At 43.4% G+C, this 71,709-nt stretch overlaps 4 protein-coding genes across 9 annotated transcripts; 3 read left to right on the plus strand and 1 right to left on the minus strand.

The window, feature by feature from the left end:
- The first annotated feature begins 10,396 nt into the window (after positions 1 to 10,396).
- LOC111965717 (uncharacterized) lies at positions 10,397 to 20,705 on the plus strand. Of its 3 annotated transcripts, none has more exons than XM_023989963.2 (5): positions 10,397 to 10,602; positions 13,446 to 13,546; positions 13,773 to 13,878; positions 15,005 to 15,025; positions 19,647 to 20,705. In XM_023989963.2, the coding sequence occupies exons 1-5, from the start codon at positions 10,527 to 10,529 to the stop codon at positions 20,075 to 20,077; spliced, it is 735 nt and encodes a 244-aa protein (XP_023845731.1). In that variant the 5' UTR covers positions 10,397 to 10,526; the 3' UTR covers positions 20,078 to 20,705. The 3 variants fall into 3 exon arrangements, with proteins under 3 accessions (XP_023845731.1, XP_023845732.1, XP_070300300.1); XM_023989964.2 differs by lacking the exon at positions 19,647 to 20,705 and adding an exon at positions 18,790 to 19,048; XM_070444199.1 differs by lacking the exon at positions 15,005 to 15,025.
- A 5,053-nt stretch (positions 20,706 to 25,758) lies between these two features.
- LOC111965496 (testis-specific gene A8 protein-like) lies at positions 25,759 to 29,211 on the plus strand. The gene is made up of 4 exons (XM_070444142.1): positions 25,759 to 25,938; positions 25,985 to 26,332; positions 27,095 to 27,143; positions 27,399 to 29,211. Exons 1-4 carry the CDS (start codon positions 25,759 to 25,761, stop codon positions 27,434 to 27,436), a joined length of 615 nt encoding a protein of 204 aa, XP_070300243.1. The 3' UTR covers positions 27,437 to 29,211.
- A 407-nt stretch (positions 29,212 to 29,618) lies between these two features.
- On the plus strand, positions 29,619 to 34,605 carry LOC111965718 (ETS-related transcription factor Elf-2). Of its 2 annotated transcripts, none has more exons than XM_023989965.2 (9): positions 29,619 to 29,902; positions 30,574 to 30,657; positions 30,960 to 31,182; positions 32,074 to 32,187; positions 32,387 to 32,503; positions 32,638 to 32,727; positions 32,897 to 33,089; positions 33,378 to 33,608; positions 33,818 to 34,605. In XM_023989965.2, exons 2-9 carry the CDS (start codon positions 30,583 to 30,585, stop codon positions 34,512 to 34,514), a joined length of 1,740 nt encoding a protein of 579 aa, XP_023845733.1. In that variant the 5' UTR covers positions 29,619 to 29,902; positions 30,574 to 30,582; the 3' UTR covers positions 34,515 to 34,605. The 2 variants fall into 2 exon arrangements, with proteins under 2 accessions (XP_023845733.1, XP_023845734.1); XM_023989966.2 differs by having other exon boundaries at positions 32,077 to 32,187.
- A 10,520-nt stretch (positions 34,606 to 45,125) lies between these two features.
- nocta (nocturnin a) lies at positions 45,126 to 59,516 on the minus strand. Of its 3 annotated transcripts, none has more exons than XM_023989971.2 (3): positions 58,856 to 59,516; positions 47,102 to 47,413; positions 45,126 to 46,383 (listed from the first exon to the last, which is right to left on the minus strand). In XM_023989971.2, the coding sequence occupies exons 1-3, from the start codon at positions 59,067 to 59,069 to the stop codon at positions 45,488 to 45,490; spliced, it is 1,422 nt and encodes a 473-aa protein (XP_023845739.1). In that variant the 5' UTR covers positions 59,070 to 59,516; the 3' UTR covers positions 45,126 to 45,487. The 3 variants fall into 3 exon arrangements, with proteins under 3 accessions (XP_023845739.1, XP_023845741.1, XP_023845740.1); XM_023989973.1 differs by lacking the exon at positions 58,856 to 59,516 and adding an exon at positions 48,810 to 49,815; XM_023989972.2 differs by lacking the exon at positions 58,856 to 59,516 and adding an exon at positions 47,949 to 48,770.
- Between the last annotated feature and the right edge of the window lie 12,193 nt (positions 59,517 to 71,709).

The following is a 71,709-nucleotide window of genomic DNA, read 5'->3' on the forward strand; positions in this document are numbered from 1 at the left end:
TCCACACACAGAGACGCATACAAAGCTCTCCCTCGCCCTCCATTTGGCAAATCTGACCATAATTATATCCTCCTGATTCCTGTTTACAAGCAAAAACTAAAGCAGGAAGTACCAGTGACTTGCTTAATATGGAAGTGGTCAGGTGACGTGGATGCTACGCTACAGGACTGTTTTGCTAGCACAGAATGGAATATGTTCCGGGATTCATCCAATGGCATTGAGGAGTATACCACCTCAGTCACCGGCTTCATCAATAAGTGCAACAACAAATTTGTCCCCACAGTGACCGTACGTACATATCCCAACCAGAAGTCATGGATTACAGGCAACATCCGCACAGAGCTAAATGCTAGAGCTTCCGCTTTCAAGGAGCGGGACACTAATCCGGACGCTTATAAGAAATCCCGCTATGCCCTCAGACAAAACAAAAACAGGCAAAACGTCAATACAGGACTAAGATTGAATCCTACTACACCGGCTCTGACGCTCGTCGGATGTGGAAGGGCTTGCAAACTATTACGGGACTACAAAGAGAAACCCAGTCACGAGCTGACCAGTGACGCAAGCCTACCAGACGGACTAAATGCCTTTTATGCTCGCTTCGAGGCAAGCAACACTGAAGCATGCAAGAGAGCACCAGCTGTTCCGGACAACTGTGTGATCACACTCTCCGTAGCCGATGTGAGCAAGACCTTTAAACATGTCAACATTCACCAGGCCGCGGGGCCAGACGGATTACCAGCACGTGTACTCAGAGCATGCGCGGACCAACTGGTAAGTGTCTTCACTGACATTTTCAACCTCTCCCTGACCGAGTCTGTAATACCTACATGTTTCAAGCAGACCACCATAGTCCCTGTGCCCAAGAAAGCGAAGGTAACCTGCCTAAATGACTAKCGCTCCGTAGCACTCACGTCCGTAGCCATGAAGTGCTTTGAAAGACTGGTCATGGCTCACATCAACTCCAACAACACGGAAACCCTAGATCCATTCCAATTTGCATACCGCCCCAACAGATCCACAGATGACGCAATCTCAATCGCARTCCACACTGCCCTTTCCCACCTGGACAAAAGGAACACCTATGTGAGAATGCTGTTCATTGACTACAGCTCAACACCATAGTGCCCACAAAGCTCATCACTAAGCTAAGGACCCTGAGACTGGGACAACACATCTGCCACACTGATACTCAACACTGGGGCCCCTCAGGGGTGCGTGCTTAGTCTCCTCCTGTACTTCCTGTTCACCCACGACTGCGTGGCCAAGCACAACTCTAACACCATCATTAAGTTTGCTGACGACAAAGGTGGTACAGCAGGCCTGATCACTGACAATGATGAGACAGCCTATAGGGAGGAGGTCAGAGACCTGGCAGTGTGGTGCCAGGACAACAACCTCTCCCTCAACGTGAGCAAGAAAAAGGAGATGATCGTGGACTACAGGAAAAGGAGGGCCGAACATACCCCCATTCACATCGACAGGGCTGTAGTGGAGCGGGTCGAGAGTTTCAAGTTCCTTGGTGTCCACATTACCAACAAACTTTCATGCTCCAAACACACCAAGAATGTCGTGAAGAGGGCACGACAATYCCTTTTCCCCCTCAGGAGGCTGAAAAGATTTGGCATGGGTCCCCAGATCCTCKAAAAGTTCTACAGGTGCACCATCGAGAGCATCCTGACCGGTAGCATCACCGCCTGGTATGGCAACTGCTCGGCATCCGACCGTAAGGCGCTACAGAGGGTAGTGTGTACGGCCCAGTACATCACTTGGGCCAAGCGTCCTGCCATCCAGGACCTATATATTGGACGGTGTCAGAGGAAAGCCCAAAAAATTGTCAAAGACCCCAGTCACCCAAGTCATAGACGGTTCTCTCTGCTACCGCACGGCAAGCGGTACCAGAGCGCCAAGTCTAGGTCCAAAAGGCTCCTTAACAGCTTCTATCSCCAAGCCATAAGACTGCTGGCCACKCGGACTATTTACATTGACACCCCCCCACCCCTTTGTTTTTACACTGCTGCTACTCGCTGTTTATTATCAATGCCTAGTCACTTTACCCCTACCTACATGTACAAATTACCTCYACTAACCTGTACCCCCGCACATTGCCTCGGTACCAGTACCCCCTGTATATAGCCTCGTTATTGTTTTTCATTGTTACTTTTTATTACACTTTTTACTTAAGTTTATTTAGTAAATATTTTCTTAACTCTATTTCTTGAACTGCATTGRTAGTTAACGGCTTGTAAGTAAGCATTTCATGGTAAGGTCTACACCTGTTGTATTCGGCGCCAGTGACAAATKCAATTTGATTTGTTTGCTGTCACTCACAATTTACCATAAGGTGTAAAAGAAATTACCTAAATAAATTTGTAACTAGTAGTTAAGTAGTTTTCTAACCGGATACTTATTTACTCTTACCTGACTCGTTTRTTAAGAGGGCTACTTTTACATTTTACAAATTACAACCTATGTAACAGTACTTTTTCTTAAGTACATATTTTTTTGTATTCTACAATTTTTTGGTGAACTACAATTCCGACACTGTATTTGAACATTTTAGAAATGTCAATCATCGCCTGCGAAACGCGTTTCCAAACATATGCTGATATTCCCCTTATCTTTCATATCAGCGAGAAAGAATCTTTCAAATAAAGATACACTTACTGTAGCAGTTTTGCGCAGATCCATACACTGTATGCCTCCAGTTGACAAACTACATTTCCTCCCCAGGTACGATTGCACACGTGTTCGGCATGCTAGACAGCTAATTAYCACAGGTGGCTGCCTATGTCTTCCGTAAACAAGCGCTGTTCAGTGACGACCCGTTTAGTGCAGGTGGGACATTCAGTGCAGGTGGGGCATTTAGCAAAAATAAATAAATACAAAATAAAAATACATTCTTTGGGCGGGGCTTGGCTGTTTTGCTTGTTATTTTGGCATTAATACATGTCAACTATCAGTTTGCAAACAATGTAAAAAAAAATTGAATTGGTCACTCTGCTGGGTTGTTGCCCTCCTACGGCCTCCTCCACGTCTCCTGATGTACTGGCCTTTCTCCTGGTAGCGCCTCCATGCTCTGGACACTACGCTGACAGACACAGCAAACCTTCTTGCCACAGCTCGCATTGATGTGCCATCCTGGATGAGCTGCACTACCTGAGCCACTTGTGTGGTGTTTGACTCCGTCTCATGCTTCCACTAGAGTGAAAGCACCGCCAGCATTCAAAAGTGACCAAAACATCAGCCAGGAAGCATAGGAACTGAGAAGTGGTCTGTGGTCACCACCTGCAGAACCACTCCTTTTTGGGGGTGTCTTGCTAATTGCCTATAATTTCTCACCTTTTGTCTATCCATTTGCACAACAGATGTGAAATTTATTGTCAATCAGTGTTGCTTCCTAAGTGGACAGTTTGATTCAGGCAGAGAGTGTGATTGACTTGGAGTTACATTGTGTTGTTTAAGTGTTCCCTTTATTTTTTTGAGCAGTGTATATATCATTGAGTTAATAAAGCCACATACAAACATGGTCTCTTTTTTGTTTTCTTGAGTGAGGGAGCTCCAAAATGCAGGTGTTTCAGCCTAACTCAGTGCTTTCTGTGGTGGTGGGGCAAGCCAGCAGAAAATACGGAGCATTAATCCGTGATTGGATCAGTGTTCTGTCACTTAGGGGGACACTACTTCACCGCCAAGTTTAAGGGTAGAGCTCGAATATTCAAGCCTCTTGATTGCTGCCATAGAGTTAGAAGTGCCCATCCAAGAAGGCTCAAGGTCATTGGCCACAGATAAAATTACATCAAATCACGTTATATCTACAGTAGCGTTGATTGGACTGATCATGTCAACATCATATTTTCCAAATCTTAGCTAGCAGTCATCATCATGAATCAAGTCGACAATCTACTGGAAAATCCTTTTTAATCCTTGTCATATGAAGATAAATTATAGATAAAATGTATCGGTGCTCATCGGCTATTGGACATAAACATTACACAACAAGTTGGAATTCGCAAATTCAGCAATGAGTGGTTTGGAAGGAATCAGTCGCTAACTGCAAGAATTGCAATGCAGTCATTAGCCTGCTATTCACTGGAGTGTCTGTGTAGTCCCAAATCTAAGATTAAGGGTCTCTTTTCCTAGTTTAAAATTATAAACATTCAACATTGGCCATGCTGTCAATGAAGCATGATTTGTGCCCCCCTCAAAACTGTTAACTCGGAACTGCAAAATCTGACTTTAGTGAGTTCAAGACAACTGGGAACTCGGGAAAAACGAACTACGACTGAGAAAATACATTTTGAACTTTCATCTAACTCGGAATTGTTAACCTGGAGCTCGGGCCTCTTTCTAGAGCTACGACCTGAAGATCACTGACGTCATCATGATTCAACCTTTTTCGAGTTCCCATTTGTCTTGAAAGCACCATAAATCCAGAGAATGCCAGACTTTGATGACCAAATTTGCCCACGAAGGACTGCTGCTCCACCTTCCTGTTCAAGTGAGTCCAAAAATGTCTTGTATGCTGTTGCATAAATTATGTAATATGCCAGGGAGATATGCATACTGTAGCTAAGAAATTAATACTAAGTGTATGTAGTGTAGTAAGCTGTTAGTAGCCCATGTGCCTTACCCTAATAATTTGGTCTATTTACCCAGCTTAATTTCACCTATTGTTCTGACTTAGTTGTGAACATGTAGCTTATAACCTGTTTTTGAGAAATGTAATAATCTAATATTGTAAGAGCTTTCATTATCTGCTTATATGCCCCCTTTATTTATCCTACGGTTCTGAATTGGTGTACAGGGAGAACACTATAAGAACAGTCCATGTTCTGAATTCTGTCGCTGTACATTTCAAAAGTGCTGAACAAATAGTTATATTGACTACGTCCGTCCTAGCTCGCTCATTAATGTCTTCAACGAAATTACGGATTGCCTGTTATCCACTTGTTGTCCCCTTATGCCATAGTTTGTACATCACAATTGTCAGTAGAAACCACATTTGTTTAAGCATGTCAGCCACATCAGCTATGTTTTTTTAAAGGCAGTAAATGAGGCTGAATGAATTGTTTCACTGCCAGACAAGGCTCATCTGATAGCCAGGTGTAGCAGTGGTAAGGTGTTGGGACAGCTTTATGTAGGCCCTAACAGTTTGTGGGCAACGTTTGTCACCGTTATAGTGCAATTAATGTATTGTTTAGTGTTGTGTTGTGTAGTGGCTTTGCTGGCATGCATCCCACATGTTTTGATTTTTGCATCACCAAGATTTACATGCTAAATTCGCCACTGGTGCTGTTACATGGCGATATGGCTGTGTGGGAACACTACACAGAACCCTATAAAGGTGTGTAGTAATTTAACGCCTAGTGTAGGGTTGAGAAGCTACTGGAAGTGTTGTTGAATCCAATGGGTTGCTTTACCAATAGCTAGCTTAGCATGCTGACAAAAACAGCAGTTTAATTAAAAACTTGCAGGTATTTCAATCTTTTCGTTTCACCTTTCATCCTTACTGGATGATTAGCAGTACAACAACATATTCCATCCCAGAATTAAGGTACATTTTCCCAGCCATATACCATGCTGTGGTCTGGATGACCACATACCGGCATAGCACCGTTCTGACTCGAGATAAATGAACGAGAGTCTAATCGTTTTGGCTACATTGCACCGCACCCAGACAGAAAGAGTTCACAGAGAAAGGCTTCTAGTGGCCAAAAGGCTGTATTAGAACAGGTAGCGCCATTGAGGCCCAACATCATTGGCTTATCCCTCCTGGTGACCCTGTTGGAGTCATGTCCAACCGTGTCATCAGGAGGGTTCAGGCAATTGTGAATAAGAAAATGAACTACTTAAAAATGGAGACCATTTCGAATCCCACCGTACCTTCTCCACTATGCAATCTGGTTTCCGAGCTAGTCATGGGTGCACCTCAGCCACACTCAAGGTCCTAAACGATATCATAACCGCCATCGATAAAAGACAGTACTGTGCAGCCGTCTTCATCGACCTGGCCAACGCTTTTGACTCTGTCAATCACCGCATTCTTATCGGCAGACTCCATAGCCTTGGTTTCTCAAATAACTTCCTCGCCTGGTTCACCAAGTACTTCTCAGATAGAGTTCAGTGTGTCAAATCGGAGGGCCTGTTGTCRGGACRTCTGGCAGTCTCTATGGGGGTGCCACAGGGTTCAATTCTCGGGCCGACTCTTTTCTCTGTATATATCAATGATGTCGCTCTTGCTGCTGGTGATTCTCAGATCCACCTCTACGCAGACGACACCATTCTGTATACTTCTGGCCCTTCTTTGGACACTGTGTTAACAAACCTCCAAACTAGATTCAATGCCATACAACTCTCCTTCCGTGGCCTCCAACTGCTTTTAAATGCTAGTAAAACGAAATGCATGCTCTTCAACCGATTGCTGCCCGCACCCGCCGCCCGCCTAGCATCACTACTCTGGACAGTTCTGACTTAGAATATGTGGACAACTACAAATACCTAGGTGTCTGGTTAGACTGTAAACTCTCCTTCCAGACTCACATTAACCTCTCTTAGGGGCAGTATTTTCACGTCCGGATGAAAAGCGTGCCCAAAGTAAACTGCCTGTTACTCAGGCCCAGAAGCTAGGATATGCATATAGTAGAAAGATAGAAAACACTCTAAAGTTTCTAAAACTGTTAAAATTATGTCTGTGAGTATAACAGAACTGATACGGCAGGCGAAACCCCGAGGACAAACCATCACAAAAAGAAAAATTAGCCTACCACTGTTTTCAATGGCTGTCACTTTTATTATAAGTTCCTAAGGCTTCCACTAGATGTCAACAGTCTTTAGAAAGAGTTAGAAAGACGCTACCGTCCCACCTGCCCGTAAGAAGTTTAAGCATCTCCAATCCAAAATTAAATCTAGAATTGACGTCCTATTTCGCAACAAAGCCTCCTTCACTCATGCTGCCYAACACCCTCGAAATCTGACTATCCTACCGATCCTTGACTTCGGGGATATCATTTACAAAATAGCCTCCAACACTCWWCTCAGCAAATTGGATGTAGTCTATCACAGTGGCATCCGTTTTGTCACCAYAGCCCCATATACTACCCACCACTGCGACCTGTATGCTCTCGTTGGCTGCCCTCCCTACATATTCGTCGACAAACCCACTGGCTCCACGTCATCTATAAGTCTTTGCTAGGTAAAGCCCCGCCTTATCTCAGCTCACTGGTAACCATAGCAGCACCCACCCGTAGCACACGCTCCAGCAGGTATATTTCACTGGTCATCCCCAAAGCCAACACCTCCTTTGGCCACCTTTCCTTCCAGTTCTCTGCTGCCAATGACTGGAACGAATTGAAAAAATCCCTGAAGCTGGAGTCTTATCTCCCTCCCTAACTTTAAGCACCAGCTGTCAGAGCAGCTTACCGATCACTGTACCTGTACACAGCCCATCTGTAAATAGCACACCCAATTACCTCATCCCCATATATATTTTTTTTGTTGCTCTCTTGCACCCCAGTATCTCGACTTGCACATCTATCACGCCAGTGTTAATGCTAAATTTGAAATATTTCACCACTATGGCCTATTTATTGCCATGTGTAACTGTTGTTTTTGTCACACTGCTTTGCTTTATCTTGGCCAGGTTTGCAGTTGTAAATGAGAACTTGTTCTCAACTGGCCTACCTCGTTAAATAAAGGTGAAATAAAAAAATAAAAAATAAATAGCATCTAATGTATTAACATGCAAAAATATGTAACACTCATTCAATACTCCCAGACACAACTAGACCTTCATAAACGTTTTTTATTTTATTGCAAAACGTTACAGTAACTGGTTTAAAGTTGTACTTTATTTGAAGAGCGCAGCCTTTTATGTCGCTAAATAAAATCATACCTTTTTGCAATCGATTATTCTGTGTTCAATACAATTCTACTAGGCGCTAATGATGGGCATTCCGGCCCTTTTCAGTGAGCCGGCTCGTTCGGCTCAGCAAAAAGAGCCGGCTCTTCTGGCTTCCAAACGGCTCTTTTAAAAAATATATGTMTTGTCTTTTTTCAAGTCAGAAAGTTTGCGTTAGTTTGACTATGATTGGTGTTAAAACAATTCTAATTAAATTAAATGAAATCCTGCTCTACCTTAACCACAATGTATTTAAAAATGCATTGGTTTGTTATGAAAAAGAATGCTATTAAACATTTGCATTTAAAGTACTTTTGAGTGTATATATATTTTGAATGTATATAAACAAAGTGAATATAAATCTAACCATTCAAAACAAATACAATATGAACAGCATAATAGAATATTGCACCATATCAAAGAAAAATAAATAACGTGCAACACGGCAGCATCCCACAAATTGAAATGTAAAAAAGGATGCTATTACACGTGCATTTAAAGTATAACTTTAATGTATATAAACAAAGTGCATATAAATCTAACAATTCAAAACAAATACAATCTGAAAAACATAATAGAATATTGTACCATAAAGAAAAATAAATAAACTACAGCACCCCACTTAAAACATTAAACTAGTCCCTCTTTTCTCTCTTCATTATTGCCATGTTATAACCAGCAGCACACAGCAATGCTGACCATATTTTGCTTTTATGAGAGATTTGCATTCAGAWATGCAAGCTGCCTCACTTTTAAGGGGCTGATGCGGTTTCTTCTCCCAGTAATTATTGGTCCCGTTTTCGAGAAGACCCTCTGAGGGAACAGATTTGGCCACAATGCYGTCTCCCTGTCATGACRTTAGTAAGCCGTGGGTAGACAGAGGCCTTGTTCTTCCACCAGCTCAGAGGATCTGCAGATCTTTGGAGGGGCTCCTCCAAATAGGATCGGACCTCCATTATGGCATCRGCTGAGGGATTCCTTCGTGCTGCATCCCCAGTTGCTCTCTCGTCAAACAGCATACGTTTGTGGCACTACTGCTGGTGCTTCTGCTCCATCTGATCCCTCTTCTTCCTGTTTCCCTGGTGCCTGAGCCAGTGGACGGCCCCTCCCTGCTGCGGTGGTTATTCTTTGAAGTGCCTCATCAATCGCTCTGGCATCACTGAAGGCGAACTTCTTAAACCTGGGGTCAAGTGCAGCAGTTTCTGATAGCACGTGATTATATTTATATTCCATTCTGTGGAACTTTCTGTCCATTGATGAACATATGGTGTCCAGCAACTCTGTCACATGTCCAGTGGTTACATTTGCTTCTCTCTGGCGGCTGGRTGTGATTCGATGCAGACCCTTACACAGGAGTATCGTTTGAGCCTGTCACATAGCTGAAAAGAGAGAACAGTAACTTATTAGTTCAGGTTMATGTTTGTCTACTGATACTACATTCTCATCTACATATATAATACTGGATTAAATGATGTACAGTAAGTAGTTATTATTACCMCTCTCCACTGACCTCCACAGTGACCTGCTCAAAGGGTTCCAGGACTCTGCACACCTCCTCCACCACCTCCCATTCCTCTTGGGTCAGAGCATCAACAGGTGCATTGACAATGGCCAGGATAGAGATGATGGCATCCTTTGACTCAAGAAACCACTTCAACATATAAAATGTTCAATTCCACCTTGTAGTGCAGTCTTGTTCAGGCCTCAGCTCAAGCATCCCCATCTGGCTTTGTGTAGACTTTAGTTTTTCAGCACCTACTGTGGTCCTGTGGAAGTACTCCACAGCTGCTTTCACTTTGTCCACAGTAGGCTTCACCTTCAGAGCATCTCTTACAATCAGGTGGATAGTGTGGGCAAGACATGGATGATGGGTCCATTTTAAAATGTTCATGGCTTTGGTTATGTTAGCTGCATTGTCTCTAACACAACATACCACTTTTACATATACTTGCCATYCTCTGGCCACTCAACAGTTCCTCTGCCAAGTTCTCTGGTGTGTCTGTCTCTGAACTCAAAGCAGTCCAGAAGACAGCTAGACATCAAAATCTTCAATGAAGTGACATGTAACAGACACGTAAGAAGTGGTTACCCTTGCTGTCCAGCAGTCAGTGGTAAGGCAAACTGCAGTAGCTTTTTGGACTCTTTCCCGCATTGAAARCTGTGTGCTCTCGTACAGTTGTGGAATAAGTGATTTTGAGATGGTTTTCCTGCTTGGAATTGTGTACATTGGATTTAGACTATTGCTATAATTTCTAAAACCTCTGTCCTCCACGATCGAAAATGGCTGGAAATCGGTGGCAATCGTTTTAGCCAATAAATTAGTTTATTCTATAAATGTAAATATTTTGATTATTCATATCTTAATTGTTTTATATTTTTATGAATAGATTCGGCTCTTCTGATATGCGACCCGGCTCCCAACGTTCACCTACAAGAGCCGGCTCTTAGAGCCGAATCGTTCGCGAACTTACCACCACTATCACACATCCAGTGCTAAGCGCAAGTGAGATAGGGCTCTGCTTCGTTCATCACAGGCTCGCACACCCTGTCATCTCCAGCCATTCATTCTGCCCTCCCTCGCTTCGGCGCACGCTGCATTCCTCCGGTAGTTTTTGGATAGCGCATAGCGATGTTTCTCTGCAGAACGGCCTGGCAAAAATGTGGGCATTTGGCAAGGAAGTCAGCCTACCAGTTATCTAGAGATGGTGAGTATGACAAAATCGGTTCAAATGATAGCGAAGTCTTACCACATTAAAGTTGTAACGTTACATGATACAAGATGGCAACTGTGTATCCCTGTTGGCTTTTCTTTCCTCTGTATGTATAGGCTAAGGGTAGCCTATGGGTAGAGGAATATGCGTACATTTCAGAATATAACATTTTGTTCTCATGTGGTTTGGCTTTACTGAAACCGTCTCATCCCAAATTTGAAAGATGGCACCTGTTTTACAGGACAAGGAACGTGAAGGTCAATTGGAATGTTGGCCAATTATGCTCTAAATCTTTTCATTGTGTTAATTTTGATATTGGAGCGTTAAGTTACATCACACATTTTAAAGAGAAACTCGTTTTCTCCATGTCCAATACCTCAAATTATCCAAACGAGATGTGCCCATGTAATTTTGTTACTATGCAGACTCCGTGGTGGACTGTGCCAACAAATCTTTACTCCAATCGTGAATGACTTTGTTTCCTTGTCGGTGCCAGCTTGTCACTTTTCTGTCGAGGACGATTGCATGGCCTAGGTGTYCATATGATACATTTTAACCGTAGTTACGAAACACGAGCTTGGAAGGCAACAATTAACTGGTTACACAACCTTGTTATTAAACATCCTTAATATTTGACCTTATCTAAATCGGAGGTGGTATAGATATGGTTCCTACTTTTGCTCACGTGGTAGAGAACGTGTCACGGGCGTCTCAATGTATGGACTGCGGACAAAYGCACGAGTCACCATACAGCGCCCTCTGCGGGACCACGCACCAATGAACTTGCATTCTTCTGAACAGACAACGGTAACTCACTGCATTTCGACGCCGCTTTAAACCTTAATATAAAATATTTTCACTAGGCATAGATTCAAGAAATCAGACAACCATATGCTGTGCTGACAACTACAGGTAACTGCCAAAATCACGTAAATAAGCTAGAACTGGGCGTTTTTATACGTGACCCTAAGCATGATGGGATGTTAATTGCTTAATTAACTCAGGAACCACACCTGTTTTCAACATACTTCGTATTAATCAAGTGTTTCTTTTTATTTTGGTAGTTATTAACAGGTAAGCTTCTGAGAGAGAAACATACTAAATGATCAACCCCCCTAGTTTCCCTGTGTACTTTACCTTACACTATTTTGCTTCACCTTTCAGTGGAATCTACACACTGTTTGTTGGCACCATGGCATTGCTCATTCTTTGCTGTAGCCCCTGCAGAAACTGGTTTAGCTACTCTTAGAAATGGCCCAAGGGCTAAGCAACGATAGGAACATGACATGCCTTGAGCTTTTGCTCCAGCATTCTCCCCACTGACCCACACACACACACAAATATGAGTTTGTCTGATGTCCTGCRGCCAAACACTTTTGGTGGCATTTTAGGAGATTACGCAACACTGGCCCCTGATTTGCGTTTGTACAGCATACAACTCTACATGCACAAAAGGGCCTCATGGTATCGCCTACTCCCCTCCCTTGACCAGTACTTAGGCACAGAGCGGGTATCATAGCTTAATCCTATGACATTGATCCACGGCCACTTGTGCTATCACAATCCCACGCCACTATAACCCTGGGACTGCAGTGGGGGTTGAACAGATTAGCTGGTCTAGAGCCTTGTTACAGAGGTAGGGCCACAGTGATTGGARTACAGGGATGAGAACTTTGAGGGTTAAAATCCCCCTGCAGTGACACACCCTGTTTTGTCATCGGGGTGTACCTTTTTGAAAGGAGAACCTACTGGTGCTCTTCCAATGGGACTCGTTATGTCTTGACTAAAATCTAGACTGAACTTAATTTGAGCCTAAATACCTGGTCCCCCACGTATGCTCACTCATTGTGAAAGGCTTGCAGGCTCTCCTGTTAGTTTGGGGTGTGCTTGTTTGCTGTACGAGTGAAACCAGGGAGTGACTTGCTGTACATTGTGTCCTCAACTGTAGCTACTTGACACATTTTATTTTCACCGTGGCAAAGCTGTAACACTGTTCTTGTGCAAGTCTGTCTGCACGGTAGCTGTATATGCATGTCTGTCTTCGTGGGCTGTGTGTGTCCGTCACAAAGACAATCGTCTAGAAGTGCGTGCTTGTGGTGTTATAAGTGTGTGTAAGATTGTCCATCTTTGTTGTCCGTGTCTATGGCGTTTGTGTGCCTGTCTGCCATGAGGGCAGGGCACTGACCTACAGCAGCATTAGGAGGAAACGCTGACTCTGGTCAAAGTCTTGGTGTAAGTAAGCAAAGCGCCTGGCTACACTGTTTTTTCTGCCGATGTAATGGCACTCCGGGAAAGCACAGTCAAAGTGAAAGAACTATGTCAAATGACAAAGCACCCCCTTGTGCTGATTATCATAAAAATTATGCTGCAGGAGAAAGATGAATATTGGTGGTGGGTCATTTGACCTGCTTTTGAATATTGCTATTGCACTGACCTTCTAGGAAAATTACGTTAGCTAGAATTCGACTAAACTTTTATTTTACACTAGCCTATTTCACTTTATTCCTTTTGCCTAGTGTTAGTCTGGTTGGAGTTCTACCAGCTGACCACTGTTTTTCAGTTGGAGTCAAATGAGCTCTGACAGGCATATTCCTGGACACCTAAACCCATTCCACCTAATCCAATAAAAATCCAGCGATCATGCTTCAACAAATCCTCTGTCCTCATGCTTCCCTCTCACTGCATTAGGTCGATCCTATTGTAATCTTTTTAAACCAATCTTGTGGGGTCAAGATCAAATGTTGAATATCCTGTGACATCTACCGTGTTTCCTGATTACCTCTGAAGGCCGGGTGACCTTTACCTAACCGGTGACCTTTATTGTTTTTTTTTTGTAGTACTGCCACGGCGACAGATGTCGTCGCTCCCCGGTGGTACTGGTGATAACATRATCTATGCCCTGCTGTGTGGTGGGGCCTTTGCTGGAGCTGTCGCCTATGTGAGTCTACACGTGTCAATTTTTACTTTGATCTGTTTGAGTTTAGATGACGTAGCTCATAGGGGGGAAAATAATACCAGACTGGCCTTTTTCCATAAACCTTTAACTTTATAATGTGCTCTTTTATTCTGTTACATGGCTAAAGTTCTTTATAATGTGTTTCATTGGTAAAGGAAAATATGTAACTATTTTGAGCATTGAAATTATCTTTTGTTTCTTCTAACAGACGTACAGCACTGTGACCACAGACCACGCCAGATTCACCGACCGTATAGCGGATATCAACGCTCGTCCCAAGGCCGAGTGGGTTCCCAAACCATGGCCCCCCAAGAGTAAGTCTCACCTCACCCATTGTCTTACCTCACAACCTCACCCATCGTCTTACCTCACAACCTCAACTAACCCCTCGTGTCATTCACCTCCCAGGTTATTGGATTAGACCCTGTTTGGTATGGGGTCTAACGACTGTTACCCCTCCCCCCCCCACCCCCTCAGTTCAGTGGCCTCAGCTCTCTCTATTCATGAGTCATGGTTGGCAGTGCAGCTCGACGGCCGTCCTGTCAAGTGAGGCAGAAAGAGATGTGAGCCAAGCTAGGGTTTGTGGGACAGCAGGCCTGGATAATCCTCTACTTACGACCAAGGAATGTCACTGAGTGACCACGCACCTAAAACTATAGCCTGGCTATTCGGTGTCCCCCCCCGCCAGGAGAGCCTTTCTGCTGCAGTAGACAGCCTGCTGAGTTCATTAGAATTCACACACACACTGATAGTCTCCGTCCTCCCCCTGTCGTTGTCATAGTGTATTAATAACTGTTGACACAGACGGGACAGCCCAGTCAACTCTGTGCTGCAATAACAAGCAGTCAGTAGTTTTGGCCAGACCACCATTGACTCTTAGCCAAGCGGGCCAGCCAGGCCCCCCCTCARGTTCTCTGGTCATTGCTGTCCAGGCAGCTGTCGGAGCCCTGCATATCACTCTCAAGTCATCCCACTATCACTCCTTCTCACTTTTGCCATAATCACTTCCTGAAAACACAAACACACTCCCGTCCAATACCATTCTATTTATATGACCAGCTATTATGTCYTCCAACAGTGGCCAGGCAGTTAGGTATTGATACTGGGAGAGGTCCCTAATTGACTACTTCTGCTGTATAAACAGTTGAGATAAGATGTATAATTACAGTACCTTTTGTTGTCCAGTGGTAATGGATGTTTACTTTGGCAGGCTACAGCATAACCATAAACTCCCAACTACACAGATATCACACAAGCGCACGGCTGTCACGCTCATACAAGTGTTTAAAGATAAAACCCACCATGTCTGTATCATAAATCCTAACTGGGTACAGATCAGACATGCCTACTAAGACAACCTCATTCATATATGTACACGATTTACACACTCCATATAATCCACATGTAAACCTGTGACAATGCGTTTCTGTCTGTTTCCAGGCAGGGATGAGGAAGAGGAGGGTGAGTTCCTATGTGTGGCTTTTAATAGCTAATGTTCTTCATTTTTTAGAACTCACAGCCTGTTAAATAACTCTTTCTGAATGACCAATGAAACTTAGTTTTTAGACTGACTAAGCGTACCTTGGCATGGATTTGATTTTTTTTCACTCTCTCTCACTGATTGCCTTGAAATGTATCTGTTTCTCTATAGTTACACTCACAAACCTAGGTTATCCTCTTGACACGTTCACAAAACGCATTCTGAGAACCAATGCTGGCGAAAAGGAGTGGTTTCAGAAATGGGTGGAGTCTTTACGTATTGCATTTCAGTGATAAAAAAAAAATGCTGTGAAATTCCACGATAATCTACTTTATGGTTATTAGTGACGTCTRCACTCATCGTAGGGTTCCTTAATCCTCATTGGTTATTCACTGCAGAGCACCAATCACATCGATTCTTACACCCACGCTAGAAGGTCTCCCTGTTCTGGTTAATAACTGCCTGAGCCATTTGCCTCATCTGATCAATCTTCAGTCAATGAATTGATCAGCAATGAGTTCCAAGTGCTTTTAACCTTTTTAGTCTTTAATGTGTTAAGCATAGTGTAAATAGGATAACTGTCTGAGATTAACTCGTTTATTTTAATTGAAACCCAGATAAGATGTCGGGTCTAGAACAGATTCTGCTCTTAGAGTTTTCTGGAGTTGGTCTTGGCTTTCTGTCATTAGCTAGGTTTCCATCCAGTTCGCAACAGTCTGCAAAAATAAAATTAGGATTTTCCCACCACATATGTTTCCATGGGTTAAATTCCCATGTACAGAAAACAAGTTAAATGGGTTTCCATCGCATTTTCAGATTTTTTTGTTGTGATATATAGCACATGTTCCCACTCTGGTATTGGCATGTGTGCTCTAGCCAACCGCTCGCAGATACAGTGCTGGTATAGCCTACATGAGATTATTATGGACAATAGAGCAAGATTATTTTAAGTTGTGAAACTGCAGCCTAGCATCAATCATCATGTCACCAGAATAAGARCCTCAATATTTATTGGAAAGGAGCATCAAGGTCATCGCCTTGCACTTTCACCACCCTGTGAAGGTCATAACTTGTTTAATCTGTAGCCTAATAAACTGCATGCTTTCCCGAGTCGTAGTGGGAGGACCTTATATTTGTAATTTTTTTAATTTAACCTTTATTTAACCAGGTAGGCTAGTTGAGAACAAGTTCTCATTTACAACTGCGACCTGYCCAAGATAAAGCAAAGCAGTGRGAKACAAACAACAACACAGAGTTACACATGGAATAAACAAACATACAGTCAATAATACAATAGAAAAAGTCTATATACAGTGTGTGCAAATGAGGTAGGCTAAGGGAGGTAAGGCAATAAATAGGCCATTGTGGCGAAATAATTACAATATAGCAATTAAACACTGGAGTGATAGATGTGCAGAAGATGAATGTGCAAGTAGAGATACTGGGGTGCAAAGGAGCAAAATAAATAAATAGCAGTATGGGGATAAGATAGTTGGATGGGCTATTTACAGATGGGCTATGTACAGCTACAGTGATCTGTGAGCTGCTCTGACAGCTGGTGCTTAAAGTTAGTGAGGGAGATATGGGTCTCCAGCTTCAGTGATTTTTGCAGTTCGTTCCAGTCATTGGCAGCAGATAACTGGAAGGAAAGGCAGCCAAAGGAGGAATTGGCTTTGGGGGTGACCAGTGAAATATACCTGCTGGAGCGCGTGCTACGGGTGGGTGCTGCTATGGTGACCAGTGAGCTGAGATAAGGCGGGGCTTTACCTAGCAAAGACTTATAGATGACCTGGAGCCGGTGGGTTTGGCGACGAATATGAAGTGAGGGCCAGCCAACGAGAGCATACAGGTTGCAGTGGTGGGTATTATATGGTGGCTTTGGTGACAAAACGGATGGCACTGTGATAGACTACATCCAATTTGCTGAGTAGAGTGTTGGAGGCTATTTTGTAAATGACATCGCCGAAATAAAAAATCGGTAGGATAGTCAGTTTTACGAGGATGTTTGGCAGCATGAGTGAAGGATGCTTTGTTGCGAAATAGGAAGCCGATTCCAGATTTAATTTTGGATTGGAGATGCTTAATGTGAGTCTGGAAGGAGAGTGTACAGTCTAACCAGACACCTAGGTATTTGTAGTTGTCCACATGTTCTAAGTCAGAACTGTCCAGAGTAGTGATGCTGGACGGGCGGGCAGCGATTGGTTGAAGAGCATGCATTTAGTTTTACTTGCATTTAAGAGCAGTTGGAGGCCACGGAAGGAGAGTTGTATGGCATTGAAGCTCGTCTGGAGGTTAGTTAACACAGTGTCCAAAGAAGGAAGTATACAGAATGGTGTCGTCTGCGTAGAGGTGGCTCAGAGAATCACCAGCAGCAAGAGCGACATCATTGATGTATACAGAGAAAAGAGTCGGCCCGAGAATTGAACCCTGTGTCACCTCCATAGAGACTGCCAGAGGTTCGGACAACAGGCCCTCCGATTTGACACACTGAACTCTGTCTGAGAAGTAGTTGGTGAACCAGGCGAGGCAGTCATTTGAGAAACCAAGGCTGTTCAGTCTGCCGATAAGAATGTGGTGATTGACAGAGTCGAAAGCCTTCGCCAGGTCGATGAATACAGCTGCACATGAATACAGCTGCACAGTATTGTCTCTTATCGATGGCGGTTATGATATCGTTTAGGACCTTGAGCGTGGCTGAGGTGCACCAATGACCAGCTCGGAAACCAGATTGCATAAGACCTTAGAAAGGCAGGGTAGGATAGATATAGGTCTGTAGCAGTTTAGGTCTAGGGTGTCTCCCCCTTTGTAGACATGCATGACTCCCAAGTTTACTTCGATATGAAGGTTATTATATCAATATTTGCGCATAAAAAAAGCACATTTATCACCATTTCTCGAATTAATTATACAGACACACCAAGATCCCACCTTGTCTAGCGTGTTTTGTCGACATTTGGAAAGTTTAGACTTGCTGTTTCAATCAGGTCTGTCAAAAGAATTCTGACATGTACTTAACGTGCATAAAAAGGTTGGCTGGAAACCTGGTTAATGCCAGAAAAGATTGTTAGGGGACCATAAGCATCTGGTTGGTGTAAAACCTACTGTTGATGGTAATATTTGGAAGGACCAGTTCAGAAATGAGTTTGCCTGCACAAAATATTTTGGTTTCTCTAGATGGTAAACTTAAGACTAATGCTGTTGATGACTTTGATATATAAATTATATTGGTGGTCCTTTGGATTCTGAAAGTATACTCATTTTTTCCCGATCTGATCCCACCCCACCCAGCTTCTCCTATCTGATCCTAACCTATCCTTTTGTCTGAAATACCTGTTAATCAGAACAGGGGGTCCCCCTCCTTGACACTACTCTTTTCCTATTGGACGATCCCTCCCAAAACATGTGTCCCCCTTCTCTTTCACTTTTAATCCTCTGTCTCCCCTTACCTCTTTAAAACCTGTACCTCTTTATTAGAAGCTCTTTATTCACTACCAAACAGAGACAACAGGTGATGTCATCTTAGTGCGCCCTTAAGGGGGTTATGCACCTAGAATGCTAACGCACTGTTAGCATTATCAGTGCATTGCACAAGCAAGAGAATCGCGTAGGGAATTGATTATCATATTCTTGGATGTTGAACTTGAATTTTCTATAATGGTGAAATTGTTATCTGATTTTAAAGTTATTTTGGTTAAAGGTTCTCTTCCTCCCTTTCCGCTAACGCTCCTATTTTTACTCTTTTCAGTGTAAAAGTAAATTGCCTACACGTCAGGGGACTTTATAGCCTACTGGACTGTTTGGATGAATCTGAAAAGGGGGAAATCTCTTCTACTTTCCTGCTACGTCCCATACATTCAACTATTGTCTGTTTCTGAAAGTTTCTCTGCTGGATGCTCCCTTCTCTTATTTCCCCATTTTTGATTTGATGAACTCTTGTATGTGGCCTCTTCCAGGATGGATTAATGTTAATGGGTACATTTTAAAATTAAATGTGCACAAACCACCTTGGTTGTCTCTGTGTTATTGTTGGAATTTCCAGGTACTGGTAGCTTTGATTGGATGGTAAGATTTGCCATCTTTATCCTCTCACCCTTTACCCTCTGACCTGACCCTGCCTACCTTCACTAAGTCACTTTKATTTTGCCTGCCTCCCTCTGTCGATTTTATTCTTCTTTCCCTCCCGTTCTGTCTTTGGGTTTGCATGTGGTTCTGTAGTGAATTCTCCTCTTCGGTGATTTGCTTTGCTGGGGTTTTCCCCTTCTAGGTGGAGTGTGGTATGAGCCAGAGGTGTGGTAAGAGGAGTGGCATGGGCATGTGTGACGTGGTGTATGATTGAGTGTGTAGTTGTGCACACGGCAGCTCAGGATACAGAACTAGATCAGAGCTATACATGATCAGATATAACTTAGAAATAGTACTTTATGTGAATATTCTGTTATTGTAGGTGTTCTGTAGGGTAATTCACATGCTCTGTAAATCCACTTATTTCTTTGAGTATTGTGTTGTAGAGCATGGCTTACTCGGGCAGTGTGGTGTTGGTGCCCTTCAAAGYTCGATGCCATCTTTACTGATTTATACATTTTTCCCTCCCTCCTGTTTCAGGTGAGGAAGCAGTAGCCGATGGAGAGGAGGAAGCAGAGGAGGCGGCGGCTGGAGAGGAGGCTGCAGCTGAAGAGGCTGTGGAAGCGGAAAACGTAGCAGAACCTGCTGAAGAGGCCGAGGCAGTCTCTGAAGAACCTGCTGTGGAGGCAGCAGTAGAGGAAGTGGCTGTAGTAGAAGCAGAGACTGTGGTGGAGGAGATCGCAGAGGCTGTCGCCGAGGCTGCTGAAGTCATCGCCGAGGTCGCTGAAGAGGTCGTTGAGGTGGCCAAGGAAGTAGAGGCGGCAGCAGAGGAAGTGGTCATAGTGGCCGAGGCCGTGGAGGATGCTGCAGAGGCCATCGCCGAGGAAGCAGTTGCTGTGGCAGAGCCAGAGAGCAATGGTACGGCCGCACAGGAGGAGGTAGCTCCCGAGGCTGCTGTTACTGCGGAGTAACGGGCGCGTACACTGTCCTTCACCACCAGCCCAACACACATACACACTGATAGACAAGCAACTAGAGGAAGGTTAGGTGTGCACTATTTACCCACACCATATAATACAGTACCACTTAAAACTGATCCCACCTTTTCCAAAAACCACTTGAGAGCTTGACTCCTCAGATGTAAAGGTTCTTCTCTGGAAAGAACACATTTTATTTATTAGAGTTTATATAGATGGCAGAGGTGTAATTTATGATATGACTGATTAAGTTAAAGTGAGAAGACTGAGTAGAATATTGTTATTTCCCCTCTTCACACTAGAAGCTTCCAGACTTTGTGGGGTTTGATTACTTTATGTAGTTCAGTCTCTCCTGGCTGTGTACAGTATAGTTGTTGTGATTCCTGGAGATGGTAAAGGCACTAAAAAGCTTTCGCTGCTGAGGCTGTTTTTTCTTGAATTCCCTATCCAATCAGAACAGCAGATCGCCACAGTGAGACCCTTTAGAAAGTGGCAGTGATGTCATCAATGCTATCTCTTGCACAGTTAAGGATGTAATGGTTTCAACCTTGTATCATTACAGTAAGGATAAAAATACACAGCTGCAAATCACTTCTCCTTCCAAACTACCGTTTCACCCTTCTCCCTTCCTCTTAAACATTGGCCACTCATCTTTCACCATTCTGTTTACGATCTCCACTGACCTAGCGTATCAACAATCTTTAACCTCTCACCTGCCTTGCCTCAGAGGCCCYCTGCCGCATGCAACCACAAACAGGAAAACACCTCAAATGAGCCATTTGATTATTTTGTTTGTAATGTGTACGCCCAGTCCACGGCTAACCAATCACTACTACTCGGGGTTTATTTGGGAGATATTACATTTACTGTACTTTTGAAGCCTCTTTTAATATGCTTCTCTGCCAGATATCACTGAGTTGGTACATGCCGACGTAATGATAAAAGCTTTTGTTTAACCCAACCCGCTGCACATCTCATGCAGCCGTGTGATAGCTTCTGCTAGTACAGACAACCCTACTGTAACACAACAAACTGTTGCCGTGTGTTTTATTCTTCACTGTAAAACTGGAACTTTGAGGGAATGACCTTGTAAGGTTAACTTGATGAACTCAACCATGTGGTCATTCAGATTTTGCTCTTTTTTAAAAACTGGATAACGCAGTGAGTAGTTGTGTAATGGGATTTCATCGAGCCAAACAATAAAAGTATTGAGAAACTGGAAAGATCCCCTCCCGTGTTTAATTTGTCTGGATTTGGTTTGCTTGCGCTAATACGCTACGCTTGTAYGGCTTTCGGCTGCAGAAAACCAGTGTCTTTCCAAAACAATGGTTTCCATCACAAGGAAAAATGACGAGACAATCTGCCTTCAGAATGTTATAAATGTGATAATTGCGTAAATATCGAACACCTTTAACCAAACGTTATAATATATTTTAATATACTATAGTTTTACCATTAAGGACCTGGGGATAAATCCACCACACTAACACGAGTTAATTCATCTCTGCACTGTTGCCCCACGAGTCGACAAATGATTTACTTTAGACCAGCACACAAATCAGAATCTCCCTAGTTGTGAAAATATGTCAAGACCAATGTGTTTCAAATCAAACCATTATCCCATTTGGTGTGTGTGTGTGTGTGTGTGCCTTTGTGATATTTGGCAGGAAGGCATTTTATTTGAGGTGGCCTCTTTTTATAAAGGGTGGTGGACAACATGCAAAAGTATGGTTTTTACATGTATATTCTGATACACTATTTTAATGTCTGTATTCACATTAGAAATGACTCATTCACACTTCTATTCTTACAAGGCATTTTGTGCTGCATACATGCACTGTATACATGCACTGTATGTGGAATATTTATGCTCAGTTAACTGCTATTCCAGAAACTTCCTTCATCACTTCCTGTACCCTCATCTGCTCAATGGAACGATGTAGTGGTACACTGCAATGCCTTTCTTTGCTATGCCTGCTATCTGCACCCATGCCACTGCTGGTTGGAGGTGCTATAGCAGGACTGGCTCAATGGAATGGAGTCAAACGTGGTTTCCATATGTTTGAAACCATCCCATTCATGCCATTCGGACCTTAAAATGAGCCTGTCCTATAGCTCCTCCCACCAGCCTCCACTGTGTAGGGGTTGAAATTCTGCAGCTGTAGGCTCCATCCTAACCCACTCAACACCATCCATTCTCCTGCGGTCACTCAGTGCTCTGGTGGATACATTCTTTCCATTGTCTGCTAGCCTGCATTGGTCAAATGCATTTCTGCTTTGCATTATTCACCAAAAATGTGCCCCCCATGCCGTCCCTAGGAGGGGTGCGTCACTTGAGTGGGTTGAGTCACTGACGTGGTCTTCCTGTCTGGCTTGGCGCCCCCCTTGGGTTGTGCCGTGGCGGAGATCTTTGTGGGCTATACTCAGCCTTGCCTCAGGATGGTAAGTTGGTGGTTGAAGTTATCCCTCTAGTGGTGTGGGGGCTGTGCTTTGGCAAAGTGGGTGGGGTTATATCCTGCCTGTTTGGCCCTGTCCGGGGGTATCATCGGATGGGGCCACAGTGTCTCCCGATCCCTCCTGTCTCAGCCTCCAGTATTTATGCTGCAGTAGTTTGTGTCGGGGGGCTAACTGCTTCTGTTTTTCTCGGTCGCCCAACGCATCACATTGGGTGAGTGTGGTACAGTGACTTATTCCACATTTTGTTATGTTACAGCCTTATTCTGAAATTGATTAAAAAATAATAATCTACACACTACCCCATGATTAAAAACAGGTTTAGAAATGTTTGCAAATGTATTAAAAAATAAACTGAAATATCACATTTACATACAGTACCAGTCAAAAGTTTGGACGCAACCTACTCATTCCAGGGTTTTTCTTTATTTTTCCTATTTCCTACATTGTAGAATAAAAGTGAAGACATCAACTATGAAATAACACATGCAATCATGTAGTAACCCAAAAAGTGTGAAACAATCAAAATAGATTTGAGATTCTTCAAAGTAGCCACCCTTTGCCTTGAAGACAGCTTTGCACACTTTTGGCATTCTCTCAACCAGCTTCATGAGGTAGTCACCTGGAATGCATTTCAATTAACAGGTGTGCCTAGTTAAAAGTAAATTTGTGGAATTTCTTAAATGCTCAAATAAGAAAAGAGAAAGGACAGTCCATCATTACTTTAAGACATGAAGTTCAGTCAATCCAGAACATTTCAAGACTTCAAGAGCAGTCACAATAACCATCAAGCACTTTGATGAAACTGGCTCTCACGAGGACCGCCACAGGAAAAGAAGATCCAGAGTTACCTCTGCTGCAGAGGATAAGTACATTAGAGTTGACTGCACCTCATATTGCAGCACAAATAAATGCTTCACACAGTTCAAGTAACAGACACATCTCAACATCAACTGTTCAGAGGAGACTGTGTGAATCAAGCCTTCATGGTCGAATTGCTGCAAAGAAACCACTACGAAGAAGAGACTTGCTTGGGCCAAGAAACACGAGCATTAGACCGGTGGAAATCTGTTCTTTGGTCTGATGAGTCCAAATTTGAGATTTTTGGTTCCAACCGCCGTGTCTTTGTGAGACGCAGAGTAAGTGAACGGATGATCTCCTCATGTGTAGTTCCCACCGTAAAGCATGGAGGAGGCGGCGTGGGGGTGCTTTACTGGTGACACTAGTAACCAGCATGGCTACCACAGCATTCWGCAGCGATAAGCCAGCCCATCTGGTTTGCACTTAGTGGGACTATCATTTGTTTTTCAACAAGACAATGACACAAAATACACCTCCAGGCTATGTAAAGGCTATTTGACCATGGAGAGTGATGGAGTGCTGCACTAGATGACCTGGCCTCCACAATCATCCGACCTCAACCCAAATGGAATGGTTTGTGATGAGTTGGATCGCAGAGTGAAGGAAAAGCAGCCAACAAGTGCTCAGCATATGTGGGAACTCCTTCAAGACTGTTGCATTCCTCATGAAGCTGGTTGAGAGAATGCCAAGAGTGTGCAAAGCTGTCATCAAGGCAAAGGTTGGCTACTTTGAAGAATCTGAAATATAAAATATATTTTGATTTAACTTTTTGGTTACTACATGATGCCATATGTTATTTCATAGTTTTGATGTCTTCACTATTATTCTACAATGTAGAAAATATAAAAAATAAAGAAAACCCCTGAAATTATTAGGTGTTTCAAAACCTTTGACTGGTACTGTAAGTAGTTAGACCCTTGACTCAGTACTTTGTTGAAGCACCTTTGGCAGCGATTATAGCCTCGTCTTGTTGGGTATGACGCTACAACTGCCGGTCATGGGGCCAACCCCCAGGACTTTGGGCCTCTTGTCTGACTTGCTCGCTCCCTCCAGCACCACGACAATGTACTCTGTATTACAGAGAATAAGACAACTGTATTTGGGGAGTTTCTCCCATTCTTCTCTGAAGATCCTCTCATGCTCTGTCAGGTTGGATGGGCTGCGTCGCTGCAAGCTATTTTCAGGTCTTTCCAGAGATGTTCAAGTCCCGACTCTGGCTGGGCCACTCAAGGACAATCAGAGACTTGTCCTGAAGCCACTCCAGCGTTGTCTTGGCTTTTTGCTTAAGGTTGTTGTCCTGTTGGAAGGTGAACCTTCGCCCCAGTCTGAGCGCTTTGGGGCAGGTTTTCATCAAGGATCTCTCTGTACTTTACACCATTCATCTTTCCCTCGATCCTGACTAGTCTCCCAGTCCATGCCACTGAAAAACATCCCACAACATGATGCTGCCACCATGCTTCACTGTAGGGATGGTATTGGCCATGTGATGAGCGGTGCCTGGTTTCCTCCAGATGTGACGCTTGGCATTTAGGCCAAAGAGTTCAATCTTGGTTTCTTCAGACCAGAGAATATTGTTTCTCATGGTCTGAGAGTCCTTTAGGTGCTTGTGGCAAACTCCTTGTGCCTTTTCTTGATTAGTGGCTTCCGTCTGGCCACTCTACCATAAAGGCCTGATTGGTGGAGTGCTGCAGAGATGGTTGTCCTTCTGGAAGGTTCTCCAATCGCCACAGAGGAACTCTGGAGTTCTATCAGAGTGACCATCGGGTTCTTGGTCARCTCCCTGACCAAGGCCCTTCTCCCCCGATTGTTTTGGTACCCTTTCCCAGATCTCTGCCTCGAAACAATCCTGTCTCGGAGTTCTACAGACAATTCCTTAGACCTCATGGCTTGGTTTTTGCTCTGACATGTACTCTCAACTGTGGGACCTATATAGACAGGTGTGTACCTTTCCAAATCATGTCCAATCAATTTATTTTACCACAGGTGGACTCCAAGTTGTAGAAACACCTCAAGGATGATCAATGAAAACAGGATGCACCTGAGCTCAATTTCGAGTCTCATAGCAAAGGGTCTGAATACTTATGTATTTGTTTTGTATTTTTAATATATTTGCTAATTTCAAAAAACCTGTCTTCGCTTTGTCATTGTGTGTGTTTTTGTGTGTGTTGATTGAGGATTTTTATTTATTTAATCAATTTTGGAATTCGGCTGTAACGTAACAATGTGGAAAAGGTTGAGTTGTCTGAATACTTTCCGAATGCACTGTATGTTGATTGAGTTGGAGATATTGAGTCTTTTTGTAACATGAGTGTGAGTGATGTATCGGCGCTTGGTTTTGTTTTTCAGTGGCACCAGTCACTATGGCAGCAGCCTCTGCTTTGGCGGTGACAACAGTCGCTGAAGTAGTTTTAGAAGTCAAGGAGGCTGCCTCCGTGGAGGCCCCAGCTGCAGAAGAAGCCGCTCCAGTCGAGGCCGCACCCATAGAAGAGGCTCCTACTGCAGTCGAAGAAGCTCCAATTGAGGCTGCCGCAGCAGAGATTGTGGAGGGAGACCCTGCAACCTTGAGCAGACGCTGCACCTGTGGAGGCAGACGCTGCACATGCGGTGGACAGACGCTGCCACCTGCGTGGGGAGGCAGACGCTGCACATGCGGTGAGGCAGACGCTGCACCTGCGTGGAGGCAGACGCTGCACCTCGGTGGAGGCAGACGCTGCACCTGCGGTGGAGGCAGACGCTGCACCTGCGGTGGAGGCAGACGCTGCACCTGCGGTGGAAGAGGCGCCAGCTGCGGTGGAAGAGGCGCAAGCTGCTAAGGAGTACATTGTCGTGGTGCTGGAGGGAGCGAGCAAGTCAGACAAGAGGCCCAAAGTCCTGGGGGTTGGCCCCATGACCGGCAGGATTATCCCAGACGAAGACGAGGCCCCTGCTGCTGAGGTAACAGGTAATTTGACAAATCAACAGGATGCAACTGATCAGGTAGCCTAGCCTAGCGGCAGGTAGCCTAGTGGTTAGAGCGTTGGACTAGGAACTGAAAGGTTGCAAGATCGAATCCCCGAGCTGACAAGGTAAAAATCTGGCAGTTAATCCACTGTTCCTAAYCCGTCATTGAAAATAAGAATTTGTTCTTAACTGACTTGCCTAGTTAAATAAAGGTGTAAAAAAAAATGTCTGATCAGTTGGATGAGTAGATTATAAAAAAAAAAAAAAAAATTGGACTGACACACTTTATATATGCACAGGCATTCAGGATTTTGTTGAAAATGATCTATTTGAGCTAAATATTACCAATGATGCGACCAGTCATACTAGTACACATAGTTGTACAGAGGTAGGATCATAACTTGACCCGTTTCTCACAGCAGGAAAATAATCCTGCAGCAACCGGAAATTTGAATTATGTGGATTATAATTCATGGACATTTTTGGTAGGGGTTGATACATTTTTAGTTGGGGCAAATTAAGTCTGAAATGTTTAAGAAGAAATTACAAACTTCAGAAGCCTTTTTTAAACCTTTTAATAGACTACACGCTTGCATTTCCTGCTTTGCAGTTTTTTGTCCTGCAACACCCGGGTGATCAAATTTAAGATCCTGTATCGGTATCTCACATTTTGCAACCTAGATTGAAAGGCTACTGCCATTTCAGTGTTAGTCAGAGTATTGTGATCTAATGTGATCTCACCACCTTGGTCTTCAGGGCAAGCGACGGCTGCTTAGGATGCAGATGCAGTTGAACCAACTGACAGGTATTGAACTTCTGTAGTCACTTCTCTAAGTAGGCATCTATTCACCAGGGGAAAACACTACACAGGTTTAGGTTAGATTACAATACACAAGGAACATTTTCCTTTTTGGGCATAGTGTAACCTAAAACGATAGTGTTTTTCCTTGGTGATTAGATGCATACTTGTTTATATTACTTTTTCTGTCTCGTCTGTCATGCACCAGTCTTGATGCCATGTGTTTTTATGTACCTTTTCTTCTCATTCTATTCATCACAGTAAGCACTTGGAGCCCCTGGATGATATATCAACCCTGAGGAAGACAAGGGATGTGCCTTCCCCCACACTTTAACCCTTCCACACACTTTGACCCCTAACCCCTGACAGTCTACCCTTGATTTTTATCTGTAGTATACAACTTTTCTCCCCGTCTTGCATCAGGGAATTGTCTGTGTATATGTTCAGATAATGCCTGCTTTATGGAAACAAACCTCTGATATGTTATTCTAATGTACTCCACCTGTTCCAAGAAGAGGTACATCTTCCTATTGTATCACATCGGAGCCGTTTAGAAATGGTCCATCTATATAGGCTTCACAACCGAACCTGTGACACTGCAGATAGTCAGTCATATAGTACAATACATTACTCTTCTCACCTTTTGAGATGCGCACAGTCACAAAACACCTGGGAGTTTACTACTGGTTCATCTGCACAACCTTTAAAAGGAGACTGTCTTTCTCTCAATGGGAGTTCTATTTTCTTAGTTTTCAGTATGGTTGCAGCTGTGAAGGCTAAAGATACTCTCACAGCATAGTATGTCATAGTTTACTTCACCCAAGAAACCTCACACTAGACTCACTCCAATGGTGTTTTCTGATTCTCACCATCCAAGGCAATACTACACATCTGATGCTCAGCCAGCAATTGCCTCATGGCCGGGTAGGAATGTGACCAGCATTATTTAACTATCCTCATGTTTTAACTCTTTGGGCTGATTCCAATGTGAACATCACAAGTATTTAACTCAAAGGGAAGGCTGCTTTTGGAAATCACTCTATTTCCGAGTCACTGACTTGTTTTTGGGAGACCAGATCAATTAGGTTACCTTACCACCTCAGTATTCCTCCAGCTTGTGATCCACAGACCTTTTATTAATGCAGTATTATAGTTGAACAAACCTTCTCAGTTGCATGCCAGACATGTGATTCATATTGGGAAATGAGCATAACAACGAATCAGTCAGGTTTTTACAGTCGGTGTGATCTCTTCAAGCTAGACTCCGTTGCGTAGTCCATGATGTTGCTCTTCAAGATTTCATAAGGCAGACATTTTCCTCTGTTTTTACTTCCTCCCTCCCCCTCTGTTGTAGAGCCTTTCTCTTCTCAGCACCATGGCTATTGAATACACAGCTGTTAGATAGTCCATTTATTTAAGTGACCCTCTATAGCTRATTGTGGTGAAAAGCTGTATCTGAAATAGGAAAAGCCATGATTTGAGTGTATAGCATGTTTTCCTAGGCTGGTATAAACAGTTGAGTGTTGTGCTTGTTACCATATGAAAGCAGAATTTTTAAAAACTCTGCAGTCAGGCTTGTGTGGTGGCATACGTTAATTCAGCGCTTGATATGGCTCAGTAAGTGTTTTTAAAGTTTTTTTCTGCTTTTCAAATTAGATGACTTTCTAGTTAGTTTAGATTCATAAARACATGTTCATAACTTTGTCAGAACCAGTTAAAATAATCAGCAGGCCATACAAGGCTTTCACTGTAGACATACTCTACATATTTGTAGTAGGACTAGTTCTCTTCTCACTTTCCTCACATATTATATTTTATTTTTGATATGTTAGGCATATTTGAAACGGTACCGAGACTGTTGATAAGAAGTGAATGTAGGATAATTCCTAATTAAGGAGTGGGATAATTCAGTGTGTTTGTCCTAATGTTTGCAGGCAGGGGTTGAATGGGCCATATAGTGGCTTGTCCTGTGAGTGGATGGCTTCACACTGTGCATCTGGCCTAGCATGGGCTACAAACTGTGACTATTTGAAACATTGCTGTTTTTCTGAAATAAAGGAATATTTAAGTTTTGTCTATTGCTTTATTTTTTGTGTGTGTGTCAACTTTGAAACCTCTCTGCTATTGAAAATACACCATGACAAATGATGTCCTATGTATGAGCATTCACTATCGTTGTCATAGTAAAAGCCAAAAAACTCATTGCTACTATATATATATATATATATATATATATATATATATAGTTAAAATGGTGAAATACTCAGGCAGTTATCCAGCAATCACAAAGGATGTATTCATGCAGCCATTTCTATTTACAGAAGTGTGTCTGAAATAATTTATTTATCGATGACTTTTTGTAACGTCAGGGCCAGTTTTGGATGGGTCCACTGCCAGGGGATAGTAGCGCGATGCTCTGACGTCATCGTGGCCAATGTGTCATTCGCTAGCGGGCTACAGAAGGTTGGCCCGACTTCTCTCAGCAAAGAGACGGCGCGCAGGAAAGTAGTGAGATCGAAACATCCTGTAAAATAGGACTAACTTAAAACAAAMGCAATATACAGCATTTCAGTATTGTTTGTCGGTGAAAATCAACCTAAGAGCACATAGCAAGCTATTTGGCTGAAATATTGTGCTTGCAAACACTTGAGAGTATTCAAATTAAGGAGCGCGTCGACGTCGGCCTGGTCAATTTGGCTAGCCAGCTAGCTTACAGAGCTAGACCTATCTTGAAGTTATCGACTGCAGGACAAGCAACATAAGAGGTAAGGAACGTTATTTTGCCAACTTTTATGTAATAACATAATTGGATCTGTGGTGTTCAACGGGCAAGGATGGCCATATGACAGCCAACCTTAGCTAGCTGGCGCTGCTAACTATGTAGCTAACAAGCGAGCTATGTTCGCCGCTAACAAACGAACAAAAATATTATTAAACATTTCCTGTGTAGTAGTTAGTTCGGCAAGTTAACTTAACGTGTCATCGCTCTGATAACACAACTTGGAACACCTATCTACCAGTCAATGTACATTAAAGCTACAATGTAGAACCTATAGTTAGCTAGTTTGTTAACGTTAATAGCTAGCTGGCTAATGTAGCTACAACCTAGATACTGCACAAATGATGTAAACATTGGGGTCACGCTTGTGAACGTGAAGTGCTTGTGAACGTGATGCGCAAAAAGRAACTATCGCGTTCTACAGAGTGTGTAGAGTTTCCTCAGGTCTATTGCTGAACATGGTCAATTTTAGCTAAATTGACGTTTGTTCTTTTTACTGTTGCAGTGTAAGCTAGCTAGTTTCGTTTCTCCGTTAGCTGTGATGAGTACGCTAGTGCATACTTCAGGAATCAGGGCCCAATACAGAACTGTTCCTAGTCTGTGATGGACTGTGGTTGGGGAAGAGGCTGGCTCTGATTACCTGTTTTATTTCCATAGGAATGAGTGATGACCTCTGTTGTGGTGGCAGACGGTGGAGGGAATATGGTGGAGTATGTCACTGTCATGGAAGAGACTGAGCAGGTAAGAGATAAACGGTCCTAACTTTCCCTATGCAACGTTTAAAAGGTGTTATACTTGCACTACCAGTGCCACACACAAGCCCATTCCAAGCTTAAAGCACCTGGGTCAGGGCTGATATAAATATCCCATTGACATGAATAATATTGTGAAGTGAACCAATGAATAACATGTTTTTCTCMGGACCATGGCGTCTCTGTTATCCGGATTTATTAGAAATGATTCAACAAATGTTCAAATACACAAAACACATGATGTACGTTTCAGCTTGCGCTTCCTTCAATGTGTCTCTGTTCTTTCTCCAGAGTGAGGAGAACCTCGGTGAGGAGGGGGAGGTGGTGCAGGAGATAGTGGAGACTGTAATAGGGGAGGATGGGGAGGAGTATCCTGCTGTGGTGGTGGAAGAGGTGCCCTGTGCCCAGTTGGAGCAGTGCTACGCTGCCCAGGTGCTGGTCTATGACGACGGGACCTACCTGATGCAAGACGTGGGAGACGAGCAGGAGGTGGTCACAGAGGTAGTGGAGACAGGTGAGAGGGAGGGTGGTGCAGGATTAGACAGTGCTATTTAGTGTTTTTGATTGAGTGATTGCTTTAGAGGAGTGTGGGTGTAAAAGGCTCTAGCCCCTGTACTGGCCTTCCCACACTCACCTGTCGTCAAACCAAACATGTCCATGCGGAGCTGTACGGAGCCCTCTGCATTGTTACAAAATTTGGGAGGTGCACAGCAATGCGGTACGGTGCTCGAGTTGGCCTCCGGAGGCTCCGCAATTGTCACACCCTACGTACAGAGCCTCTGCATCGCATTGCCTGAACAAGCATAAATTGGATTTTAGACTTTCCAATATATCAGGAGTATTATTTTCTTCTGGGACCATCTCGAGAAGGACATCTAGTGGTGTATGAACTGAGCCCATTGGAAGAGTGACAGAAGTCATTGAGGTTTGAGGGAGGGGACAGCTTTATTGGATGTTGACCAATGACCATCCTCAAGATAGATCTTCTGTAGCCAGTAGTTACTATGCACAACCAAACGTGGAATGGGGGAGGATTGTGAATGAGTGAGATAAAGAGTGGGGAAATAGAAGACGTAGGGTGATAGCTGGTACAGGCTACATCACTCCTTCTCTCCAACGCTACAAGGATAAAGGCTACACGGTTTACTATCAGTGTCCCAAAAGTACAGGTTCACTTAGCCTAACCTCTCATTATTTCATGAAAGGAAACATCCATCTTGCCCAGCTAACTGCTTTCAAGGGTGAACGTCTGTGGTATCTGCTGCTGTAGGGCCCCAGGCATAGGAACATACGGTTGAATACTGATTGAAACAAAGTAATTGAACGAACATTACATTGAATTGAAATGTCAAGTGTATTTTCGCCACTCCTTTAACCTACCTCCCCGTCTCCTGTGTTGTCGTAGTAGAGGTGTCGTCACACGGGGGCATGGTGTGCTTTGATAAGACCTTCGAGGCGGCCGAGGCCCTTCTTCACATGGACTCCCCCAGCAGTTTCCATGGAGACCGCAACAACACAGGTAACCCCTCCTCCATTGGCCTTGCCGGGGGCCAGGCATTATAAGTGGGTGGCGGGCCATGATGTCGGCTGAAAAACATGAGCGTAAAATGTGGCAAAGTTCGTTCTACCACAGTTTTTGTTACCATTTAGCAGTCTGAGTTGAATCTTCACACTGCTCTGTGGCTGTAATAATGAACTATTGTCTGTATGTGTCTCAGTGGAGGACGTGATGATGGAGACGGTGGTGGAGGTGTCTACGGAGTGTGAGCCCATAGAGGAGGACAGCTTCCCTATACCCCCCGACTATGAGCCTCCGTCTGCCAAGAAGAAGAAAGGTCTGCCTCAGACACAACCAAATGTGTTCTTACCATCTGTCTCTGTGTTGGTCACTGTGTGCAACCTAGTATTAAAAGTTAAGTTGTATATTATATCAAATGTACGAAGTTATGCTTGGTTGGTTTCCTTGCAGGGGGACGGAAGCCGAAGACACAACAGCCTCAGCCTGACACCAACGGCAACAATGACCTGGGGATCAGGCAGAGACCCAGAGAGGGCAAAGGTACCACACACACACACACAGCGAGGGCTAGGGTTTGTCAAGCCCATGAAGGGATTCTTCTCTACGTAGAGCAACTCAGGATGGGACCATATCCCTTCAGTAGTTAGCCTGTGTGTGAGCGATCCTCTGTATGAATGACGTTGGTCTTCTCTCTCCCTCCGTCCTCCAGGGAGCACCACCTACCTATGGGAGTTCCTGTTGGATCTCCTCCAGGATAAGAACACCTGTCCCAGATACATCAAGTGGATGCAGCGGGACAAGGGCATCTTCAAGCTGGTSGACTCCAAGGCCGTGTCCAAGCTGTGGGGTAAACACAAGAACAAACCTGACATGAACTATGAAACCATGGGCAGGGCACTCAGGTAACTATGGGATACCATTCTACTATATTGGATAGCCAATTCCTCACTATAGTTAGTGTGTAAGGCTTACTGTTGACCCAATATATCTGTATTATTTTTATGCTAAGGAATGAGTAATGCAATTTTTGATTTGTGTCTGTTTAAAATGCAGGCATTTAACCCTTAAGTTCCCCTTTTAAAATGCATGCAACGGTATGACACTTCTTAGGTTAGGTAAACTGAGTGTATTTCCGCAAGTATTGTCAGTGTAAGTGCAGTAGTCTGCCTGGTACGGTTGTTCCTGTCCAGGTATTACTACCAGAGGGGGATCCTAGCCAAGGTGGCGGGCCAGAGGCTAGCCTACCAGTTTAAAGACATGCCCAAGAACATCAGGGTGATCGACGATGACGGGGAGGAGGAGGAGGAGGGAGAGGAGGGGGAACCCTCTGAGCACCACCAGACACTGATTATTGACCCTGCCACCTCCACCCAGACACAGCAGAGCTACGTCACCGTCATACCGACCTCGTCCGGCAACAGGTGAGAGGCGTGATTGGAGAAGTCATGAAATAATTCATAAATTTTTGWAGCACTTTTTTCCCCCCAGGCGAAAATCTGTGGTATTTATTTGAAAAAGTGTTAAGGGCAGCAGACATAAGAGAGAACATGCAAGTGTGATTCTGTCCGTGTCCATTTTCATCCAAATGCACGGTGAAGTAGTTACATCTTTGTTTCTGTCTTATGTACAGGACCATGCGTTTGGCCATGCCCATGGTCATGACGACGACACTGGGTCAGATGACCCTCAACTCCTCCACCATCTTCACCACCCAGGCTCCCATCACCCTGGGCAACGCCCACGCTGGCGGGCCCAAGCTGGTGATCCAGACCCTGCCCGCCATGATGCCCGCCGGGGTCAAGAGCGGAGAGAAGATCACCATCATCACCATCCCGGCGGCCCAGCTAGCTCAGCTTACGCAGGGCAACCTTTCAGCCCAGCTCTCAGGCCAGCTAGCTCAGCTCATACAGGCTAAACCAGTCACCCAGCTGGTGCAGGCTAAACCAGTCACCCAGCTGGTGCAGGCTAAACCAGTCACCCAGCTGGTGCAGGCTAAACCAGTCACCCAGCTGGTGCAGGCTAAACCAGTCACCCAGCTGGTGCAGGCTAAACCAGCCCCTCCACTCATACTGGCAAAGCCTGTGACTGTGACCCAGCAGCCACCTGCCGCCTCCCCTGTAGGTAAACCACAGCTCCCTCCCTCCACCACCATCACAATCACAATCCCTGTACCTACCCCCTCTACACACCCTGAAAAAGAAGCCATCTCACCCCACACAGCCCTCCCAGTGTCCACCCCTTCAGTTAGCACGGAGCTCCCCCAGTCTAGCCCGGAAGACCCCTCTGACTCGGAGTCGGCACAGAACCCAGTGGACCCTGAATCTTGAACTCGAGGCCAAGGGGCCCGACAGCTACTTGACTCCATATTGACCCTGTGTTTTGAAGTGGAGTCTTCCCTTCCCATCCTCCAATCACTGGGCAGTGGAGCTGTAGGACCATACAGAGGAGGAGAGCTCTGAACTGAACCTCAGCTATGGAGCTCCTAGTTACCAGGGAGCTAGTCTTCAAACTGGAGCTGTAGTGTCATCCCTCCCTCCACATCAGAAAACCAGGAAAAGAGATGAGGATAAAGGGACTTTGTATACATAATACATAGCTACACTCTCCTACGTATTGATTTGGACAGTGAAGCTAAAACTTTTAATTTAGCTCTATACTCCAGCATTTTGGATTTGATTAATTATTTAATGTGAGGTGACCGTACAGAATGTCACCTTTTTTATTTGAGGGTATTTTCATGACTATCTTTTTCACCGTTTAGAAATTAAATCACTTTATGTATCTAGTCCCCCCAGTTGAAGGTGTTATACATATTTGGACAAATTCACTAGTATAAGTATTAAAGTAGTCAAAAGTTTAGTATTTGGTCCCATATTCCTAGCACGCAGTGATATCAAGCTTGTGATTCTGCATTTGCAGTTTGCTTTGGCTGTGTTTCAGAATTTTATGTCCAATAGAAATGAATAGTAAATAATGTATTGTCATTTTGGAGTCACTTTTAATTTAAATATTACAGAATGTTTCTAAACACTTCTACATTAATCTGGATGCTACCAAGACTACGGATGATCGTGAATAAGTGAGAGAGTGCGAGTTAGAGGCATAAATATCACACCCCCCAAAAAGTGGTGGGAGGTTAGCCTTTCTTGGGGGTATGATCTTTGTGCCTCTAACTTTCTAACTCGTCATTATTCACAGTTCATTCAAGATTATCATTAATTATGGTATCATCCACATTTAATGTAGAAGTGTTCAGAAACATATTCAATTTATTTTGTTTGTGACTCCAAAATGACACTATATTATTTACCATTTCTGTTGGGCACAACATACTCTGAAACACAACCAAAACAAACTGCAAATGCATCCAACAAGTTTGTCGTCGCAAGCTTGATGTAGTCATTGCATTCCAGGAATACCTTATACCTTCGAATGGACTAGTGTTTTCAGTTTTTAAAAAACAGTAAAACAGATATGTAGGAAAATACCCTCAAATAACAGGTGACATTCTGAACGGTCCCCTCATATGAAACATTTGATCTCAAATTTTAAATGCTGGAGTATAGAGACAAATTAAAAGTTTTAGCTTRACTGTCCAGATAAATATGTAGGAGAGTGTACATGCTTTAGAAGCTCTTTGGATCTCAAACGATGGGTAAGCCTTAGATTGTACATTGAACATGCTTCTTTTAATCAAAAACATAATATAAAGGAAGCCTGAAAGATTTGTGTAAACTTTTTGATACTCTGCAGCAGGTTACGTACAATGTATTCTAAGTTCAATGCAAGTGTAGTTCTTTTGTCTCGTAGTTGAAATCTTTGGGTTTTCCTCTGACTGGTTGGTTCCCATCATCTGGCTATGGAAAGTAGTCTAGTCCTCCACAGCACRGTCCCTCCACACTCAATGTTTTTTTTGTGTTATTATATATATTTTTTACTGTTCAGAAAAGGGAGCGAAAGGATGTTTGTGTTAAGAAAAGACAGATCCAGATGGTATATTCCCACATTTGAAGCATATGCTATTTTCATGTACTCTCAAAGTGTATTGATGTAGATTTTACTGAAGTATGTATTATAAAAAAACAAACATGAATTGAAACATCTTGTCTTGGTCAATACTTGTTGGCACTGAATCTGGCACTGAATCTCTTTCAGTCGGAGTTGAAAAAAACGTAAAGGACTAGACAAACCAAAATCGTGTGCGGTAGATGACCTGGGTGTCAAGTAAAATCGTCCGAAAATTATAGCCGGTGTTCTATGGTCAGTCGCGATAGACCGGCAGTGGTGGAAAAAGTACCCAATTGTCATACTTGAGTAAAAGTATAAATACCTTTTTAATAGAAAGTTACTCAAGTGAAAGTCAGCCAGTAAAATACTACTTGTCTAAAATTATTTGGTTTTAAGTATCAAAAGTAATAAAAATTGCTCAAATATACTTAAGTATCAAGTAAAAATAATTTAAAATTCCTTATTAAGCATTTTTTTTGTTTTTAAAGTGTATGGAAGCCAGGGGCACACTCCATCGCTAAGAAATTATTTACAAAAGATGCATTTGTGTTTAGTGAGTCCGCCAGGCCAGAGTCAGTAGGGATGACCACGTGTTCTTTTGATAAGTGCTTGAATTTGACAATTTTCCTGTCTTGCTAAGCATTCAAAATGTAACTTTCAGTTGTCATGGAAAATGTATGGAGTAAAACGTACATTTTCTTTAGGAATGTAGTGAAGTAAAAGTTGTCAAGAAAGTAAAGTACAGATACCCKAAAAAACTACTTAAGTAGTACTTTCAATTATTTTTACTTAAGTACTTTACACAACTGTAGAATGGCAACCCACAGCTGATGTTTGTGTGTGTCTTCAAACTCAGCTGGATACCTTTTACTGTCAATGGCCTTGTATTCTATATACAGTGCATTTGAAAAGTATTCAGATGCCTTCCCTTTTTCCACATGTTAATACATCCTTATTCTAAAATGTATTAAATAAAACATTTTCCTCAATCTACACGCAATGCCCCATAAGCAAAAACAGGTTTTTAGAAATGTTTTCAAAAAGAAATTTATACTGACAGAAGATATCCCTATTTGGTAAAAGAACAAGTCCATATTATGGAACAGCTCAAATAGAGAGAAATGACAGTCCATCATTACTTTAAGACAGGTAGGGCAGACAACCTGGAACATTTCAAGAACTTTGAACATTTCTTCAGGTGCAGTCACAAAAATCAAGGGCTATGATGAAGTTGGCTCTCATGAGGACCGCCACTGGAAAGGAAGACCCAGAGTTACCTCTGCTGTAGGGAATAAYTTCATTGGAGTTAACTGCACCTCAGATTGCAGCCCAGAGTTCAAGTAACAGACACATCTCAACATTAACTGTTTAGAGGAGACTGCGTGAATCAGGCCTTCACGGTTGAATTGCTGCAAAGAAACCACTAAAGGACACCAATTAGAAGAGACTTGCTCGGGCCAAGAAACACAAGCAATGGACATTAGACCGGTGGAAATCTGTACTTAGGTCTGATGAGTCCAAATTTGAGATTTTTTGGTTCCAACCGCCGTGTCTTTGTGAGACGCAGAGTAGGTGACCAGATGATCTCCACGTGTGGTTCCCACCGTGAAGCATGAAGGAGGTGTGATGGTGTGGGGGTGCTTTGCTGGTGACACTGTCAGTGATTTATTTAGAATTCAATGCACACTTAACCAGCATGGTTACCACGGCATTCTGTAGCGATACGCCATCCCATCTGGTTTGCCCTTAGTGGGACTATCATTTGTTTTTCAACAGGACAATGACCCACCAACCCTCCAGGCTGTGTAAGGGCTATTTGACCAAGAAGGAGAGTGATGGAGTGCTGCATTAGATGACCTGGCCTCCACAATCACCTGACCTCAACCAAATTGAGATGGTTTGGGATGAGTTGGACCGCAGAGTGAAGGAAAAGCAGCCAATAAGTGCTCAGCATATGTAACAACTCCTTCTAGACTGTTGTAAAAGCATTCCAGGTGAAGCTGGTTGAGAGAATGCCAAGAGTGTGCAAAGCTGTCATCAAGGCAAAGGCTGGCTACTTTGAAGAATCTCACACATAAAATATATTTTGATTTGTTTAACACTTTTTTGGGTACTACTTGATTCCATATGTGTTATTTCATAGTTTTGATGTCTTCACTATTATTCTGTCCAAAACCAAGCCATGAGGTCGAAGGAATTGTCCGTAGAGCTCCGAGACAGGATTGTGTTGAGGCACAGATCTTGGTAAGGTTACCCAAAATTTCTGCAGCATTGAAGGTCTCCAAGAAAACAGTGTCCACCATCATTCTTAAATGTAAGAAGTTTGGAACCACCAAGATTCTTCKCAGAGTTGGCAGCCTGGCCAAACTGAGCAATCGTGGGAGAAGGGCCTTTCTCAGGGAGGTGACCAGGAATCCGATGGTCAGTCTGACAGAGCTTCAGAGTTCCTCTGTGGAGATGGGAGAACCTTCCAGAAGGACAACCATCTCTGCAGCACTCCACCAATCAGGCCTTTATGGTAGAGTGGCCAGACGGAAGCCACTCCTCAGTAAAATGCACATGATAGCCCCCTTGGATTTTGTCAAAAGGCAACTAAAGGACTCTGACAATGAGATTCTCTGGTCTGATGAAACCAAGATTGAACGCTTTGGCCTGAATGCCAAGCGTCACATCTGGAGGAAACCTGGCACCATCCCTACGGTGAAGCCTAGTGGCATCATGCTGTATGGATGTTTTTCAGCGGCAGGGACTGGGAGACAAGTCAGGATTGAAGGAAAGATGAACAGAGCAAAGTAGAGAGATATCCTTGATGAAAACCTGCTACAGAGCGCTCAGGACCTCAGACTGGGTCGAAGGTTKACCTTCCAACAGGACAATGACCCTAAGCACACAGCAAAGACAACGTAGGAGTCGCTTCGGGACAAGTCTTTGAATGTCCTTGAGTGGCCCAGCCAGAACCCGGACTTGAACCCGTTCGAACATCTCTGGAGAGAACTGAAAATAGCTTGCAGCGACGCTCCCCATCCAACCTGACAGAGCTTGAGAGGATCTGCAAAGAAGAATGGGAGAAACTCACCAAATACAGGTGTGCCAAGCTTGTAGCGTCACACCCAAGAAGACTCTAGGCTGTTATCGCTGCCAAAGGTACTTCAACAAAGTACTGAGTAAAGGGTCTGAATGCTTATGTAAATGTAATATTTCAAATTTTATTTTATTTTCCAAAATGTCTAAAAACCTATTTTCACTTTGTCATTATGGTTCATTGTGTGTAGATTGAAGAGAAAAACAAACAATTTAATACATTTTAGAATAAGGCTGTAACGTAACAAAATGTGGAAAAAGTCAAGGGATCTGAATACTTTCCGAATGCACTGTGCATGTCCTATCCTGGCCTCAAGAACATCTGAAACTACTTGACACATGAATGGTATGTGATAAAAAGATGCACACAATATTGGTAGTAACCCATCTAGTCACATCACATTTACTGTCAAAGTGCCTATTTACGAGGATCATTTTTTATTTTACCCTTATTTTACCAGGTAAATTGACTGAGAAGATATTCTAATTTACAGCATCGACCTGGGGAATAGTTACAGGGGAGAGGGGGGACGAATGAGCCAATTGGTGCAGACATTCTGTGCAGTCGTATACCCATCATTGCAGATGGAGTAGAAATGCTAAAGACTTGGATCACTGCACACTGCACACTGTGCTATTTGGTATTAATTTACCTGCTGGGCTCCGTCACCTGTTATATCCCAGTGTTATGTCCTCTCACAGTATGGCCTGATGGGATTGGAAGGGATCAGGTGAGATCAGGGTTAGAAGCCCCATGTAACTTCCTGTCCACACATTCCCTCACACTCATCCTATTCTGACTCACCATCGTGTCCAGAGTCATGCTCAAGGGCAGCAGACTTAAGGGCTAACCAGCTGAGGGGTCATTACCACACACACGCACTTACCTATGGTCAGCCTCCAATGCAACTAAATGTTTTCTTTATTATCCATCTCTGTGTTGTCCACTGCCCCTGTGTGTCTCTAATAAACATGAAGTTGTATATTATATGAAGTGTACTAAGTTATATTTGGTTGGTTTCCTTGCAGGGGGAAGGAAGACGAAGACACAACAACCTCAGCCTGACACCAACAGCAACATTGACCTGGGGAGACTTGGAGAGGGAAAGGTACCACACACACCCGATTACTTATGCAAGGTGTGGGGGTCTTTCTCCAGTATCTGTGGTGCTGGTTGGAGGGCTGTGATGCTCTCAAGTCCCTCCGAAAGTGCAAAGTTTCACACAGTGACAAATATCCCCGTGAACAGTGTACAAAACTTTAAGAACACCTGCTATTTCCATGACATACACTGACCAGGTGAAAGCAATGATCCCTTACTGATGTCACTTGTTGAATCCAGTTCAATCAGTGTAGATGAAAGGGAGGAGACAGGCTAAATAATGCTTTTTAAGCATTGAGACAATTTAGACATGGATTGTGTAAGTGTAACCATTCGAAGGTGAATGTGCAAGACAAAAGATTGAAGTACCTTTGAACAGAGTTTGGATGTAGGTGCAAGGCGCACTGGTTTGTGTCAAGAACTGCAACGCTGCTGGGTTTTTCACGCTCAACAGTTTCCCGTTTGTATCAAGAAGGGTCCACCACCCAATGGATATCCAGCCAATTTGATACAACTGTGGGAAGCATTGGAGTCAACATGGGCCAGCATCCCGTTGGAACGCTTTTGACACCTTGCAGAGTCCATGCCCCGATGAATTGAGGCTGTTTGAGGGCAAAAGGGGGTACAACTCAATATTAGGAAGGTGTTCCTAATGTTTTGAACACACATATATATATATATATAGTACCAGTCAAAAGTTTGGACACGGTCTACTCAGAGTTCCTCTGTTCAGTGTCTGTGTTCTTTTGCCCATCTTAATCTTTTCTTTTCATTGGCCAGTCTGAGATATGGCTTTTTCTTTGCAACTCTGCCTAGGCCAGCATCTCGGAGTTGCCTCTTCACTGTTGACGTTGAGACTGGTGTTTTGCGGGTACTATTTAATGAAGCTGCCAGTTGAGGACTTGTGAGGTGTCTGTTTCTCAAACTAGACACTAATGTACTTGTCTTCTTGCTTATTTGTGCACCGGGGCCTCCCACTCCTCTTTCTATTCTGGTTAGAACCAGTTTGCGCTGTTCTGTGAAGGGAGTAGTACACAGCGTTGTACGAGATCGTCAGTTTCTTGGCAATTTCTCACAAGGAATAGCCTTAATTTCTCAGAACAAGAATAGACTGACGAGTTTCAGAAGAAAGTTCTTTGTTTCTGGCCATTTTGAGTCTGTAATCGAACCCACAAATGCTGGAATGTACCAGATACTCAACTAAGTCTAAAGAAGCCAGTTTTATTGCTTCTTTAAAATCAGAGCAACAGTTTTCAGCTGTGCTAACATAATTTGCAAAAGGGTTTCTAGTGATCAATTAGTCTTTTAAATGATAAATGTTGATTAGCTAACACAACGTGCCATGGAACACAGGAGTGATGGTTGCTGATAATGGGCCTCTGTACGCCTATGTAGATATTCTTATTTTTAAAAATCACCTGTTTCCAGCTACAATAGTCATTTACACATTAACAATGTCTACACTGTATTTCTGATCAATTTGTTATTTTAATTGACCATTTTTTTTTTGCTTTCCTTTAAAAAACAAGGACATTTCTAAAGTGATCTCAAACTTTTGAACGGTAGTGTAATATATATAACATTTTTTAGGAATTCAGTCGGGGTCTCAACCTACTGTTGAGTTAGCAGTAGAATACACAAGGTGCAATTTCAAAATGTGCATTTTCTTATGTCAGTCACTCAATTAGCATGCCAATTCATATTAGGAAGGTGTTCCTAATGTTTGGTACACAGTGTATGCTGCCAAGCTGCTAGTTCTGCTTTCTACACTACAGTATTGTTAATAGCCTGCTGTTGTTGCCTGATAGGTGCTGTAGACTAGCCTGCCCAACCAAAGGCTGCAGAAGTGAGGTGGGAGGCTAAGTCATGCATGTTTTATTCTCAATAGAGATTTGAGGGGGAGGCCCAAGACAACGGTGGCGCAGAGCAATGGAGACTGAGCTCCAACCATATATATATAATATATATATATATATATATATATATCAGTGGGAAGAACAAGTATTTGATACACTGCCGATTTTGAAGGTTTTCCTACTTACAAAGCATGTAGAGGTCTGTAATTTTTATCATAGGTACACTTCAACTGTGAGAGACGGAATCTAAAACAAAAATCCAGAAAATCACATTGTATGATTTTTAAGTAATTAAATTGCATTTTATTGCGTGACATAAGTATTTGATCACCTACCAACCAGTAAGAATTCCGCTCTCACAGACCTGTTAGTTTTTCTTTTAGAAGCCCTCCTGTTCTCCACTCATTACCTGTATTAACTGCACCTGTTTGAACTTGTTACCTGTATAAAAGACACCTGTACACACACTCAATCAAACAGACTCCAATCTCTCCACAATGGCCAAGACCAGAGAGCTGTGTAAGGACATCAGGGATAAATTGTAGACCTGCACAAGGCTGGGATGGGCTACAGGACAATAGGCAAGCAGCTTGGTGAGAAGGCAACAACTGTTGGCGCAATTATTAGAAAAGGAAGATGTTCAAAGATGACGGTCAATCACCCTCGGTCTGGGGCTCCATGCAAGATCTCACCTCGTGGGGCATCAATGATCATAAGGAAGGTGAGGATCAGCCCAGAACTACACGGCAGGACCTGGTCAATGACCTGAAGAGAGCTGGGACCACAGTCTCAAAGAAAACCATTAGTAACACACTACGCTGTCATGGATTGAAATCCTGCAGCGCACGCAAGGTCCCCCTGTTCAAGCCAGCGCATGTCCAGGCCCGTCTGAAGTTTGCCAATGACCATCTGGATGATCCAGAGGAGAATGGGAGAAGGTCATGTGGTCTGATGAGACAAAATAGAGCTTTTTGGTCTAAACTCCACTCGCCGTGTTTGGAGGAAGAAGAAGGTTTGAGTACAACCCCAAGAACACCKTCCCAACCGTGAAGCATGGAGGTGGAAACAATTCTTTGGGGATGCTTTTCTGCAAAGGSGACAGGACGACTGCACCGTATTGAGGGGAGGATGGATGGGGCCATGTATCGCGAGATCTTGGCCAAAAACCTCCTTCCCTCAGTAAGAGCATTGAAGATGGGTCGTGGCTGGATCTTCCAGCATGACAACGACCCGAAACACACAGCCAGGGCAACTAAGGAGTGGCTCCGTAAGAAGCATCTCAAGGTCCTGGAGTGGCCTAGCCAGTCTCCAGACCTGAACCCAATAGAAAATCTTTGGAGGGAGCTGAACGTCCGTATTGCCCACCGACAGCCCCCGAAACCTGAAGGATCTGGAGAAGGTATGTATGGAGGAGTGGGCCAAAATCCCTGCTGCAGTGTGTGCAAACCTGGTCAAMAACTACAGGAAACGTATGATCTTTGTAATTGCAAACAAAGGTTTCTGTACCAAATATTAAGTTCTGCTTTTCTGATGTATCAAATACTTATGTCATGCAATAAAATGCAAATTAATTACTTAAAAATCATACAATGTGATTTTCTGGATTTTTGTTTTAGATTCCGTCTCTCACAGTTGAAGTGTACCTATGATAAAAATTACAGACCTCTACATGCTTTGTAAGTAGGAAAACCTTCAAAATCGGCAGTGTATCAAATACTTGTTCTCCCCACTGTATATATAAAACCTGTTATATTGTCAATGGTCACATCATCATCAGCAGAGCTGGGTCACAGTGGAGAAGATGGCCTGAAACCATCAGAAGTGGAGTGCTTGCCTATGCACCAGCCAGAAAGACGGGGGATGAGTGAGAGAGATTTTTCTGAATGTTTGTGGTTTGTGCTTAAGCATTTAGTAAATACACTGGGCGAATTTGACATCAAGGACATTGTGTCATGAACAATATTAACAGGGCTGGGAATTTCCAGCAACCTCACGATACCATCACGATCCTTAGGTGCCGATACGACATGTATTGAGATTCTCGCGATTCTATACTGCGATTTGATGTTACAAACATATTGCTCACTATATGTCTGCTGCAGAGAGACATGACAAAACTAGTTTTAAATCAGTCATGGAAGTACGTGCTGAAAACATGTTGGCTCACAAAGAAGAAGCAAAACAAAAACAATTGCCACATACATTTGACTGTTTTAAAGGGTCAGCCAAGCAGAGCCAGATGCTTATACATTTTACATTTACATTTAAGTCATTTAGCTGACGCTCTTATCCAGAGCGACTTACAAWTTGGAAAGTTCATACATATTCATCCTGGTCCCCCCGTGGGGAATGAACCCACAACCCTGGCGTTGCAAGCGCCATGCTCTACCAACTGAGCCACACGGGACTTATGTCTCCGCCCTATCAACCGGATTTGTTGTCCACAGAGCAGAATGGTGGGCTGTCAAACTCCTGCCTATTCCTCTCTTTGGATTGGTGGATACATCTTGTTATTTTAATATTTGATGAGGGTTGTCGACGTCAACTGCCTGTAATCAATGGAGTGAGATGTTACGCTACCCTCCTGAATATGCATAGACTGTCTCAAATTACAACATGTTCATCTTAGATATAAAGTGTTGCCGGGATGTCACGTGCATCACATTTAATCAGGACAGTCGTAACAACCTAAGGATTGCAAAATTTCTATTAGATCAAATAAGAAATTCATTTTTACTTTGACTAAATTCGACACATTGCCCACACATACAATAAAATATAACTGTATCGATCCCCCCATCACTAAATATGAACATACAGAACTACCCAAAGTATTAAAACACTAAAATAAATAAGTAAACATGACATGAACAAAAATRAAAAACAAGATGTCAGAATGTCTAAGTATTTTATTTTGACATGCTCATTGGCATTCTTGCTGCCACAGCACTGAAAATAATAGCAGTTACAGTATTGATATGGTCCTATTCTCCAGTTCCTTTAAAACCAGTTATACACTTCATATGAAGAAAAACAATCATGAGGGATAACATCTCACTTGACAGAAAACAAGTACTGGTTTAAAAAATAAATAACTACTCTCAATTCTGCAGAATCAAATTTCAGCACCAGTTCAAGTAAAATAAGCATTCACTTTTCCAGTATCACACTCCCACACGTTGTTTTATCCAGTCGATTCTTCCTGCACTGTCCTGAACTAGGACCCTATTGCCCGAAGCCTCAGATAGGCAACCTACATCAGCCTATGAGGTTGATCCCTGGGCTCCCTGAAGCTGACATCACAGAGCAGTGAGAGGTGGTCGGAGGGGTAGTGGTATGAGGGCAGGCGGTCAGGTCCTATCTGTTCCTCAGTGGGTATGTCCAGCAGGGTGTCCACAGTGAAAGCACCGTGAGAGTACCAGATGTAGTCCAGGGTACTGCAGCTCTCTCCTGAGGGACGGATCTTCCAGGTAGTGTAGGCCGGTTCCGTCTGCCCGTCTGCACTCAGCAGCTTATAGGCGGAGTCCAGACCCAGGGGGGAGGAGATAAAACGCCTGTACACGTCCTCCGAGGGCTCAGCGTTAAAGTCCCCACACACTATCAGAGGTACCCCCTCGGTCCCACTCCCTCCCCCAGGTCCCCTACTGACTGGGTCTGACACAGCCGCCCGCGAGGTGATAGCCTTAAGGCTCTGCAGCAGGTCAGCCCCTTGGGCCCCCCTCAACCTCTCCCAGCCACTCCTCGCCTTCAGGTGGGTCACAGCCACGCACAGCCTCTGGCCCGTCTCCCGGCAACGCAGTGTCTGCACGATGGCCACCTGATTGGTAGGCAGCATCATGGCAGAGAGGCGCAGGTGGGAGGTGTGGAGGAGGCCGAAGCGGGCACGGCGGTAGAAGAGCGCGCAGCCGTCAGGGCCGTTGTTGCTGGCCACTTCCAGGCAGGGGGACCATGGCTTGGGCAGGAATGTGCTGTGGTAGCCCAGGCTGGCCAAGATGGGCTGGAAGGTGTCGTAGTAGTGGTCCACTTCCTGGAGACACAGGATGTCAGGGCGGTAGGTGAGGATCTCTTCCAGGATCAGGTACTTCCTCTCAGCCCAGTTCAGAGCATCCAGAGGACATTGCACAAAGCCATCCTTACCCTCCCCTAGAGCTGAGAGGAGGAGAGGACGGTTAGTAGACATTACTGTATAGCATTGTACACTTCTCCCCATTTCTGATCGAAAGCCATTGTGAGCACTGAGCAGTATCATGGTCTGAAGTCTTGAGAGCTAGAGTCTTGGATATTCATAGAGTGTACAAAACATTAAGAACACCTGCTTTTTCCATGACAGACTGACCAGGTGAATCCAGGTGAAAGCTATGATCCCTTATTGACACCACTTGTTAAATCCACTTCAAATCAGTGCAGATGAAGACAGGTTAAAGAAGGATTTTTAAGTCTTGAGACAATTGAGACATGGTTTGTGTATGTGTGCCATTCAGAGGGTGAATGGGCAAGACAAAATATTTAAGTGCCTTTGAACGGGGTATGGTAGGTGCCAGGCACACCGGTTTGTGTCAAGAACTGCAACGCTGCTGGGTTTTTCACGTTCAACAGTTTCCTGTGTGTATCAATAATGGTCAACCACCCAAAGGACATCCAGCCAAACTCAATACAACATGTCAACTGTGGCAGGCATTGGAGCCAACATGGGCCAGCATCCCTGTGGAACGCTTTTGACACCTTGTAGAGTCCATTCTAAGGGCAAAATGGGGGGGGGGGGGGGGGGTGCAACTCAATATTAGGAAGGTACCCATACAGTACATGTTCTGCTCTGGTGGTCTTCTATAATCTATAGTACTCTATCATCTATCAGAGATCTATGTACCTTGAGCTAGGATGTTCCATGTCATGACCCGTATGGATGGTGTTTGCTGTTGCTCATTGTTCCTGTATTGGTGCTGCTGTTTTGGGTCTGCAGGGTAGACCAGGTCCCTGTGTGGCCGGGCCGGCCGGTTCTGGAGGATCTTCTCGCACTCCCTGAGCAGCTGGTCTGGGTCGGCCTGCTCCAGGCCCTCCGGGTCCTGGTCTGAGTCCCGTTGCTCTGGGTCGTAGTCCTGCTGGGCCAGTGGAGCACTGTTCAGGGTCTGGGCCAGGGTACCAAACAGCCTGCTGCTGCTACTGCTGCCCATCAGACACACTGAGGACAAGGAGACAACATATTAGAGAAATACAAAACACTGCACACATACAGTGTGCGCACATAATCACGCCCACACACACACACACACTCGAGACATTGTAAAACATGAGTCCTGTCATGTTACCCTGCAGTCAGCAGAGACTGTGTCTCTCAGGCTCTCACACGAAAGACCATGTCTGAATCAGACTAAATAAATCATCTGTAACCACTTGAATATGTGGCATGCAATATGCTCTTAGGTGGTCAACAGCGATACATTATTTTGCTCCGTTTACCAAAACAATGCCCACAGATTAAAAAGGCTAGCACATTCACAGGACGACAGACAGGCAGACACTCCCTCGTCAGTTAGGCTCCGACTCATCCTCTGCGTTCCTTGGAAGCCATTTTGTGAGCGAGAGTAGCTAGAAAAAGAATAGTTAGAGTGGATCTAAAGAGAGACATACATAAATAAGCTTGATAGAACTGTGGTCAAACCGATCATCTCCATCCTTAGACTACGTACGTCACTGTGGTTTAGTGAAATCCTCACCACTGTTTTGTCTCGTTTATCTCGGTGTCGGAGAACAGCAGCACTACTCTCTAGCTCTATTCCTCTCTCCGTTTTGATGACTTCTTCACTGTCTTTCTCCTCCTTGTACTTCAGTTTCTTCTGATTTCCCCCCCCCCTCAGTCGATTTTCGGACAATCCGACTCCTTCCACTTTAGTTGTCTGCTGCTTTCAGTTTGTCGTACTCAGTCTCTCCCCCTCTCTGTCTCAGTCCCTCCCTCTGTTTCTGTGTCAGTGTGACATTCCAGCTAGTGACAGCGTGACTGTTTAGACACAGTTAGTCTGTGTGAGACTGATGGGAGGACAAGGGAAGGGAGAGAAAGGAAGGGGGAGGATATGAGGTCATTACCATGGCTAGTCATATGTCAGGTGGAGCTGACAGACCGATGTATCCGGACACTTGGAAAACACACAGGGGAGTGGAAGGTGGACAGTAACACACTTGAGTTGCCCACACACACACACAGAGGTTTGGAGTGCAGGGGGGGCAGGGGTTGGCGAGTTACTCAATACCCAGGACACAGTGTTCTAGTGCAGGATCATGTTTACACACTATAAACTTCTCCAGAGAGAGAGAAAAGCAGGGAGGAAGAGCACAGTATTTATTTGCCACCATTTGCTGACCTCTAGTGGGGCTGCAGTTTTGATTCTGGAGTTATTACTTATTCTCATCTGAAACATGTATTTTTTTTAAACCTACAGACACCTTTCAGATGTGAACACATATCTTCACATCTTCTTACAACTATTTCTTAGAGCTCTCTTAAATATGGTCCAGACAATTTTCTCAGTCGAACACTCAGTTTTTCCGATTGAGTAGATAGATGACAGACAGTTACTCACAAAGAAAACGAAGCGTCGATGGAGAAGAATCACACACGCCCTCTTTTTAAAATCTTGCTTTTTGACTCACGCTCGACCCAGTGTCCAGGCTGTCTCCATGGCGCTACATAGAGCACTCTCTCACCTCTTCTGTTTCTCTCTCCTTCTCTTTCTCCAGGGGTTCTTTCTCCTGAGAGAGATTGGACTCTTCTGAAACCGATGTATTGACGTGAAAGAATGTTCCGGAGCAAGCGGATGTGACTGGACTGCTCGGTGTGTGTGAAAGTATAAGAGACTGGACTGCTCTGTGTGTGTGTGTGAGAGAGAGAGAGTTTTCGAGAGATGGGGATTCTGCGAGCTACCGAGCATTCCTGAATAGACCAGTGTCAAACCCACTCTCCTCTCTTCATCCCCACACTGCTCATCTGGCTTGCCACAATGGCTTATTATAACTGTCCCGTGAGGGTCACACACATGGCATACAACCACTCGCATAGAGTTATGGCACACAAACACCACAAATGACCAAATTAAATGAGATTAGTGTGGCTTGTCCTTAGTTAATCTGTGTGATAGAGGAGAGACTCAACTGAGTGGAATGTGATTCAATAAGCTGACTCAGTCTGCTGCTCATAGAGCACATACACTGGAATGCTTCAGGGCCCCATTCAGCACGAGTATTGAACTGCTACATGTACACTATGTAGAATGTACATACGGTATGTGGCATCCGAGTGTAGGCGTTTCCCAAACATAAGGTTAAAAATAGCTGGAAACACCGGTGGAGTGGACATTATGTTTCTGACTCAACTGAGAAAGAACATGACTGTATCTGTGTTTTCAGTTGGCTATACTTACTTTACTTACCATCTCCCTAGAGGACAAAAGCTAAAAGAAAGGAGACGAAGGAAACCGCTTCAATAATTGGTATGTAGGCCTACTCAATTATACTGTAGACCTAAAATCTGTTGTTCTCCATAAAAATACTGCATTGACAGCACAGCAGGCCAGCTCTATCTACGGGCCTACATTTCAACTGGAGAGCAGAATCTCTCCATAGGAATGTCGGTGACATCAGCGTTGAATGAGACAATCACATGACTGCTCCAGGCAATTATCAAATGAAGGATGGGAGCATGAGACTAGGTAGCCAGGTAGACTAAAATTAAAACATTTGGGAAGCAGCGGGTCTGGCCCCCAATGCCCCTTGAACTCCTGTCCATGGACAGGAGGGAGATGTAAGGGTAACAGCAAAATAGCCTGGCCCCCTCATTTTCAGAGTGTTTCTGAGCGTGTGCGCCTGAGTCCGAGTGTGTGCTTGTTTCAATGATTGTCACTTGCACAGGACACAGCAGGTGTAAAACAGTACAGTGAAATGCTTACTTGTGAGCTCTTTACCATCAATGCAGTAATAAAACGAATAATATAGGTAAGAAAACACACAAGAAAAATCTAACTGTGTGCATTCTGGACTCCTTAATTGAAATTTAAAAAAGTGGTCAACCCACCTGTGTTTTGGTAAACAGCTGAGGGATGAACCTGGAGAAATGTAAGCACTCATATTCAAAGTGAGAGCTATGTATGCAAGAACTGACCATCTATGATATCAAAATTATAGTTTTGACCATGTTTTGGAGGCAACAGTATTTGTTTACATTTACAAACATTGGAATATAACAATCTTATATTTTGGGTTCTGATGGGGTACGACAGTTGAACTAAGCTCATGAGACATTTAAGTTATATTCTTCAAGAATCAAAGTCCACAATGGATGTAGCAAGTTAGGATTCTAGCTTTAATAAGGAAAGCTCTCGAGTCGTAACACAGTTATGCACCACTAATCTCATTAAAACAGGCAGCACTCCAAAGAAGAAACCAAATTAAGCTCTTTTGGTTTATACTTTATACCCCCATCGTCATTAGATAAGTTTAACCCACTGGTGGAGTCAAACCAATAAAATCATTTAATGGTAAATCCTCAGAGGAATAGTGGGTTCATTTAGATGAAACCCCCTCATCCACACTCTAGACATTAATATATCAGTGTACTGTTAGCTGAGAGGTACAAGGGCTTCTCTCACCATGACCTGATTTTACGGACATGACAGAACCTAAAATAACTCAACCCTTCTGATCTCCTCCTCAGTCACCACGGGTAGGAAAAGGTGTTCTGCCAGTTAATGAGATTAGTGTTGCATAACTGTAATGAGGTCACCTTTTATTTTTTGGTCTAACCTTTTGTCTTGTTGGAGCCATTTAGCGGAGTGGTTGAATAGAGATGGCACAGGAAGCATACCAGATCTCCAGCCTTTTTTATACTACAGTAAATGGTTATAGGCTAGACCAGGGATCTTGAGTGGAGGTCGGAACATCATAAATCATTTGTACACTGCAAGTTGACTGCAAGAAGCCCAAACAGATATAGTATGACAAAAACAATGATTTCAAACATGCTTACATTGGGAACAGATTTCCTAAATTAAAATCACTGATCTGATTTCCTGGTGATTTTACAGTCTTTAAAAAGGGTAGGAAGCATGAGTTTGCACTATACACAATTTCTCAACGTCATATGGAGAATCAACTCTGTGCTCCCGAGTTCATATGCTAACTCTGTAGCTAGCTCAAGCTCTTCACGGACTTTGTGGCTGTGTTATCTAGTGAGAACTCGTTAGCACGGCAGGCTCTTATGCCTTCTTGCACTAATTGTGTAGTACCTTGTCTGTTCTCTATTTTGTCTTGTCAACTTTTTGGCATGTTCTCTTTGAAGTAGGCTATGGGAGTTCTGTAACCTTTCCCACCTTGGCTTAGTGCTAGTGCGCTATTTGACTGACATCTGGAATCTATCTATTTTGGTTCTCTCTCACTATATAGCTATTGGATTTCCCTTACCGACTCTCCCTCGGCCTGGTGAAGCACCTGCCTCCCCTGGGTTTGGTAGCCAACTCAGCCTGCCCTCTTTCACTATTGGATGGGCCCCAACCAACAATCTGTAAGTCTCTGCTCTCTCTTTGCTTGTGGTCTGTGGTTATGTTTTAGTTGTGTTCTAGCTGGTCTCCAGTTGATGGGCCCTGGCTTGCCGACCATAACCGTGATGGTTGGCTAGGCTGGCTAATATCTAGTTGGCTAAAAAGCTAAAGTTAGCTGGCTGGCTAAGATAACTGCATATAGCTAACATTCTTTAGGAATTAGCTGGCTTGCCGGGTCCTCCATTTTACATCACTCCCGTGAAAAACATTTTCTGACATGACTTTGGCATTCTGATCAGTTTTATGTAATAACTCCAAAAACAGAAGAAAGTGAGGTGTAACTTTGCATTGGGACTTTTGATGTGTATACTAATGCAAATCCATTTGTTACCAGATGCTACCCTCCACAGCATAACCTTCACTCCAGATCAAAACGCCAAACCTACAACCTAATTTTGGACAGACCAGATACAACTTCAATTAGCACGGAGGCGTGAAGTGAAAGGTATCGAAGCCTTTGAGCCCAACACATGGCAGGAGTCTCACAAGATACCCCTTCCAAATCCAGAGGCCCTGAAGCACCCTCCTGCTGTTCAGAGCCATCCACTGACATTTTCTACAAGAAATCTGACCTCCAGAAATAAAGCTTCTCCCAAGTGGGTGTGACTCCTACTCCCGCTGCCTGCTGCTTGGATTCCACCTGGCGATCTGTTCACCGTCTGCCATGGCTTGTCTCCCCCTGTCTGGTACAGGTACCTCCACCACACTCCCCCCGCTCTACCAAGCTATCGCTCGCCTCCAGCACACAGGCACTGTATGGGGCGAGCGACTCTGAACTTACAATGGCTAGCCCCAAGTCGTAATTATTTTTTGTCTTGTGCATTTTCCTAGTTTGCCTCATGACTCTTGCATGCTTTGTTGACTATGAACATTCTTGTTTACCCTACCGTGGGACAGACTGTTTGTTCTCACACTCGGGACGCTGACACCATTGGTTACACAGACTTTTGGCCCCCCATCCTATTCTAACCACCTCTCGCTGGCTTTGTATTCATGTTTTTMATTTGGATCTCTTTTAGTCCCCATTTGGACTAATCTTCCAAGAGTCCTTATACATTAAAATACAATTTATAATACGAACACATTTTCACATATAACACACTATTACAAACATACATAATATACTAACATAATGACCCAATAAATACTCAATCTAAAAAATATTGATTCTTCATCTACTATAGTCCCACAACATTTCTATGTATTATATTTAAATTGTTTTAAAATAATGTTTAAATGTATATACTGAAAGGTTTCTGGTTTGCTCAGTTAATTTATTKAATTTCTTTATTGCTCTAAATCAAAATGTTATTTTGCCCATTTCTCTTTTCTGTCTGGATAACGCATAGATGGCGGACAATCTATTCCTAGTATTTACGGAATGTCTGTCTCTGAATACCGTTGTGAATAGAACTGTTTTAAATGATGTATATTATGAAATAAAATAAGCATGTTTTTTTTCAATTATCTTGTCGATTGATGACCAACCAAGAACACTGCGCATGACTGCAACAGAAGAACCATATCCCCACCTTAAAACAATCCTTGCATGTTACCTGATGAAATTGCTGTATATTATGATCCTGTTYCCATCTAATGCACATTCAAATGTCATAAATCAACACTGCAGAGCTCTCCCTGTCCTCTGCCGTGCCTTGATTGGTTTACTGTTGATGATATCTGGAAATGTGCATGTACAGCCTGGCCCATCTACTGTTGCTAGCCCCAATTCTGACTTGTGCTCTGATATCTGTTTCACTGATTTCTGCTCTCGTAAAAGCCTGGGTTTTCTGCACGTTAACACAAGAAGCTTATTACCTAAAATGGATCAGTTGAAAGTGTGGGTTCACAGCTCCAATCCAGATGTTTTGGTCATTACTGAGACGCGGTTAAGAAAGAGTGTTTTGAATACTGATGTTAACCTTTCTGATTATAACCTTTTTCGGCAAGACAGATCTTCCAAAGGTGGGGGAGTGGCAATCTTTACCAAGGATCACCGTCAGTGCCCGGTTGTCTCCAAACAATTTGATTTGCTGGTTTTAAGCATTAAACTTTCAAATAGCTCTTCGTTGACTGTTGCGGGGTGTTATCGTCCTTCATCAGCACCGGCCTGTACCCTACCTGCCCTAAACTGTCTCCTGGTCCCTTACACTAAGTCTGAATTTGTCCTGCTAGGTGACCTAAACTGGGACATGCTTAAACTACCTGACCAAGTCCTAAAGCAATGGTACTCCCTKAATCTTTCTCAGATTATTACCAATCCCACAAGGTGACTCCAAACACCCAGAAAATGCTACTCTCCTCGATGTTCTCCTCACAAATAATCATGATGGGTACTAGTCTGGTGTTTTCTGTAATGACCTTAGTGATCACTGTTTTACAGTGTTTGTAATGGCTGCTCAGTGAAACGTCCTGTTCTGATTTGTCATAGACACTTGCTAAAAAAAACTTTCATAAGCAAGCCTTCCTTCATGACCTGGCCTCTGTAAATTGGTATAGAATCAGCTTGATATCTTCAGTGATATTGTTAACAAACACGCCCCATAAAGAACATTTGAATTAAAAACAGGTTCAGCCCCTGGTTCGACCGTGATCTGGCAGAGTTACTCCACCTCAAGAATTGCATTTGACGAAAGGCTTGGCACACGCATACTCAGGCTGACTGGCTCTTGTTCAGGCAAATGAGAAATAAGTGCACTCAGGCTATCTGGAAGGACAAAGTTAGTTACTTTAAGGAGCAGTTCTCTCTCTGTGGGTCTAGCACCAAGAAGTTCTGGAAAATGGTTAAAGACGTGGAGAATAAACACTCCTCTTCACACCTGCCCATGTCCCTTAACGTTTGTGTGGTTGTTACTGACAAGGACATGGCTGAGCTCTTTAAAATCACCACTTCATTAAGTCAAGATTCCTATTTGGCTCAGCCATGCCTCCTTGCCCATCCAACATTTCCTCATCTCCCACCCTTCTAATGCGACTAGCCCTGATGCTCCTCCCTCTTTTTCCCCTGCCCTACTACAAAGTTTCTCCCTGCAGGTGGTCACTGAGTCCGAGGTGCTAAAGGAGCTCCTTAAACTTGACCCCCAAAAAACATCTGGGTCAGATGGTTTAGACCCTTTCTTCTTTAAGGTTGCTGCCCATATACTCACCAAGCCCGTCTCTCCTCTCTGGGGAGGTTCCCATTGCTTGGAAGGCAGACACCGTTAGTCCTTTATTTAAAGGGGGAGATCAAGCTGATCCTAACTGTTATAGGCATATTTCTATTTTGCCCTGTTTATCAAAAGTGTTGGAAAAACTTGTCAATAATCAACAATCAACTGACTGGCTTTCTTGATGTCTATAGTATTCTCTCTGGTATGTAATCTGGTTTCCACTCAGGTTATGGATGTTTCACTGCAACCTTAAAAAGGTCCCCAATGATGTCATAATTTCCCTTGATTCTAAGCAATGTTGTGCTGCTATTTTTATTGACTTGGCCAAAGCTCTTGATACGGTAGACCATTCCATTCTTGTGGGCCGGCTAAGGAATATTGGTGTCTGAGGGGTCTTTGGCCTGGCTTGCTAACTACCTCTCTCAAAGAGTGCAGTGTATAAAGTCCGAACATCTGCTGTCTTAGCTACTGCCTGTCACGAGGGTGTACCCCAAGGCTCTAACCTAGGCCCCATGTTCTTCTCAATTTACATCAACAACATAACTCAGGCAGTAGGAAGCTCTCTCATCCATTTGTATGCAGATGATACAMTCTTATACTCAACTGGCCCCTCTCCGGATTTTGTGTTAAAWGCTCTACAACAAAGCTTTCTTAGTGTCAAACAAGCGTTCTCTGCTCTTAACCTTGCTCTCAACACCTCCAAAACAAAGGTCATGTGGTTTGGTAAGAAGAATGCCCCTCTCCCCACAGGTGTGATTACTACCTCTGAGGGTTTAGAGCTTGAGGTAGTCACCTCATACAAGTACTTGGGAGTATGGCTAGACAGTACACTGTCCTTCTCTCAGCACATATCAAAGCTGCAGGCTAAAGTTAAATCTAGACTTGGTTTCCTCTATCGTAATCGCTCCTCTATCACCCCAGCTGATAAACTAACTCTGATTTAGATGACCATCCTACCCATGCTAGATTATGGAGAAGTAATTTATAAATGGGCAGGTAAGGGTACTCTCGAGCAGCAGGTAAGGGTGGTCTTGAGCGGCTAGATGTTATTTACCATTCGGCCATCAGATTTGCCACCAATGCTCCTTATTAGATCACATCACCGCACTCTATACTCTTCTGTAAACTGGTCATCTCTGTATACCCGTCACAAGACCCACTGGTTGTTGCTCATTTAGAAAACCCTCTTAGGCCTCACTCCCCCTATCTGAGATATCTACTGCAGCCCTCATCCTCCACATACAACACCTGTTCTGCCAGTCACATTCTGTTAAAGGTCCCCAAAGCATACACATCCCTGGGTCGCTCATCTTTTCAGTTTGCTGCTACTATCGACTGGAACGAGGTGCAACAAACAACTCTTTATCTCAATCTTTTCATTCAAAGACTCAATTATGGACACTCTTACTGACAGTTGTGGCTGCTTTGCCTGATGTATTGTTGTCTCTACCTTCTTGCCCTTTTGTGCTGCTGTCTGTGCCCAACAATGTTTGTACCCTGTTTTGTGCTGCCGCCATGTTGTGTTGCCATCATGTTGTGTTGCTACCATGCTGTCATCTTAGGTCTCTTTTTATGTAGTGTTGTCTCTCTTGTCTTGATGTGTGTTTTGTCCTATATTTTTATTTAACTTATTTTTATTCCCAGCTCCCATCCCCGCAGGAGGCCTTTTGGTAGGCCGTCATTGTAAATAAGAATTTGTTCTTAACTGGCGTGCCTAGTTAAATATATTTTTTTATAAAAACCTGGTCGTTACGATTATGTTACCTACCCTTTTAAATGTCCAACAATGAAATGTATAATATATATATATAGTACCAGTCAAAAGTTTGGACACCTACTCATTCAAGGGTTTTTCTTTATTTTTACTATTTTCTACATTGTAGAATAATAGTGAAGGGATCAAAACTATGAACACATATGGAATCATGTAGTAACCAAAAAAATTGTTAAACAAATCAAAATATATTTTATATTTGAGATTCCTCAAAGTAGCCACTCTTTGCCTTGACAGCTTTGCACATTCTTGGCATTCTCTCATATCACCATAACCCTAATTACTCAATGGTATCTTGAAACACACTAGACAGGTGGTACAAAATCAATGAGGCAGAGGCAAACCTGTATGTTAGGAGGAAATAACAAAATTTCATTTTATTTCTATGGAATACCCTCGGACTGTTTTTACTGGTCCAGTCCTTTGCGGTGAAGAAGCTGTCCAGGACAAGCAGCGTGAGGGAGAAAGGCCACAGGAAAGGAGACCCCCTTGAGATGCCGAAGAGGTCAACCCTGAGCCTCTCAGTGGCACGGTTGTTAAGTAATGCTGTTCTGGTCAATTTTGTGAACAATTATAGTGACTAAAATATTCGTCAAACACCTATTTTTCAGTGGGAATTGATTATAACTGACTAAATAGACCTAGAAAAAACTATCACTAAACAAAAATGATTCTTCATTTCAGTTGACTAAAACGAGATTAAATTATCTGACTGACTAAAATCTGACTACTAAATGGACTCGACAAGAGTTTAAAGAGATAAGCACAATTAATAGCAGCATAGATGCACAGTTCTGTTCAGCAATGGGAGGGACTTGCCACACCCAGCACACGGAAGTGGTGAGTGTGGGCAGACATAATCCGGAGTGGAGCCTACATCCCCATCACCACCAGCTTTCTAGTTAGCTACACTTTGTCTGGTTAAGAAACGCAAGCTGCTTTACGAAATTAAAAACAATAATAACATTGAGTTAATTCATTAAACAGTCTAGCTATGTTTCTCTCTCTTTGAATTTGTAGTCTTGCTCAACCCTCCCACTTTCTTCACTGCATTTCATAGCCAGGTTATGTAAGCCAATAGTCTCCCTCTTTTCCTCAGAGAAAACAGCTTGATTCCTTACCGTTCAAAAGATATGACCCAAAATACCAGCGCTACGTTTTGTCTGTCTGTTGTGAATTGGCATGCAGCATTTTACATTTATCCAGGACCATTTACAAACTAGGCTACTTGAGGATCGGACAGTTAACCATGTTTAGGCTACACCTTCTTCAGCCATGTTACCTTATTAGATAGCTATAGCTAACAACCTGGGGCGTGTTCAGCAGGATGCAATGTTTTGTAACGTTCAGATTTAAGTTATATAGAACAAACATGCCTCTCTGACATGTTGAATAAGTTATAACTTTGGCTCTACTCATGGAATTTCTATCTGCAACGTTTAAGAATGGTTTGCAACTGATCGTGGTCCTAGTAACATTACCAGTAGCCTTTATGCAAACATTTGGTGGGACAGAAAGAAAGAAAAAGGGATAGCTAAAATGTTTTTACTAAATTCCTCTTGCCACTACACTAACTTTATTTTGAGTTAATGTGGACCCAATGAGTCAGACTTGAGCACTGGGACTCAGACTTCAGCCATAGGGACTTGTGACTCAAGCACAGGAGACTCAATTCGGACCAAGGTTTAGTGACGCGACTACATCGCTGTTCATTAGCCCCCATTCTACCTTTAAAATGAATAAAAAGTGCCAGAAATTAAAGTCTTGAACTAACATTGTTATGGAAGTGACGTGGGGCAAACAAACTAAAAACAATCCAAAACCCCCCCAACAAACCAGTTCTCACACACACACACACACACACAAATAAATTGGTAATGATTCAGCCTCTACTACATATTTACCACGTTTTGAATATCTGAGGATCTAGAAGCGCATGAGACTTCACATAGGCCTAATCGGTTTGAATAATAATTCTGGCCAAACGAGAAATACACCCCTCCCAACCGTAGGCTATATTGTTCAGAATGTTATTTAAACAGAACCCAACAAAATGTATTATATAATTGTCATTTTTTTAAACAGACATGAGAAAGGTCTAATAAAATGCCTACCTGGTATAGAGCTCGCTGACGCGGGCGATGAGCCGCGTGATTTCACCTGTGGCTTGCCGCGTCTGCCGTCTTCTCCTCCGATGTGACAGTGCCGTGGAGCCGGGAGGGATAATTTCTTCGGAGGTGGCTGGTTCTTAGCTGCCGGCCCCAGGGAGGAGAGACAAAACACTGCCAAGTCTCGGTGAAGGAACGAACACCGACGAGCCGGATACATGCCTCGCGCCGGTTCTGTCACAACTAGTGTGGCCAAATGAACGAGAGAGCGGTGAGAAGCTACTGTAATAGCCTCACTTCAGTCCCAACACTCGATAGTCCTGTCAAATAATAACTATTTGCATACAAATAGAGATATCATTCTACAGACACAAAATGTTGGTCACTGCGGCATTCTTTCACGTTTGTATCAGTAACAAAGTAGCCGGCAAATGTTTCATCATATTTCTGTCAGGCTCTTTGAACTAGAGTTTCGAGGGTGGATAACGAAGAAGGAGGATTTCAAAACCCTAAATACAGAGGCTGGAAAATATCTTGTCAATACAAATATATCCTTAGTAATTATTCGTTTAAAGATACCCATAATCAAACCACATTACGCATTATATTGAGAGATTTAAAGCAACTTCCCCAAAGAATTCCCCTGATTCAAACTGCCAATGGATTGATCTGTAAAGTCGAGTTTTCATGACAAAACAGGAAGAGGGCGGGTTTAAGGGTAGGGAGAGGGTGTGGTCTCACCTCTGATCTAATCAGAGGTCAGTGCGTGTATTGGAAAAACAGCATAATGACGCAAATCTCTCCAAACAAAACGCCACCTCTCCTCCCACGCCCACATGCTTATGCAATGTCCTGTTATGTCAGCAACTGGACGTTTGAACTAGGCTAACAGCTTTCTAAAAACAGCATTACCCACAACATAACCTACGCAAGCATTGTAATACAAATAGTGAAATAAACAATATCAAATAAGGTAGGCCTAGTGAGCAAAACAACCGTTTTACAAGGCATATTTAGGGCTTTTGCATTCAGACATTTCCTATCATCCATTAAAGTTGGGCATGCCAGATAATCTATGACATTGGTTACCAGACTTGTGGTTGGTACCCCATGTGCGGTCCCCTGAAATGGAAATGTTGCCTGCTTGAGAAGATCTGTAATCTTATCAAACAAATGAATAACCGTTTTCTCTTTAAATGGGTTGACACCTTTTAGTGTCAACTAAGGACCTCTTAGACTATTACAATATGCTTTCATGTCATGATTATGTGTTGGGGCAGCCTGTGGGACCTAAAATGGAGTAAATATGCCCTAACAACTATTGGATGATGGTTAAGTGGAATTAATAACTTATTATTTAATGTTGTTGTATAACTTACCAGGCGGGTCAAGGGTCTTCAGTAGGCAAAGTTTACTCCAGTTAATCATTGATCAGGGGGATCATTTACATACACACCACCCAGACAGGGGTTTTCTAGTGCAGCAATTCTGCCTTGAAATACCTGCATTTATGTAACATTGTTATGAACAGCAGAATAGACCAAACAATAACAAATAACAGGTTTCTTGTTGCCTGCACATGTACAGTACGCTTTGCTGTAGAGAACAGGAGCTAAAGTAGAGAAACAGTTCTATACATGTTGGCACATAGGAGATGGATGAGCGTTATATATTGCATGTGTGTGTAATGCTGACAGGTTTGCGGCTGAATTAAGACACATGCCCATGTCTCTCTCTGTCCGTTCTCAACACAGGGCTGCAGGTGGTAAAACTGATTACATTTTAATCTGGTTTCATTGAGGGGGACAATGGCTCTGTAAGTACAGCTGCTTGGCAGAAAGAGACTGAGATTAAAAAGAAAGAGAGGAAAATCTCCCCAGCGATAGTATCTCTCTCACTCAGGCCTATTAAATTATGAATTATGAAATTAATGGGTTAAAGAGGAGAACTAAGACACACACACACACACACACACACACACACACACACACACACACACACACACACACACATTTCCCTCAATGGAACATGAGTGAACCTTAGCCACAACCTGCGTACCATCTGCAATGTACGGTGCATTTGGAAAGTATTCAGACCCCTTGACTTTTTCCACATTTTGTTACGTTATAGTTTCTCTCAAGCTATGTCAGGTTGGATGGGAGCATTGCTGCACAGCTACAGTGGCAAGAAAAATTATGTGAACCCTTTGGAATTACCTGGATTTCTGCATAAATTTGTCATAACATTTGATCTGATCTTCATCTTAGTCACAACAATAGACAAACACAAAGTGCTTAAACTAATGACACACAAATTATTGTATTTTTCTTTTCTATATTGAATACATAATTTAAACATTCATAGTGTAGGTTGGAAAAAGTATGTGAACCCGTAGGCTAATGACTTTTCCAAAAGCTAATTGGAGTTAGGAGTCAGCTAACCTGGAGTCCAATCAATGAGATGAGATGGAGATGTTGGTTAGAGCTGCCCTGCCCTATAAAAAACACTCACAAAATTTGAGTTTGCTATTCACAAGAAGCATTGCCTGATGTGAACCATGCCTCAAACAAAAGAGATCTCAGAAAACCTAAGATTAAGAACTGTTGACTTGCATAAACCTGGCTTTCAAATGTATCTCTAAAAGCCGTTGATGTTCATCAGTCCACGGTAAGATAAYTMGTCTACAAATAGAGAAAGTTCAGCACTGTTGCTACTCTCCCTAGGAGTGGCCGTCCTACAAAGATGACTACAAGAGCACAGTGCAGAATGCTCAATGAGGTTGAGAAGAATCCTTGAGTGTCAGCTAAAGACTTACAGAAATCTCTGGAACATGCTAACATCTCTGTTGACGGGTCTACGATAAGTAAAACACTAAACAAGAACGTGTTCATGGGAGGACACGACGGAAGAAGCCACTGCTGTCCAAAAAAAACATTGTCGCATGTCTGAAGTTCGCAAAAGAGCACCTGGATGTTCCACAGCGCTTCTGGTAAAATATTCTGTGGACAGATAAAGCTAAAGTTGTAGTTTTTTGAGAACACACAACACTATGTGTGGAAAAAAATGCACAGCAACCAACATCAAACTTCATCCCAACTGTAAAGTATGGTGGAGGGAGCATCATGGTTTGGCTGCTTGCTGCCTCAGGGCCTGGACAGCTTGCTATACGACGGAAAAATTAACTCCCAATTTTATCAAGGCATTTTGCAGGAATGTAAGGCTCCTGTCCGCCAATTAAACTCAATAGATTGTTGATACAACAGACAACGACCCAAAACACAGAAGTAAATCAACAACAGAAGGCTTCAACAGAAGAAAATACTCCTTCTGGAGTGGCGCAGTCAGAGTCCTGACCTCAACCCGATTTAAAATGCTGTAGCATGAACTCAAGAACGGTTCACACCAGACATCCTAAGAATATTGCTGAACTGAAACAGTTTTAAAGAATGAAGCTCCAAAATTCCTCCTGATCGTTGCAGGTCTGATCCGCAACTACAGAAAATGTTGGTTGAGTTTATTGCTGCCAAAGGAGGTCAATTAAATCCAAGGTTCACATACTTTTTCCACCCTACACTGTAAGTGTTTACACAGTGTGTTCAATAAAGACATGAAAACGTAGAATTGTTTGTGTGTTATTAGTTTAAGCAGACTGTGTTGTTCTATTGTTGGACTTAGATGAAGATCAGATCACATTTTGTGACCAATTTATGCAAGAACCAGGGAATTCCAAGGGTTCACATACTTTTCTTGCCGTTTGTATTTCTCAGGTCTCTCCAGAGATGTTAGATCAGGTTCAAGTCCCGCTCTGCTGGCCATTCAAGGACATCAAGACTTGTCCCGAAGCCACTTTATATTGTCTTGCTGTGTCTTAGGGCCGTTGTCCTGCTGGAAGTGAACCTTCGCCCCAGTCTGAGGTCTGAGCCACTCGGAGCAGGTTTTCATCAAGACTCTCTCTACTTTGCTCCGATCTTTCCCTCAATCCTGACTAGTCTCCCAGTCGCTGCCGCTGAAACATCCCCACAGCATGTAGCTGCCACCACGTGCTTCACCGTAGGATGGTGGCAGGTTTCTTCCAGATGTTACACTTGGAATTCAGGCCAAAGAGTTCAATCTTGGTTTCATCAGACCAGCAATGGTCTGAGAGTCCTTTAGGTGCCTTTTGGCAAATTCCAAGAGCCGTGGTCCTTTTACTGAAGAGTGCTTCGGTCTGGCTCTTCTACCATAGAGCCTGATTGTGGAGTGCTGCAGAGATCGTTGTCCTTCTGGAAGGTTCTCCATCTCCACAGAGGAACTCTGGAGCTCTGCCAGAGTGACCATCGGGTTCTTGTCACCTCCCTGCCAGGCCCTCTCCCCCAATTGCTCTGTTTGCCGGGTGGCCAGCTCTAGGAAAAGTCTTGGTGGTTCAAACTTCTTCCATTTAAGAATGATGGAGGCCACTGTGTCTTGGGATTTTCAATGCTGCAGACATTGTTTTGGTACCCTTCCCCAGATCTGTGCCTCGACACAATCCTCCTGAGCTTTACGGACATTCCTTCAACTTCATTGTTTGTTTTGCTCTGACATACATTGACAACTGTGGGACCTTATATATACACAGGTGTGCCTTTCCAATCATGCCCAATCAATTGAATTACAACAGGTGGACTCCAATCAAGTTGTAGAAACGCACAATGGAAACAGGATGCACCTAAGCTCAATTTCGAGTCTCATAGCAAAGGCTCTGAAAACCTGTTTTCGCTTTGTATTTAGGAATTGTGTGTAGATTGATGAGGAAAAATGGTATTAATACATTTTAGAATCGAGCTGTAATGTAACAAAATGTGGAAAAAGTCAAGGGGTCTGAATACTTTCCAAATGCACTGTATGTTTCCCATGGTTGACCACGCCCCTCACATGGCTGCCCCTCATCACCCCCACTGGCACAAACATCATTTTAACGTCTAGTTTGATTTACGTCTGTTGAGTTATCAACTAACGTGAATTAAAATGTGAAATCAACAAAAAAATATCACCGTCATTGGATTTAGGTTAAAGTTTGGTGAAAAAAATATGAATCCCTGACATTTGCAATCCAATCAGTATTCCACGTCGATTTAAAGTCATCACATTTAATCTGTTGTTGAAATGATTAGAAACATCATTGAATCAACCCGTTTTTGCTCAGTGGGTCACCTCTCTTTCACTTCTACCCGCTGCTTCTTCTCAATTTCTCTTCTATTCTTTCCTGCGGATTTAGGGAAGAACCAGCTAAAACGAGAACGAGCTGTAAGTGAGATTTACCTCGGTCTCACCTTCCCCCCTCATCACAGGATGAGCAGCAGAGCTCCGCTCCCCAGCATGCTAACAGTTACAGTACCTGAGCAGAGCTTTCTGAATTAGTATCTTTTGAAGCTGGGAGGGATTGCTGCTGTGCTGAGTAGGAGAACAAGAGACTTAGAGGGCAAACAGCAGATCCTACCCTAACGAGCACGCTCCAGCAGCACTGCTCCAGCAGAGAAGAACCTGCTACCCGCCAAATGTGTGTTAGGTGTTTGAGAAGAATGTGTTTCCTTTGAAAAGAGAGATTATGGTTCAGCCACTCTGCAAATATACTCGTCGGTTTGACACGAGAAACATCATCATTCTCTCTTCGTCCCAAAAGAGCTTTAGATCTTAGGAAAAATAAGACTTTTGAGGGGGGGGGGGGGGGGGGGGGGGGGCGTAGAGAGATTCAGAATTGATGAGGAAAACATTTTATTTAATACATTTTATAACAGGGCTGTAATGTAACAAAATGTGGAAAAAGTCAAGGGGTCTGAATACTTTCCGAATGCAATGTATGTTTACCCATGGTTTGACCACGCCCCTCACATGGCTGTCCCCTCATCACCTCCCCACTGGGCACAGACATCATTTTAATGTCTAGTTTTGATTTACACCTGGTTTTGATTTACATTACGGGGCGGCAGGTAGCCTAGCCTAGTGGTTAGAGCATTGGGCCAGTAACCAAAAGGTTGGTTGATTGAATCCCCGAGCTGATAAAGTAAAAATGTGTCGTTCTGCCCCTGTCAAGGCAGTTAACCCACTGTTCCTAGGCTGTCATTGTAAATAAGAATTTGTTCTTAACTAACTTGCCTAGTTAAATAAATGTTCAAATAATAATAATTCAAGGAGCTAATTTATCTTCATAAAGAGGTTGTGCATGTAGGTACAGAACCAGACACACATGCATAGGGTAGCTACCTAACACGTGATTGAACAAGAGAAAGATTCAGCTTGATAAATGACAACAGCTAACATCAAATGGTAGGCAGTGTCAGTATGGTGACACAGTATGAGTTTTTGACCTTGGATTCTAGTGAGTGGTTTATGAACAACACGTACTAGCCTGCTTAACATAAGAACATTTCCTCATGATTTTCCAAGCCATTGCCTTGGACATGCTGCTAAAGCAAAAATGGCTTATTGTGTGTGTGTGTGTGTGTGTGGTCAACGGCCATTGACTTGCCCCCTTGTCTGACACTAACCTTCTGGTTCATTAATCATAACAGGGCCCTCAGTCATTTAAGTGGAGATTTAGTGGACTCCCCATTTAGATTGATACACATTGAATGTGATCTGACAGTACTATTAGAGATATGGTTGACTTATAACAACTAACATTAGCCTAAATCTATGAAAAAGAGGAACTGAGCATCTAACCACTGAATGAGCTTACCGTCTCTATATGAGTAGATCGGGTGATGTTCAGTGGTGGTTATATTTGCATGGATAACAGCTATCACAAATCACACTTAAAACTGCTAGACTGTGTGTCAATTTTGATATTTGATATTTTATAGATGATTAAGCACTGTGTGTGTGTGCCGTAGTTTACGTGCAGTTTTAGAAATTATACAGGTTATATCTATACTCAGCACTGGGTGGCGCTCCAACCCCACATTTGACTAACGTTCTGATAACTGCTCAGAAAAACAGAAAACACTCTTGCATTATCAAGTGCCACACCAGAAAAGGGTGTTTCCTACATAACTATATGTGGTATGCTCTTTGTCAAATTACAAAGTAGGCCTAAAGTCTTGATATGTGTAGTTTGAATCGACAGGTACATGAACACCCATCTGATATGTACTTCCAGGACTGAAGCTGTGTCTGTGGCACAATGGTCATTTGTAGCGCTCCCCCCCAACCCCCTCTCTGACCTGTTGGACTTTCTATAATTCCCTGTATTACTACCTCATCGCTCTGAAGACGTCTGAGATCCAGAGAGAGATCAGACGTCTGTTCATCATACACAGTGGCATAGATATGGAATAAACTCAATCCAATATGAACATAGAAGCAGTAATAAAAGTGATGCCCTGAAGCAGCTCTCCTAACAGACACAGATAGCTAAGGCATACGTACAGACAGACACAGGATTGTACTGTGAGACTATCGATTATTTTTCTCTCCGCTGTTAGACATTGCCTGCATTGATTAATTCTCCCTGTGTAGCGGAGGTGTTGGCTGAGTGAGGATGTTGCCTGAGGGAGCGGAGAAGAAAAGATTCAAAAACAGAAAGCAGCCATGGGTGCCTACTCCTATCTCCTGTTGAGATGTGGTGTGGCCTGACGAGACTAGAGTGGGCTGCCAAGGTCGCAGGGGGACACTTCGTAACCTTTCCACACCGAGAGATGGATAGTTTCTGAATTCAAGAAAGCTTTTTGGAACACAACACAGATGCACTCTCGGCTCCCGCTATCGCCTCTCTCTGCCTCTCTCGCCTCTACATTTGAACGTGTCTCTTCTCCTGCCGTTCTTCTCTGGTGGAGGAGAAGTTCTTAACCCAGAGGCGCCTGAAAGGAAGATGATGTGTTGTGTTGTAGCTCAAGGCTGGAGGCTACAGAGGCTCCTTCCAGGACAGACTCAGCTCCTCGTACATACACTCACAACCAACAGTTTTCTGATGAGTTTGACGTCTTTCCGCTTGACATCTAAATCAAAAGGGTTGAGCGCTCTAAAAGCTCAGGCAGAATCCACAGGGGATAACTTTGATCTTTTTGTGTCTTTCCACCTCCTCTCTTTTTCTCTTGTTTCCTTTTTTCTCTCCCTCCCCTCTCTGTGATTGATTGATTTTTCACTGTAGTGTGTGCAGGTGCTAACACGACCCAACCCATCAACCCTTCATCCTGCCCTGCTCCGTCTCTCTCTCTCTCTCTCTCTCTCTCTCCCTCTTTCTCTTTCCCTCTTAACATGGTCCCTGTTCTCCTCCTCTGATGCAGAGAGCTGAGAGGACGGGAGGAACAAACAGGAAAAAAATCAATGCTGGTGTAGATTAGCTATGAACAGTGTATGTTTCAATACATGTGTTTGTTTTTGGTGTGTGCGTGCATGCGTGCAGTGGAGGTGAGTGATGAAAAGATGTGAGGGACAGCTCAATGAGTGTATTAAAAGGGGAGAATGAATATGTCATAATATATGTATGTGCGTGTATTTGTGTGAAAGGTGAATGAACAGCCTGGTCACCAGAAACACACGCCGATTTCGGCTGTTTAAACCCGGTAACCATGCGAAATGAACCCTGTAACCACGCAGAATTAATGAGTTAAAATTAGACGTTCATCCACATTACGTCAAACTTTAAGCTATGAGATCAGGTTGCAGCGAAATGAACAGAAGAGAATGAGTGCTATTTAACTTTGACCTCTGATGCTCCCTGTGCTCTGTGCTTTGGCCTTCAGATGCTGGTAAGGAAGAGGATTGTCAAAAAGGAGAATACACATTAGCAAGTCATTTATTTTCCAAAGTAGGTGATGCTCTGAGGCATTGACACTCGTACAATTTCACACACGCACACGCACACGCACACACACACCCAAACCTACATATACAGAATAGAAACATCTCTCTTATCGCAGACCAGGATCCCAGCTCATATTTCCTCCTTCTCTCCCTCATCTACCCTCTCTCCCTCATCTATCTCCTTGTAAGGTACTATGAGCCAGTGTCCTGTGGTCTCTGGCTGCCCTATGTTTTGTATTCAGGGTTGTTGTAAATTAACCAGTAGAGTATGTTTTTTATATAACAGCCTCCATTACATGGGCTAATGAGAGAGGACCGAGTACACATGTACTCACACATAATGCATGCACTAACACATATGCACACACATAACACATACATGCATGCCAGAGGAAGCTGGTGGGAGGAGGTATAGGAAGACAGGCTCATTTAAATGGCTGGAATGGAATTAATTGAACAGAGTTAAACATGTGCTTTGACACCGTTCTATTTATTCCATTCCAGCCATTACAATGAGCCCGTCCTCTTATAGCCCCCCCCCCCCCCCCCCCCCCCCAGCCTCCTCTGATGTATCCTTACACACACTTTGATTTAGCAATAACATTTTCTCTCTGTTTTACCTGCAGCCTGAGTAGGCTATGTATCAATTAACATTATAACTGAATTTTGTTCCCCAAGAATAGATAATCTTCTAGGTTTACAGGAAGAGTAGCAGATACGCCATTGCTCCAGGCTGCTTATATATTACGGTAAACTAACCACTACTCGTCTTGCAATCATCTCAAACTCACTTTTATCCTCAAGCATTTCTTTCTTTTTTCCTTCTCTTTCTCCCTCCCTCTCTCCCTTCCTCTCCTCTTCCCTGCCTCTCTGTATCCTCTCTCTCTTATCCTCCTGTACCTCTTTCTGCATCTTTTCTCTCCGTTCAGGGAAAGGAAATAGCACATAAACACATTCAGTGTTATGAATTAAATATGTAAAATAAATAATGTATTCTTCTGTTATTGGGTTTGCTTGTCATCCTTTTATGCAAACTGTGTTGTGAGGCGACTATTGAGTTGTGTTGCAGGCCCATTAAATTTGATTGTTACCGCGGTTACATGACGTTTATTAAAATGTCCCTGGCTGGCTCTGCTCTGGCATGTGTTAAGTTGGTTATTTTTAGAGGGTGTTAATGGCTTACAAATTGTAGCGGGTTGTGGAACAGACGGCAGAACTTTGCAATAAGACTTAATGGAAGATGAACCTTTCAGATTTCCTCTTGTTTCAGAAGTGCCATCAACCCTTCATCCTTCTCTCTCTCTCTCTCTCTCTCTCTCTCTCTCTCTCTCTCTCTCTCTCTCTCTCTCTCTCTCTCTCTCTCTCTCTCTCTCTCTCTGTGTTTGTCTATATGAGTGTGACTAGGTGTGCCATTCTCTTTGATCCTGCTCTCTCTCTTTTCTCCTCTTGTGTCTAGATAAGTAGCTGTTTATCAAACCAACCGGATGGAGAAAAAGATTGATACTAGCATAGAAATTACTGTTAGCGATTCGGGAAAGAGGAGAAAAGTTTTATTCCTCAGACCGCTGCTCCCATAGGGCGGCGCACAATTGGCCCAGCGTCGTCCGGGTTTGGCTGGGGTAGGCCGTCATTGTAAATAAGAATTTGTTCTTAACTGACTTGCCTAGTTAAATAAAGGTTAAATAAAACCTTTTAATTAAATAAAAATGTATGTTTGCAGCAAAACGTAAAGACGGCACGATGCTAGATTCTCATTTGAAAGRGTCACTCAGAGATGTGGATGTTTGTCTGGCACACATATGCCACTACAATTAGTAGAGATGGCTTTTTAGACCAGGGACTCTGAAGAGGTTGTGGCCTTTCCCTGTCTATTGGTGACAACTGTTGGTCAAACATAAGGGACAAAATCCTTTTGATAAGAGATGCCATTGAATGTTTTCAGTACATCCAGTAGTYTAACACAGCCCAACGCATTGCCTCACAAATATGAAAGCTGACACAGTAACAGATTTCCATTTATTTGAAGTTTCCTCTTCACTCTATGAGCTTGCCAAGCCAGCCAACTGCCCTTGACTCCAACACCTTCATTCTGTGACTGTTCGGGCTGCTTTCCTTTTATGTGAAACATTGAAATGTACTTGTGCTACAGAAGATTGTTATAAGTGTGAATTCAAAGATTTGTTTGAGTGATTCTGCCTCTCCCATTCCTCTCTTTCTCTCCCTCTTTCTCTCTCTCTCTCCCCTTCCCTCTTCCCCCTCTCCCATCATATCCATCCCTCTCTCCCTCTCTCTCACACCTTGCTCTTTGTCTCTCTCCTTCTGTCTCTCTTGCTCTTTGTCACCTCTCCTGCATCCTCCGTTTCTCCTCCTCTCCATCCATCTCTCTCTCAGCAGGGTGCAGCCAGGCTGGTGGGGTAATATCTGCTGTGGAGCTGGCTGGCGGATCCTGGTGTGAGGTAGAATGAATGCGGACACAGAGAGAGCACAGTGTGTTTGTCTCTAGCTGCACTCTCATCTACGTGAGCCTCTGTAGCATTACAGCAATAACACACCTCTCCTGCATTCATCAATAACACTAAAGACAACATGGCACAGATGTCAAACCATAATATTTATGATGAGACCGTGTTGAGATAGACTTAGGGGCTCTGCAAATGGAAGTTCAAAGATTTTCATTTTAATTTGTCATAAATACATTGTTTTGAAACGTGAACCTTGACTTCTATAATCAGATGGCGTGCCTTTGTATTGGTGAGTGTCCTGTGCACGCGCGTGCGCACGCACACACACACACACACACACACACACACACACACACACACACACACACACACCACACACACAGACAACCAACTCCTCTCCGTTTCAGGTGTCTGCTGTTTCTCCCTCTGAGTTTCCAACTCATTTAACTTGATCAGTTCATTAAGGCCCCCTAATGAGTGCTTAATTCTGAGAGAGAGCAGATTGCCTCGACTGGCTCACAATCTAATTGGGAGGGGAGAGAGGGCAAATCAAAAAAGAAGAGAGAGAAAGAGAGAATGGGAGAAAGGGGAAGAGAGTGATGTGAAAAACAACTTCCTCAGAGTCATGCTGATTGAAAACCAAGCAGACTSTGTTTGCGTGTGTGTGTTTGTATGTTTTTTATGTGTGAGAAAGAGAGAGAAAGAGAGATATGAGCTCATGCTGTGTGTGTGTGTGGTGTGGGAGGGTGTTTTTAGGAACATATTGGTTCTCGTTGTGAAACGAAAACATTCAATGAGACTATTTTGTGGATGGTTTCTATTCAGCGGTAATTGACCCTTGAACTAACTTTCAGAGAACCCTGCCATTTCTCAGATACCAAGGTCAAAAACGTCACACACACACATTCTTCTCTGGACCCCCGCAAGGTCAGAGTTCCACTCCCCCCCCCTAAAATAAAAATAAAAATAGAATGCATCAGCCAGACAGCCACTCACAAAGTAAAGACTACTGATTGCTGTCCATGGTGTCTAGGCGGCTGCCTTTCGAATCGATGATAGGCTTTCTGTGGTGCCAGGGCATGTAGCCTATAGCTTTGCTTTAGCTAATGGATAAATATTTATTGGTAGAACTATTTGAACATCATTTTCTCATGTTATGCCTAACATTTCACAAAGCTGTAAATGATGTTGCCAGGCTGCCATTTAGACTGCTGTCTGGCAGCAATAATGTCATTAATGTTTCAAGTTGGAAATTCAAACATTGCAGATTGTAAAATGTATTTTTGATGCAACAGCATATTAATCAGCTACGGATAGATTTTTAAAAATCATATACAACTGTCCTGTATAGGCTAACAGAACCTGCATGTTATGAGCCATCCTTCCACTCTCTCCCAGCTTGGATAGAARGGTTTTATGCACAAAAACAATCTATTAAAACTCGATGTCTGTGGCCCCATGGAAATCAAATMAGCATATTTTAAAAATCTGTCAGTTTAAGCTAGAGATATATAGATATTCTTTTGCATTGGGMGCGTCTCAATCTCAAAATGCGTCTCAATCCACAACATCCGCCTATGTATCACTTCCGGATCTGCGGTAAAAGGTGACAGAGCTAGAGCGGTGTTTGTCAGA

Source organism: Salvelinus sp. IW2-2015, linkage group LG6.2, assembly GCF_002910315.2.
Source record: "Salvelinus sp. IW2-2015 linkage group LG6.2, ASM291031v2, whole genome shotgun sequence".
In the NCBI taxonomy this organism is placed as follows: domain Eukaryota; kingdom Metazoa; phylum Chordata; class Actinopteri; order Salmoniformes; family Salmonidae; genus Salvelinus; species Salvelinus sp. IW2-2015.

Coding starts and splice junctions, on each gene's coding strand:
- LOC111965496 (XM_070444142.1), top strand. CDS start 25,759: ATGGCAGCAGCCTCTGCTTTGGCGGTGACAACAGTCGCTGAAGTAGTT. Junction 25,939..25,984: donor AGGCTGCCGCAGCAGAGATT/GTGGAGGGAGAC, acceptor GCACCTGTGGAG/GCAGACGCTGCACATGCGGT. Junction 27,144..27,398: donor GCAGTTGAACCAACTGACAG/GTATTGAACTTC, acceptor TATTCATCACAG/TAAGCACTTGGAGCCCCTGG.
- nocta (XM_023989971.2), bottom strand. CDS start 59,069: ATGTATCCGGCTCGTCGGTGTTCGTTCCTTCACCGAGACTTGGCAGTG. Junction 47,414..58,855: donor GTCAGCGAGCTCTATACCAG/GTAGGCATTTTA, acceptor CCTTGTCCTCAG/TGTGTCTGATGGGCAGCAGT. Junction 46,384..47,101: donor ATGGAACATCCTAGCTCAAG/GTACATAGATCT, acceptor TCCTCCTCTCAG/CTCTAGGGGAGGGTAAGGAT.